This window comes from Mixophyes fleayi, chromosome 8 (assembly GCF_038048845.1).
Source record: "Mixophyes fleayi isolate aMixFle1 chromosome 8, aMixFle1.hap1, whole genome shotgun sequence".
NCBI lineage: Eukaryota > Metazoa > Chordata > Amphibia > Anura > Limnodynastidae > Mixophyes > Mixophyes fleayi.
In genome coordinates this window covers 51,084,529-51,156,617 of record NC_134409.1, presented here as the reverse complement: position 1 = coordinate 51,156,617, position 72,089 = coordinate 51,084,529, and positions in this window count along the sequence as shown.

Here is a 72,089-nt window from a genome sequence, read left to right as displayed (position 1 = left end):
GAGATACTGGATCTGGAAATCCGCTTTCCTAATATTTAATAAGGTCCTACTAGTTTGGTTTAACATTATACATTTTCATAACAATATAATTATATAAGGTTATAACATTTTGCATATTTATCATTAGCAATCAGACTCCATTGTTCTCCCTCCACTTGCACCACATGGCTGTGCTTTGCTAAAACAAGGTGAGCGTTTTACACTATACTATAATTACTTTCCAGAGTAAAAGAGTTCAACCTATAATTAAGTTTAATTTGGTTTAATTCAATCTAAAAGGTTCGTCATTCTTCATAACAACAAATTATTAAAACAGAACTCCTAAAGTATATTCCCCATCTGTGTCTGATTAATGTGCAGCTACTAAAACTCAACGTCTGTCAGAGAAATATTTTGTCAAATAGATAATTTATTTCATATTTGTGCCTGTGGAAAAAAAATGTTACTATTCAATTAAATTAAATTACTCTATTATAAAAAGAGCAGTTCTGGGCTTGAGAAACAATGGAGCATGCATCCAACAGAGAAGAAAATATGCTTTTTTTTAACTTACTGGAGGAAGAATATTGAATATATTCCATAAACCACATTTACTGTATTGTGTATTTGTAGCAGACTTAATCCCTGCAACTTGATCCACAACATTTCCAGTGTATATTGGAATAATTTGAGGCATCCCTCAAATTGATCAGAATCTTTTAATTTTGCTAGTTTATTAGTTGTTTCTGACCATGTAAAAGATCTCGGTGAAAGTCAGCATATCGATGCTGACTACACCGACAACACGTACCACGACATCTGGAGTCCGGCTGGCTGCTTCCACGACAAGGATCCATCACAACTCTTTACTGAAGCGACTTCAATTAATCCCGAAGACAGAAGATGCCGGCTGCACTGGATGACGTCATTGACCTCATCAACACTGTTCAAGCTGCTCTTAAGGGGGTAATATAACTATGGGGCCATGTACAATGTACTTTACAAAGGGTTGTACACTGTTAAACATCCTTGCTTAAAAAGCCCTAAAAACACCTGTTGGAACCAAAGCTACAATTAACATAAATTGGCACATTTTAAGTAATGCGTAGAAAATACACACTGTCAGAATTATTCAAGTAACTGAAAAAGATGGCTTATATGTTAAAAATAATTGCTGTATGTACTATAATAGCATACTGCAAATGCAAATCATAATTTTTTGTAAAATGAATAAACTTCATGGAATTGATGTCTCACTTTCATGCACAAAAACCTCCTTTGTATGTTCAGATTTATATGTTAAGAGCATAATTAACTACATTTTAAATTTGGTAAAAGGTCACAAATTTTGAAACATATGAATATATATATGGTTGCGGCAAGAGTAATGCAGTCAGCTAACAACTAATTGCAAAACCAAACAGTGGAAGGTCAGATTGCCATTACACCACTGGTCACAGATTATACAGTAATCCTTTATGAATGTCCGGTGCTAAACGTGGAATCAGAATGACTATTCCACTTCTGGACTTGACAATCAAGTGGCCACACAAAGCAGGTCAAGAGGTCCTCCACACAAGGGGACAAAGAATCAGGTTGGTTCAAAAGGAGCAGTGACCTGCGGCCAATCAGCGGTAGCACTGTATGAATTGGTCGCTCATTGTGATGCTCTTTGCCAAAAGCTGTGATCGTTTAAGTCAGTCACAGCATGCTACCAAGAGACCTAACTAAAGACCCCAATCGCCAATTAATTTGATCTATAAAGATCCATAACCCTTCATCCATCAGGTGAACCCCAGCCGACCTAAACAATTGTGCTTATTTCACTATTAACAAAGGTTGGTCAATGACAATTTCCATTAGAGATTTGATGACATACCCTGTGGACCTATTGACTTTCCTAAGGACTGTATGTATAATGGGAGAGGGGATGGCGACCTGCCAGAAAAGACGGGGAATAAGGTTGGACCAACACAACTGAACTGCTGGCCATCGTGCCTAACTGGTACGAAGATCCACCCTAATGGAGATTAGTAAGTCCAACAACTTGCCCTTGCTAACTGGTGCCTGGATGCTTAGTACACCTATGAATGGTCCAAATCTTAATCTTCCTGCTGGGGGTAGCAAGGACAAAGCAAAAGTTGCCCAGTTAACATAGTTGATGAGGTTGAAAAAAGACACCAGTCCATCAAGTTCAACCTATTTTGGATCTCCTGCGATCCTGCACTTATATTTGAAATTGATCCAGAGTAAGCAACCGCCAATCTGTTTCAATTGTGAAAATCCCCCCAGACTCAATATTGCAGTCCTATTTTTACCCTATATCCACTACTATCCTTCATTTTAATTAACGGTCGTATCCCTGGATACACCTTTCCGCTAATAATTTGTCTAACCCTTTCTTAAAGATATCTATTGAATCTGCCATCACAACCTTCCCTGGCAATGAATTACATATCTTGACTGCCCTTACTGTAAAGAACCCCTTCCTTTGCTGGTTGTGAAATTTCCTCTCCTTTAACCTTAGGGGATGACCACGTGTCCTTTGTATGGTCCTTGGGGTAAAAAGTTCCCATGAAAGCTCTCTGTATTGACCCCTAATGTATTTGTACATAGTAATCATATCTCCCCTTAGACGCCTCTTTTCTAAAGTAAACATGCCTAAACTGGCTAACCTTTCCTCATAACTTAATGACTCCATACCCTTTATCAATTTTGTCGCCCTTGTCTGAACCCTTTCTAGTTCCAAATTATCTTTTTTATAGAGTGGTGCCCAGAACTGTACTGCATATTCAAGATGAGGTCTTACCAACGATATATACAGTGGCAAAATTACACTGTCTTCCCTTGCATCTATGCCTCTTTTTATGCATGCCAATACTTTGTTTGCCCTTGCAGCTGCTGCTTGACATTGAGCACTATTGCTAAGTCTACTGTCTATGAGCACTCCCAAATCCTTTTCCATTATAGATTCTCCTAAATTAATTCCATTTAATTTATAGATTGCATTCTTGTTTTTGATCCCTGAATGCATAACCTTACATTTATCTGTGTTAAACCTCATATTCCATTTGGCCACTCAATCCTCCAGTTTATTTAAGTCCCTCTGTAGAGAAGCTACATCTTGCTCTGTTTTTATTACCTTACAGAGTTTAGTGTCATCTGCAAAAATAGAAACTTTACTCTCTAAACCATCACCAAGGTCATTAATAAATATATTAAAAAGGAGTGGCCCCAGCACGGAACCTTGAGGTACTCCACTTAAGACTTTTGACCAATTAGAAAATGTTCCATTTATCACAACTCTCTGTTCCCTATTCTCTAACCAGTTTTCGATCCAAGTACAAATGTTGATTCCAAGACCCAATTCCCTTATTTTGTATTAACAAAGGTTCATCAATGACAATTTCCCTTAGAGATTTGATGACATACCCTGTGGACCTATTAACCTTAACCTTTCCTCCTAACTTAATGACTCCATACCCTTTATCAATTTTGTCGCCCTATTAAGGTTAGACTATAGCTGTACACACTAGAGCGCCACTTCCAGAGCAGGGGGTTGCACAGCATAATAAGCAGCCCCTACCAGAACAGTGGGTCACACACATAATAAGCAGACCCCTGGAAAAGCAGTGGACCACACACATAATAAACAGACCCCCTGCCAGAGCAGTGGGTCACACACATAGCAAGCAGACCCCACCAGTGGGAAAAAGTGGGGCAATGAGGGGGAGGGGGAAAGGAATGACGGTAAAACATATGAAGGTAAAAAACACATAAAAACCTGGATGCTTGTAGCTAATCAGGGCTTCATCCGGGGAAAAATTGGTAAAAACATTCCTTCATGCTCACGCTAAAAGGGGCAAGCAGCAAAGCCCTGGGTTACCTAGGGATGTGGAGGGAAAGAGCCGGGCATCACCTCCCCGGGTGCCGAGAGGGGGACGAGTACAGATTAGCCAGGGAACAGGCCTGCCTGAGGGGCCCGGGGCCCCACCTGAACACTATGGTTAAAACAATTAATATTTTTTAAAGGACATGTGTTTGTGCCCGCAGTTGGCGTGCGCGCCAGCATGCACACCCATGAGTGGGAGGAAAGAGCTGTCCATGAACAGTATGTAATGACAGTGTGTCCAGCAGCCTGCAGAGCAAGTCAGGAGCTCCAAATCTTGCAAGATTACGAAATCTCATGAAACTAACAGCTTCCCTGCTCATTCTGCAGGAAGTTTTCTGTGAGCGGCATAAGTAAGAACAATGGGTTGGGGGGGCATAATGTGTCTGGGGGAGCATGATTTGTATGGGGGGTTTAAAATATGACTTGGGGAGTTGTAATATGCTTTGGAGGGGTTGTAATATATCTTTGGGGGGTCATAATGTGCCTGGGGGTGGCATGATAATATAACTAGGGGGTTGCATGATATGTCTGAGGGTAGCCGTGATGTGTCTGGTGGGGAGGCGTGGTGTGCTGGGTGTTGGGGTGGTGTGATGTGGCAAAGGGTAGCGTAATGCCTGATGTGGCATGATGTGGCTGGAAAGGGTTTGAAAAATAGAATTTTTTTTTATAATGTATGTATTATATACTGCGTGATCTGAATTATGCACGGTGTTCACTTATTGCTCAGTTTTTGATATTTACATTTTCCAACAGGTCCCAACATTCCAGTATCCATGAATGAATCCAATTCCAGTTTGTGAAAGCTGCAATAACAGGTAGGTGAGACTAACACCATTTTATCACATAATGGGGGAATTCAATTTGCCACAATGTGTCTCCGGGATGTCCACAAGACACTTTGCAATGGAGATTTGACAGAAAACTCCTTCCATTTTTACTCGCACCTCTATGGAGTGCGAGGGAAAATGAGAGGAGATCTCTACCGTATTTACCGGCAATGTGCGCTACGAGATGTCTGCGTGTCACATCGCCAACAATAGAATCTCCCCCAATATGTCATGTCTAAAGAAGAGCAACCACACCCCAAACAATATCCAGCCAAAACCCGTTGGTGGCATACAGCGTATTTTCTACTCACCTGTGGATTGGGGGGGACACAAAATTTGCTGTACCAGGCCCCAAATTTCTCTTGCCTGCCTTGATCACCCCCAACTCCTGGGCCTGATGTAAGTGTTACAGGCATCTGACTTCCTTCACCCATAGGACTTAATTGATGCAATGGAATAGTCCTCATCAGCAGAAGATGTAGACACCCCAATCCGGAAGGTAGGGTGCCCTAGAGGGCTGGGTGTATACCTCCAAAAGACAGCTTGTATAATGTTTGAAACTAAAATTTAGCCAGGGAGACCCATCAGCTTGAACCAAATAGAGTGCACCCCTATAGGGTCTAACCCAGGCAAATTGGGTACAAAAAGCCATTAGGCTTGATCTATGTCTGGGAGGCATCAGACTTACACCACCCTAAGGGCTGTAACACTAACACTCCCATGGAAGACTGGTCGATAGCTGCCCCAAACCCAAATGACTAGGTGTTATTGTGGTGCAGGTCAAAGCCAATAAAGGGCATGAACCTCCAGAAAGACATTTTGTTATAGAGAAGAATCCTTGTGACATCCCAGAAAATCGCAGGACATTAGGACCCTATGGGACAGGACTTTGTCACAGCATGATACAAAAGAGGCACTTGGTGCCAGGGTAAACCCAGTCTGTTGGAAAGTTCGAGAGTTTTGTGACAGATACTGTTGAGAGGAGGATTCTCAGAATGAGGACTGATCAGACATTTTGTGAAGAGAGACAGTTTTTTCTGCTATGTTGTTGTGAAGAAAGTGAGACAAGAATTGTTGCTAAGAAATAGACTACTTCTGAGTGGGCTGAGGTGTGTTAACCCTTTATTTGGAAAGACTTGAAGATACATGCTGATACCAGTGAGTCAGACTGAAGCTGACAAATAACTGCAAACAGGATCTGTGTAATCAAAACTGACTATGTACTCTCAATCACCATACAGTATATACCTGCAGCAACTGACCCCAGATATAACTGAATTACAGATTATCACTATTGCTCACTCTGCTAATAACTTGGATATGCTAGAAAAGGAACATCTTCGTTCCTGATTTTCTCCTGCAAGATCAGACTTTAGTATAGTGATAATAGTCCTGATATTATGTTATACCTGAGATGGTAACTGCTCCAGGATCCTAATGATGGTAACATCCTTAGGATGTAAGCTCGTATGAGCAGGGCCCCCTCCCCTCCTGTCTCCATACCTGTTCTTCCGCTCCGTTTTTACTGCATATGACTAGCCGAAGTTTCTGAAGTATTGGTACTTTTTGTTCATTGTTCTGTATGGTTTCACCCTGCATAGTCTACTGTTAGTACTGTGTGCGGCGCTGCGGATACCTTGTGGCACCTAACAAATAAATGATAATAATAATAATAATAATAACAGGTATACTTATGAAAGTCTGGCCATTGAAACATCTATGCTAATATACTCTGCTGAGGATGGACTTCATTAAAGGGGATTCATAGACTGTGATATCCTTTACATGCGGTATATTGTTTGAAATAAATATTCTTTATGATATTAAGGGCTAGAACTGTATAAATGTTTTGCTAGACAGTTTATTTGATGGTTATAAAAAGGTACTCAAAGTACTGTGAAGTATAGTTGTAAGCAAACCATTTACATTATAGAAGCATTAATATATAGGAAACTAGGTGAAGTATCTAGCATAATCAGGAGAGCTATTCGTTATGGCTACTTGCGTACAAATTGATTTATAATTCAGAGTCTGCTAATAATAAGGTACAGCATATACCCTGAGCCATGGACTAGTGATTTCCCATACTGCGCCATCCCCGAAGTAGTGATTAGCCATGTAAAACTAGCTATCCCTCTCAGCTGTACCTTATACCAAATATTGAATAAAAGCAGTGTCCTATGAAAGCCACAGCAGTAGCTGCCCCAAACCTAATTGAAAGTGTGCATAGCTCAAAACCTAGAGTATCAATGGTCTACTTAAAATATTTAGTCAAAATAAAATTAAGAGAAAATTCCACATGTAACAATTAGATGACATCTCTCTGTAGACTAAAAGCTACAAACTTCTTACCTAATGAGACTGGACATATGGTCAGGTCTGTATGGGAGTTGACGGAAACCCAACACCCGTTACCCAAAGGGTTTTTCTGAGACCCCTGACCCAAAGTCAGATGGCAATTATCGCTAGAACTACCTATGACTCCAATAACTAATTTGAACTGTATGTGGAATGATTTATGATCCTCTACTCTGATAATCATTGTAAAGGAGGCAATACTTTACACTGTCACCACACTGTGCCAATCTGTACGGCCATGTGCCTATACAGGTATTTTTAAGTGTGCGTGTAATAGCCTCATCATATGCTGTGGACCCCAAACAGCGGAAAACTAGCCATAACTTAGTTTCTGGCCTGTCCTGTGCTGTGTGTATAAAATTCAGTGTGTGCATCATACTCACTGGAGGCACGTCATCAGTCCTGCATCCATAGGGTCCTTTTGCACCTGTACGTCATGCTGATTGCGACGTTCATTGGCTACTGCTACTGCTCTACTCAAACCACTGCAAGCTGTGGTGCGCCGTCCCCTGGATTCTATCCCACCCATTCGAATCTGTGATGAAAAAGTAAAAATTGTTAGTACCTAGAAAAGTGTTCTCCTGTAAATCACATGGAGACCGATATACAAGTCTGGGCACATGATTTTAAGTGCGTTTGGCTTATGGCCTCATAATATTTGTTACAATTGTTAGCGTTAAATTAGCTATAGAAGTTCCAAGTGGGAATGCTTCTATGTAAAGATGTCCTCTAGCAAGTACTCAGAACAGAGGACTAAAGTTTACTGGTGGAAGATGATTAAGTGATTCACATCAGGGAAGAAACCACAGCAAAAAGTACATGAAAAGCCCTGCAGAGCAAATTTAAATAGTGAACTATATTTCTTACGCAAATTATAAAACAGGAGACTGAAAAAACATCTGGAAATGCAAGAGTATCGAAACACAATTCTATTCTACAATGTCAGAGTAGGTTAGAGGAATCAACTCAGACACAAAGGTAGTTATATAGCATCTTTACTACTATGCAGACTTCTTGTATCATATGGAGCATCATTTAATTTCAGTGAAGCTAGATCAGAATGATAACTCATTGTTGAGATAGGCAAAGGCAAATGAAATGATTTCATGAATGAGTTTAGACTAGAGATGTTCAGGCTTGGTTTCTCGAGAACTGAACACACTCGAACTTAGCAGATCCTAGTACCGAGCCGAGCTCAGTACTAAAGGTAAAAGTATACTGTAGAAAAACATAAAATTGCCAACATGCCATTCTACCCAAAATATTACCAAGCATACCAGCATCAGCTAGCTCCCTTCTCTCAACTAGATCTCAGCACCTGTAATCTAAACTGTCATCATATTCACCCTCATCAGTGTGTACATCATCCTTTTATGGAAGAGTTGTTATGATTTTTGGACAATTCTTTTAGACCAGACCAAATGTCAAAATGTTCTGCAGTGCAGTCTCATCTGCATCACCACTGGGTGTTTTGGGAAAGCTAAGTTTTCTACTAGCAGCAATTTCTAGAGAAACTGAAGGAGGAGACATCATTGTGTGATGTACCACTTGAGCTGTCATCTTGCTGAGCAGGAGCTCATTGCCTCTCTTGACATGTGGGTCAGTTGAAAAAAAAGATAAGACATAGCTCTTAAACCTAGGGTCAAACACAGTTGCCAAAATGCAAATGATCCAATTTCAAGATGTTGATAACTCCTGGATCATGGCAAGGAGAATAAAGTACTTAATCTTCCCTTTAGAAAGTAAGTTCTCTAATGAGCAGGGTTCTCCATAGCCTTTGTTTTCATGTCTCCATTCATTGTGTCTACCTTGTCTGTTCTTGTTTTACTTATGTCCTGTTTTATGTATACCCTTGTCTTTCCTTCCGTACGGCGGTATGGAGTACTCTGTTGCCTTACAAATCTACATTAATAATAATAATAATTATAATAATAATAATAATAATAATAATATGCCTCTTAGTGAAGCAGATGATACACAGAGTAGCCTGCCTCTGAAAAATGGGATGTACTTGGGTACATGCTGCTGCTGTCCCTGCTGGTGAAGGCGAATTACTAACCCAGTGGGCTGTCACAATCATATAATCTTTAGTTTGCCCAATTCCGCTTGTCCACATATCTGTGGTTAAGTGTACAGTGGGTAAAATGGCATTTTGTAGTCCAATAACTACATTTTTATGAACCTTCTGGTATAGGTGAAGAATAGCTTTTCTAGTAAAATGGTGTCATGATGGAATTTGGTAATGGGGACACAAGACCTCAAGTACCTGTCTAAAACCAGCTGCATTAATAGTGGATATTTGACACAGATCTAATACGAGCATAGTCGCCATGGCGTCTGTGATCTGCTTTGCCACTGGGTGACAGCTTTCATACTTGCTTCCTCTTGCAAAGGATTGTTTAACAGTCAATTGTTGTAAACTACTAGAAGTCATCTTCTTGGTCTGCTTCTGGGATGAAAATTCACCCCCAGCAGCAGTAACAGCAGCAGCGGTGGGACTAACGCTCAAGAATTCATCTGAGCGATCCAGGATAGTGGAGGAATCATTTAGCCTTAGCAACTTGGATGCAGGACTAACTCAGATCGCTACTGAGGATATTGATGAGGACGGTGTTGTGGGTGTAGAGTGCAGGCATCGGGATGTAGGTGAGTGAAGGGTCCTAGCTGATGATGTACTGCTTATTGTTATGTTTTTACCATAACTTTCTGATCTTCCCAACACCTTGCCATGAACTTGCATCAAATGGTGTAAAATGGATGAGGTTCCTAGATGGTTATGGTGCCTCCCTCGACTGACTGTGGCTTTACATACAGTAAAAATGGCTAGACAACTGTTGGCAGGATTTGGGTAGAAATAATTCCACACATAAGAAGTGGCTTTTTTGGTCTTATGTTCAGGCATGACAATGGCCTTCTTCTAATCACGTGTCAGAACTGCTTCCACTGGTGCAGGACTTACACAAACAACATCATCATCCTCATCAACATCCTCATTAACGTCCTCGTCGGCTACACAAATATCCCCCTCATCCAGTTCCAATTCCAAATTGGCATCCTCAATTGGTGTATCACCGGCTACGCTCGGGCTGTTCAGGCACACATCAGCAGAAATGCTGAATGGGGCCTTCTTTATGGGTACACTATCAGAATAGTCACAATTACACATAGCACTCGGGGTGGAGTCTCCTCAGGGATTGGTGTCATTTCTGAATCTGAGCATACATTTTCCTCTAATGTCTTACTGTTTTCATCCAGCTCGGCTTTTACACGTAAAAGTATTTGGGCACCACTTTTTCCGAATTACTTGGTCTTGCTTGGTCACGAGTGACCTTAGAAGAAAATGCCTTAGTAACAATTTTAGCTCTCGCACTCATAGAGAAAGGCAAAGGCCTCAATCTTTCTTTGCCACTGCCTGTGTAGAATGGCATGCTCGCAATTATTTTTTTTTCGACAGATAACTTTTTTAGGATTACAGCTCTTTTTTTCTTCATCACTGTAAAAGGTGTTGTTTTTTATGTTTTTTTCCCTGACTTAAAAAGACTATGTACTTTTACATAGGCTTTACCAAATGACGTACAGGGATTACTATCATCAGGACTGGTGGCAGCAACTGCTTGCTGCTCCTGCTCTTCTGTGTACTGCTGTGAAGCCATTTGGATAAAACCTACACTTTTTGGTGCAAATTCACAAGAAAAGGCTGCAAGGACTAGTATGTTTGTACTTCAGCAGTGACAATTAGCAATGGAGCTCTTGTCTTTGGGTGTATATAACACCCTACACTTTTTGGTGCAAATTCACAAGAAAAGCCTGCAAGGATTAGTATATTTGTATTTCAGCAATGACAAATAACAATGGAGCTTTCTTTAACACTGCGACCACTCTCCTCTTTCAATTCTCTAAGTTTGTCTGCCCAACTGTTCTACACTCTATCCTACCGCTTCTGTATCCCTCTCTCAAATGGCACTAGATCGCCGTGGAGGGCGGTATTTATAGATTCCAAAACTCGTGAGTTCCAAGATCCGACGACGTCACATTGAAGTTTTGCTTCGTTTTGGAATCCGAAAAAGCTTGATACTCGGATCCCCTAAATTTGGGTGTGTTCGGTTTCCGAGGAACCGAGCCTGAGCATCTCTAGTTTAAGGTTCTGAAATAAGTAAATGCCATAATGTACAACTTATCATGCATAAGATTGATAAATTAGAGCTTATTAGTAAGGATATCTGAGTACAGTAGAAGGTTAAATTGGCTCAGTGTTCATCATTCAGTTTACGGTCTACCTCCTGTGTCATTTATCAGCATTCAATATTTTTCTTTCTACTATATGCTATACCAATAGTACTTTATGCTGGACCAATAGTACTATATGCTGGACCAATAGAAAGAAAGCAGCAGTTGTACTTTCTTCAATTAAATCTGATTATTTTTGCAGGTCAAGCCTATCATGAAACATTTTGGTTATGTCAAATCTTGATGAATCTGGGGAAGTTGCTAACTTTATCCTTGATGTAGTCAGCATATATAAAGTTGGCACAACTAGAGAAAGTGAATACGTGTGTTAAACACATTTACATGAATTGCCATTTCTTGAGAGACTTACAAGACATAGGTATTGATAAATACCTAGTGACCCAGACCAAGATACCCCACTATGGGACCGGCCGGGAGGGGGGGGGGGGGAGTTCCCTGCCCCCAGCCCTGCCTGTTCCTATATAACACCTATGATTTGTAAAATAGCATTAGAATGATAATATTAATAGAGAGTTTGACTTATGGGAATATTAGGTCATGTCAGCCTTTGGATGTCCTTTTTTTATATACCTTGTGACCACTGTTATTTGTGAAACAACTGTATGAGTAGTTAATTTTATTCGTCTGTGGCTACAAACCATTCCACCAATGCTAGAGCATCTAAATTTTGTCCCAGTATCTAGAAAACACATGTACAAAATGTACTGGAACTATAAATTAAAATTTCCATATAATTTTTCACTAGATCAACATTATTTGTATACATTGTCTTAAAATGGAACTTTCATTCCTACTCTTTAAATAAATCTCTATAAAATGGAAGTAAGATAAAGTTGATGTTATTATAGTTATTTTTCTGCTGCTTTATGTTGGAAATAAAGCACATGCTAAAGCTGTTTTAACAGTTATCTTTTTTTGCAAAAAAATTGATTACTTTTTTTTAGTAAAAAAAATTATTACTTTCCTACCCACTAGCTCTAATCCAGCCTAAATAATGACAGACCATTGTATGGATAAAATACAGCATAGGAAGAGGGGGAGGGGGCTATCACATATGTGCTCACCCGTTTGTGACAGTCTTGAAAAGCCTTGAATTTCATAATGTCATAACACTGGCCACGTCAAGGCACTCCTGGTACACATTGTAGCTGATATCTTATTTCTAGGCATCTGCAGCCAACTGGCCCTAGATTAGAAAAGCATGGAGACTACCCCGAACCTTCTGACTTGTGGCTACATTATTAGTTCAACAAGTTCCACAAAGCACAATTAAAATCAATGTTGTCTAGCTATCTACTGTATAAGGGAACTGAGAGGAGAGTTGGTCCTGATATTCATCACAACCAGGACTGCTGTTCTTTGACCCCACAAAACCTGATGGATTGAAGCCAAGTAAAGAATCCTAATTAGTTACTTCCTCAGCTTCTCAGAACATGATTTTACTGCTACTTGTTATTACATTGTACATAATTATTTGGTACTCTTTGTGAGATAACAAGCATGCAAAACTGAATGGACAGAACTACAGTACGAAGCAGAATAAACTATTACAGTATACACATCATCTGTCACAACCCAACAATGAAAACATATTTTTTCTAATTCTAATAAAAAGATTTGTCTTTCAACTTCCAGACCATATAACTAGAGCCTAATAGAAAATGGAGCAGGCATGGAAATATTAGATTGTTCATATGGTCACAAGATGGAATGTAATCCCACTTATGTAAATCTATTCCTCCAGTTCACTGGTACTCTGAGATTTATGCTGACACGGAGAAAATCTGCAAAGCAGAAGATGTTCATATAATGTGAGCTTGTCCATCCCACATTTAATAGAAATACCTTGCTTTGATCATATCAAGATTTATTTTCAGCTCCTTCACACTGAATTTTATTATTGCCTTTAGCCACTTAAGTTTGCAGTATAAAATAATAGATAAGTATTTATAAACCGCTTGCCATAGAAAAAAAGAGAGCCGGTTATCACAGGTTATAATTTGTTACAGAAACCCCAGGTGTGCACTACTGGAATTGTGCATCAAAGAAGCAAATTGAAAATCTATGTGGATATTTTACTTGATGATGAAAGTGTGAATGTCCGATTGCGTGTTAGATGAATTGTTCCTAACTGGTTTGCTTTTGGGCCCTTACTGCTCTTTCATTTATAGATGTGTGTGTTTAAGTATATTCTGTTGACAATGAAAAATCCTAAACAGTTTAGTTAAAATTGTGTAGTTAGGGTATCAATGGTAGATGCAGAACAAACAGTATTTAGCTGGCCTTGTATGAGCTGCTGTTAGTATGAGAATTAACCACTTCCTTGAATAACAATAGATTATAATATATACATTCTGCGCTCTAAATACGGTCAGATGTGACCTACATTGTGTACAACTTGGGAAATGTGCCTCTTATTTTTCAGGAGTGTGAAAAAAATTTGCTTGTCCAAAGTGAAACAAAAATTATTCCCAGTAAACACAAATGCATTTTAAATATGCAAAAATGAATAGTAATCTCAACCTTGTAAAAAAAAACCTAAGAACACTTTCCTAGCTAAGAAAACTAAGAAAAAATGTATCTTTCCTTTAGACCAGTAGCCTCCAATACTTTACCTAGCATCACCAAGTCTTGGTATTTTCCTAGTACTGAAAAAAATACACATAGAAAATAGTATTTCTGAGAATCTCATTTATTCAGCTCATCTGTTTTTTTGCGGCTAAGAAAGCTCATGTGTTTCTACTTATACAAGGAAATAATTCCATCTTGGTCCAATAAAATGTACAGTATGTAAAACAAATAGTGTACCCCTTTCTTCTCTAGACTCCTAATGGGTATAAGAATACTGTCTGTACTTTTCATCTGGCAGAAAGAAATCGGTCAGCTCAAAAACATCTAGGCTTATAGTAGATCCTAAAAGTAACACTTTAGTTGCCAAATGGAATACCAACAAATTCAAAACACATCATACAGCAACCCCGGAAAATCATAAATAAAGATGTTTAACACAAGAATATCTGCCAGTTGTTTGTTATGGAACAAGGTTTTTGCAGCCATTTTATGCAGCATCATAGTATTTTTAAGTCTACAAAAATTTATATTGCAAAAAATATACTGAGCAGAGGAAATTGCTAATCTCTGTTTTTATAAAATCAGTACAGGAAACTACAGCAAAGGTTTCTACTCATTCTAAAAAAAGCAAATCACTTTTATTTAAAATAGTTTTGTTTTATGAAAAGATAGGCACTAGAGCTAAATCCACTTAAATGCAAAAGTTTGTGCTCACATAAATAAAACACTTGCCTGAAAAGGTTAGGTTTTTTTCTGTAGGCCCTTGACAGCCAATGGGATTGAGTGGGGGAGTGTCTTGGGTTAACATATAACCCTCTCTGACTGTGGTTCTACCTCATTTTGTCTGCACAAATTATTGTGGGGAACTGTGGGAATCAAAGAAACGGTTAATATCTGGCATTTGTTTGTTACTGTCCTGTTTTAATGTTGTCTTCTTCTCTTTAATCTCTGTGGCTATTTATATCCTGCTTGCTTTTCCTTTCTTTTTATTCTTGCACCTCTCCCATTTCTTTTTCCTCTTTTTCACTTCTTTTCACTCTTTAACCCCCTCACTTTTCCTCCATCTCCATACTCTCAACCCATTTCTTTTGTTCGCTTTGCCCCCTGCAGATGCCTGGACCTAAGTGAGCAGTTTCCCACCCACTTAAGCTCCCAGATGGCTCTCCTTCCCCAAGTAAGAGGTATATTGTCGGTAGACCCCCACGCCATGTCGGGGTCCAGTGCCTAACGCATGCTGCTGTACCTCTCTCTGTCCCCTCCGACTTACCTGTCTCCAGTCGCAGGTCCGGGACCCAGCACGCCTGCTCGCGCAGCCTGGCAGTTCATTCAGCCCTGCTCTGGAGCCGCGGCACAGGCTGTCAACTGGCCCTAGACTGGCAAGGGGCAGAGAATCCCCTTGCAGGGCTGGAGCTAGAGCTGACTCAGTGGGTGACACAGGCATATCCCCACTCACAATCAGCACTGCATTGGCCCCACTGCTGTATTGCTGCCCAGCAGTGGGAGGGGAGACTTGGGAGTTATCCTACTCATTAACATCCCCCTATTTCCAGCAATGCTCCAGTTCAGTTGTGAGCTGACAGGTGGCATTGCGTCTCACCAACAATTCCCACCTAGTCCTTTCTTGCTCATTGAAGGAAGGTGTGAGACTTTGGGCATCCCTAGAGAGTGTGGTGCTCTTTTATTTAACCCTTCCCACCTGTCATCCTACCCCGAAGCTAGAAGGACATCAAAAGAATATGGATTTTCACACCATACAACTTCCCACAATTCCAGGTAGTTTTTCTTTGACACCTCACCCTCCTGCATGAGTGCAGTTCCCCAATTGCTTTTTGCCAAGCATAACTTACCCTACCTGCCCACAAGGGTATTCCTGCTCCCATAATGTTCACCACACAGCTAGCGTGGGTCATCAACAAGTGCACCCCACCACCCAACCCATCACAATGGCCTTTGTCACCTGCTGTCTTTCGCGGGGCCCTACACAGCTACTCTTCCACAGTGTACCCCAGTGGTAGACCCCAGATAGCAACAATATTCCTCCCCTGAGTGGCCTGGGGCCCTACCCCCCACATCATATGCATCTCACTCATGGTGCTCCGTTCACTCACATTGGCCGTGGTTTCATAATTGATGACTGGCAGTTGGAGCCACCTCAACAGGCACCACTGGCTCACTGTGGCAGAACCCACTTTGTTGAAACACGATGTGTCAGCCACTAATTTATTCCTCACTCTAGATTTACAGGTAAGGCCAGGAGAGATTCCGATTATCCGCTCTCAATAACCACCCGCAAGTCCAGGCCATTAGATGAGTGCAGCAGGAAGCGTCCAAAGGGGCAAAGGATTGGACGCCACTACATCTGGTGAGTACTTTTTGTCTGTTACACATGACATTGCACATAACATTAGTCCTCGCATAGAGAGCACAAGTGACAACTCCTCTGACACAGATCAGGGCCCAACAAAGCTTCTCAACCTACTGCAGACACACTTACTAGGAAAGCAGCCTGCGTACACAGCTCAGAGGCGGTAGTGCATGGTGGGGAGATGGTGTAATAGTCTAACACAGCGCTTCTGTGGGGAATTCGGCCCAGTACCATGGATAAGATTACAAAAGGTTTGTTCGTGGATATGTACGCGATCACTGAAAAAAAGTCCTAGCCACATCTCTCAAAAGAAATGGAATAGTAGAGGAAGCGTATAAATCATTTCCAAACTGGCTGGCTGGTTATTGTGTTTTTGTGACAGCGAACCTCAAGACCAGTCCATCTGAACATACTGACGAGTGACGATTGTCACACTTTTACACAGAGAATATCACTTACTGGTATTAGCGCTACTAACCTGAGAGGCGCGGAGTCTAACACACCACCGGTGTTCACCAGGGATCCCGCAAGGAGGTTTGGGCTTTGCTGCATGTGATGTGCGGGTCGCAGTTCTCCAAGGAAGTCACCAGTGCAGCAAATGGAGGGTAGTCAGACAGGCCAAGTCGAAACCAAGGAAGCGAGGTACTACGGAGAGTAGGCAAGAGTAGTCAGGGACGGTCCAAAGGTAAATACCAGTGCGGGCAGCGAAGTACAAGGGAAATCCGGAAGAGAGGTCAAACAAGCCAAGGAGTCAATACACAGGAGGTCAGGAACAGGAATCATAAACTAAATGCTGGAGCTGGTTAGAACCTATACTCTGGCACTAGACATGTGTCAGAGGCTGCTTTAAGTACTCTAAGGTGCCTCCTGATTGGATTAGGGAGATTTAGGCGGTTTAGATATGCTGGCTGCAGACAGGTGAGTAGAGATAGAGTTCTGCTGCTAGGCAACAGGACGTGGATTGCGGAGAGAAGGTGTCCGTCTCCGGCGCCTGTGGAGAGCGCAGAGATGGCACCTGACAACGATACCTGCATTTTGTGAATGATATGCTCTATAACGATCAACCCACTGTCTTTCACACTGAAGATGAACGTTTTTGTCATAAATTGAGTGGCCATAATAGCCTTCCGCTTGGTTTCAAGAATGTGGAAATATGGATGGAAATCCAGCGCCCTAGTAGCCACTCCTTTGTGGGCAGAAGCGGTTTCTCTGGACAGGGAGGATGGGTGCTTTCCTCCCCAGCCAAAACAGGTGTTATGCCTTTAATGCAGGAACATGCACGAGGGGAACCACATGCAAATAACAGCATGCGTGTTGCACTTGCAGGAGTCCTTTCTCTGTCACTGAAGGACCTAGTGCAGTACAAGGCATAGGCAGAGGAAGACATGCTGCAGGGGCCCCTGCACACGCTAGAGCCCTTGCCAACTGATACGCAGGCACTTTAGCAATGGCTTTGCCTCTTCCCTGATGCAGCAGGGGCCGGATTTCTTCTGGCAATTACCAGTTTCAAACTCCCTATCAGCGTAGCCTTACACTCCTCAGTACCCTGGAATTTAAGGTCTGCACACATTTTTCCAGATATATTAGTGGACAAAGTAGACAAGAAAATACGGATGGGGAGCTTGTTAGGCCCCTGTTCTTCCTCTTGCTTCCCAGACTAAGTGGTTTCTCTGGTGGACGTTGTGCTGAATAAGGTAGCATGCAAATTCTTGCTAATCCAACACCTATTGTACCAGTCGGGTCAATCAATTGACCCCTGCTTTAGCTCGGTTACTTATCAGTGCTTCGAGTCCATGCTGACTCTAGTTTGAGACTTTAGGTCAGGAGCCCTGTTGGCCAAGCTCGATATTGAGTCACCATTCTGTTTGCTTCCCCTGCTCCGGGATTCCTTATTTTTTATGGATTTTAAGCTCCACAACGGTTTCTACATTGACCAATGTTTATCCATGGGTTGTTCAATTTCCTGTGATTTCTTTGAGAGGTTAAGGTTATTCCTCCATTGGGGCATTCAGGCGGGGCGGTGGTAGCTACAGTGACTACGAAAAACCCGACAAGACTTACCCCCACCTGGATTTGGTGAACCTCTGATTCCTGGACAGATTGCTAATTCCTACTGTTTAAATAACTGATGTGCCACAATTGCTACGAATGAACATGCCGGCATCCCTTATTGACGTCATTTGGTACGGCGACACTAGTATTTGTAGTCTTAAAGGGCTGATGCAAGGAGGCACCAGCTGTACAATGTAGAAGGCTTAGTAAAACACATTGTACAGTGGAGCCTCTTTGCATCACCCCTTTAAGACCACAAATACTAGTGTCGCCGACATGTTCATTCATAGCAATTGTGGCACTTCAGTTTTTTTAAACAGTAGGTATTAGCACTCTGTCGGGAATCAACAGTTCAGCAAATCCAAGTTATGATAAGTATTGTAAAGTTTTTCGTAGTCGCACTAACGTTCCCAACCAAGGCAGGGCCCAGGCATCACAGAATAGCCCATTACCTGGACGATTTCTTGATTGTGGGGTCTGCAGTCTCTGCTAATATTAGGACATATTATTTTTAGCCCAAACCTTGTTTACCACGTTAGGTGCTCCCATTCCTCACGACAAGTCAGAAGGTCCTGCATCATGCTTGTCATTTTTGGGAATCAAAATCGACAGCCAGGCAGGCTGTTTTTGTCTCCCTCAAGATAAGGTGCGCAAAATGGAAGATTCCATTTTTAACATTGAAGGAACTCCCTCCATTCTGCCCTGTTAGGATCATTAAATTTTGCGTGCAGGCTTATTTCCATGGGCCGCATTTTTTGCTTAAAACTGCAATGGGCCACAATTGGCCTTACAAGACCCCATGCTATTGTTATCAGAGGAAATCAAATCTGCTCTTTGGGTATGGTTGCGGTTCCTTAAGGTCTTTAATGGGGTGTGTATTTGGCTTAGCCCTCCTATGTCCAGCTTACAGCTGGAGTTATATACATATGCCTCAGGGTCCCATGGTTTCTCGGTCTATCTGGCGGCAGTGCGACCTTGGGGTAAATGTATGAACGTGCGGGTTCTTCAATTTCCCTTTACAATGCAGCGCCGCTTGAAATTTAATCACCGAACACGCGGGTGTTGAAGAACCCGCACGTTCATACATTTACCCCCTGGTGTCCAATCAACTAGTTTTAGAACTGTTCCCCATAGTTGTGGCGATTGAGCTCTGAGCCTCGCAGTTAAGTGAGCGCCAGATTGTTGTTTTTTTTTATCGACAATCTAGGTGTCGAATCGACCAACTAACAGGTTGCATTTTCCACTATCTATTGCTGTACTGTGTCATATGGTCTTATGCTGTCTTGAATACGACATTTCTTTTCACGAGTCTCATGTAATGGGGGTAGATAACAATATAGCGGGTTCCGTTTCACGTTTTCAATGGTGGCGCTTTAGGACCCTCCTTGCACCTCCTGCTAATTCTATGGGCACCCTCTGTCCCTCTTACATTTGGCAGATCATCACGTCGACATAATGGGACTTGCTGAAATGTCTTTGGCGCCCTTCACCAGATGAGTTGGGTTACTGAGGATGTTGTGATACAGGTCAGAGCAAAGATATGCTGGTTTTCCTGTGATCCTGTTATCAGGCCAGTGCCTCTAAGATACTCATGGCTGCCATGCTGGCAGGCATGTTGGTTATGGCACGATTGCATGGAGTAGAGGATCTTACAAAGAAGTTCCAGATCTTCAATGCCCTTAGAGGTTGGCGCATGATAGACTGGTTCCTGAGGATACCAGGAGGCCCGTAGATGTGCAATTTGTACACCAGTTACTAGGCTTCCTACAATCTGTTGCATCAGATAATTACAAATTATTATTTCACAGTTAGTGGCACAGTCCAAGTGAAGCACAGGCTCAGGTGTGCTGGCTCAAAATATGTTTATTTACTATACTCTTATAGTTTAAAAAAATGCTAAGTCAAAGACAGACCAGGCAGGTGAAGGTTGCTGGATCGACACACCAACTCAAGGGGATACGGCGATTTGCCTATTGGCTTTGTCCAAGCAGTTCTCAGGGATTAGACCTCATTTGAGTGCTTTATTCCTGATGCACATAGATGGTTCCTCACTCACCAAATACCAATTCACTGCACTTTTTCGAGAGAACTTTAGAGTTTATAGGTCTAGGTCTGGCTCATTACTGCACCCATTCCATCTGCTACCTTGGCTGGCTCTTCCATTGCCACTATTAAATCCTTTGGCAGGTGGAAGTCCTAAGCCTACAAAAATATATTAGACCAAATAAATGAGTGGCAAAATTACTACCCTTCGGTAACCCAGGGCTTTTCTGCATGAAGCTTTTAGCGAGGGCATAAAGGATTTTTTTCTGTTTTTTTCTTAGATTAAGGCCTTATTACCTATGTGCCTTTTTACCTTCATATGGGTTACCCCTTTCCCCTCCTGTCCCCACCAGCAAATCCCCCACCTCTCCCAATTCCATGTAGTCAGGGGAGAGTCTTTTCAGATGTATATTAGTGTTTTTCCTTACGTGTCAGCTTATGTTCAATAATCTTTTCACAGGTATTACAAACAGAAAGATACACATATAAGTTGTGGGCCACTCATAATTGTTCTGGGCATCCAGGCACAGGTTGGCCCCGACTTGGGTAGCATTCTCCTGCCCTGTATAAGTGCTTTGGCTGGGCAGACATGGCATTTGCTGGCCAGCTTTTCTTCCACAACTGACCCAAGAGATAGCAAGTAGGGGGCCTCTTCACATCATTGTCGTCCACTTGGGATGCAAACAATTTGGGTAAATGGAAATCGTTATGTCTCCTGTTTAGCATATGGGAGGATTTGAGGACAGTCAAATGACTGGTCATTATGCTAAGTTGGTCAGATTTGGTTCCACACCTCTGCTGGTGTGGCATTATTACCTTCCCAGTTATTCAACAGCTCCTCAAATAGCTTAATCACTCTACTGGGTATGTGATATGGTCCCTTGTGAAGGTTAGTTATTGACCAACTGTTAATCTCAGTGGATCAGGCCCAATTGTTTAGAAGAGATGAGATGAGGAGCTGGTTTAGCTCATTTGGTGGCGGGTTTCGGTGCATTAAATGACCACAGTGGTGGTAGGAAAGCATTGCGATAAGCGATTGATACAGCACTATTGCTGCTTGGCCACAGATCACTGCCCGCTTTGAGGTAAAGGTGGCTCTTGGTCCTTTTGTGTGGAGGGCCCCTTGACCTGTTTTGTGTGGGCACGTCATTGTAAGTCTAGATGGAATGTAGTCACTCAGGCGCCAGATTTAGTGTTGGGCATTCAGTAAGAGATTTTATCTTGGTTAGAAGATTCAGGTCCGTTTGACATCCACTTGTTTGGTTCAGTATTCAGTTATTTTAGCTGTTCCACAGTTTTCTCAGCCACCGATTTACTTCAATAAACTGTGACCTATTTTGTCAACTTATTTAAGTGTCTGAGTCTTTATTTTATTTATATAATTTAAGTGTTAAATATTTAAGCATTTAATATAGGAAGGTGATGTGGAAAGGATGCATCAATGATATGCCGTTTAAACACTAGAGGCCTTATGTAGTCGGACGTAGTTTATGCCAAATGTATAGGCGTAAATCACATCCATTTAAACTACGTATTTTCTTAGTATGCAGAGCCACATGAATATTAAGATAATGCCACTCTGGTACATAAAATGTGTATATTTCAGTGAGATATTCCTAAAGTGTACTATACATTAAAAGCGTATGAGTTTTAAGTGCTTCTTGTGATATGGGATAAAAATAAATAAGTTAATAAAAAATAAATATTTTTTGCAGGCTCAATCATCCTAAGGAATTCATCCCTCTACTGACTGGCCTAGGGCTGGTTGGTACTATGGCTGGGGTCCCCCACACACTGGGTTTTCAGGCTATAATGCCACCAACCCTGGCTAGCATAACCTAGTGCTGCTTTTGGCAATTTCTGGGGAGGACTCCTCGCTTTCCGTCCACCCAATTTTGTTGATAACAGCCTAGGCTGGCAGCTTGGATGTGGATTGATGTTTTTAGGGAGGTGCTTTTCATTTTTCCCCACTTTTATTTGTTTATGTATTTAGTTCTTAACAGGTAGGTCATTGTCCCTGTTGATGCTCATCTTCATCAACATTTGCACCAGGAAAGAAGCAGCCGCAACACATTTGCCTTCAAAGAGACGTTTTGTGCTTGCTTCCACCTCTAAATAGTATGTAAAGAGCGTTAACAGACCTTTACTGTACTTGGGCAACATTTGCCCACTCCCTTCTCTCCCACTTTCCGCTACGTTACACGTACATGCAGACTGAGACTTTCTTCTTTTTTGTACATATGCACTATGAAAGAGCGCATATTACACTTCCATTTCAGACTTATGTCCGGCTCTGAATAAGGCACTAGATCATAGGAAAATATTTACTCTTGATGTGATGGCATCACTGCTGCATGAATGTAGACCCAATGTTGTTACTTTGGGTATTTAAGGCTAACTCCTTTTTGAAAATAAGATTCCAAAATAACGTCTGGTACTATTACAGTCTATTTGTTTTTGTATTTTTAATTCTAAATTCCTTGGTAGTCCTCATCTCTGCTAAGAACCAAAAATAATACATATACTTATTCCATTATTTATTTGTCTTTTTAGCACACAAAATTTTGCTAATGTTTGTTTCGTGACTCTATTGTGAATGTCTGCAAAGTTAAAAACATGACATCAAAGTCATCCCAACTATGATATTTACATCATCAGTCTAATTAATGAGATTTTTTTTTATTCCAAAATATTGTCTGTTTAATATAGAAATGCTTGGGCTCGGTTTCTTGATATCCAAGCCCACCCGAACAACGGAGATCTGAGTACCGAGCCGAGCTTGATCGATAATTTTGCGCACCCTCTGAACTGACAACAAAGGCAAAACAACAATGTTTCATCATCGGATTTCGCAAGTTTTGGATTCTATAAGTACGGCCCTCCACTAAGATCCAGCACCATTTCACAGAGAGACACAGAAGGAGTAGCAGGGTGGTTGGCAGTCTCCACTACAGTTGGGCAGCGTAATATCTAAAACAGAAAAAAGAGCGGTGCCAGTTTTCTTAAAAGACTCCAGTGACATTCTACTGAGTTATAGCTCAGACAGAAACAGGAGAGGTGCCAATGTTCAAATAATCTATGTGCCAGTGCTCCATTGCAAATTGTCATTGCTGAAATAGAAATAATAGGGCAGTCACATTGTACTGTGTTATTATAGCTCACACAGAAACAGGAATGGGGTCAGTGTTGTTGCAGGTCTACAGTCTACGAGCCATTGTGCTATTGGAAATTGTCAGTGCTGAACTAGAAATAATAGGGCTGTCAGTGTTCTTCAAAATCTGCAGTCACATTGTACTGTATTATTATAGCTCACACAGAAACAGGAGAGGTGCCCGTGTGCTTGCCAATCTACAGTTTGCGTGCCATTGCTCATTGTCAGTGCTGAAATAGAAATAATATGGCTGTCAGTGTTCTTCAAAATCTGCAGTCACATTGTACTGTGTCTTCACAATGGATTTGCAGCAGTACATAGAAGATCAGGATCACCAAGCAGCTGCTGGCACCAGTCATGATGATAGAATTCCCTCTATGTCATCTGCTAAAGCCTATGTTAAAGTACATAGTGATTTTAAGTCAGGGAAACAATGTAAAAAACAACTTTTACCTTGGTAAACAAAAAAAATACCTGTAATCCAGGCAGCAAATTTAACTGCAAAAAAAATAAAATTGCCAACATGTCATTCTACAAACGCAGTGGCAAGGAAAGAATCAGGCCTTCATCTTTCTCTATGAGTACTAGTTCTGCAACTGTCACTGAGACATTTTCTTGTAAGGTCAATCATGACCAGGCAAGACCTTGTCATTTTCACTCAAAAAGTGGTGCCCAAATACTTTTACATGTAAAAGCCGAGCTGAAGGAAAACAGTAAGGCATTAGAAGAAAATGTATGTTCAGATTGAGAAATGACACAAATCCCTGAGGAGAGTCTATCCACAAGTGCTATGTGTAAGCCTGACCTTTCTGATACTGTACCCATAAAGAAGGCTCCTTTCAGCATTTCTCCAGATGTGTGGATGAGCAGCCCAAGTGTAGCCGGTGATACACCAATTAAGGATGCCAATTTGGAATTGCAACAGGATGAGGGGGATATTTGTGTAGCTGACGATGGCGGTAATGAGGATGTTGATGATGAGAATGTTGGTTATGTATGTTATGCACCAGTGGGAGCAGTTCATGCCAGTGATAAGAAGAAGGCCACTGTCATGCTTGGGCATAAGATCAACAAATCACCTCTTATGTCTGAAATTATTTTTACCCAAATCCTGAAAACAGTTGCCTAGACATCTGTAGCGTTTGTACAACCACAGTCAATACAGGTAAGGACATTAACCATTTAGGAACCTCATCCATGTTATGCCATTTGAAGTGAGCTCATGGCAAGCTTTTTGGAAAATCATAAACTTATGCTAAAAAAATAACAACAAGCAGTCCAGCATAATGCCACCAGAATTGTGAGAGCATTACAGCTGGGTGAATTCCAAAACATTCCCTGTTATGCTCACACAATAAACTTTGTGGTGCAGAGCTTTTTTAAAAAAATAACAGGGACGTGCAGGAGATGCTGTCTGTGGCCCGTAAAATATCTGAACATTTGCCCTGCCACCAACTGAAGCAAGAGGTTGTAACAAGGTGGAATTCCACTATGTATATGCTTCTGAGGATGGAGGAACAGCAAAAAGCCATCCATACTTAATCCACAAGCCATGACATTGGGAAAGGAGTGGGGAAATATTTTACTCAAGCGCAGTGTAGAATACTTTCTGTGTTGTGCAAGGTGCTGAAACCATTCAAAGTAGTAAACTGTGAAGTGAGTTCAGACACTGCTAGCGTGAGCGATTCCCTTAATTAAACATTTGGAAGAAGCAGCTTGAGAAACTTAAGGAGGAGATGAAACAAATCAATTACGCTAAGTATGACGGACTTGTAGATCAAGTACTTTAATTGCTTCTCCATCATCCAAGAGTTATCCAAATCTTGAGATTGTATCACTACATTTTGGCAACTGTGCTTGATCCTAGGTATAAGAGCTATGTCTTCTCTTTGCTTGCAACTGACCCAAATCTCAAGAGATGCATGGAGCTTCTGGTGAACAAGATGGTAGCTCAATTGTTACGTGAAAGGACAGCATCTCCTCCTTCAGTTTCTCAATCACCTGCTGCTAGTAAAAAAGGAAAAACGTAACCTTCCCCAGAGACCCAAGGATCATGCATATGACTCAGCACAACATTTTGACATCTGGGGGTAAATGTATCAAGGTCCGATTTTTTCAGTTTTAAAATTGCGGCAAATAGCGGATGATAACCCACAATTTTAGTCTCACAGTTGACAGATGTATTAAACTGAGATTTTTACTCTGATCTTAAAAATCGCTGGTCATCACTGGCGATTTGTTGCTATCAAACACTCTCCTCTTTAGGTATTTCTCCTGTGTTACCTACATGATTACTAAACACAGCACTGTTACACTGTTCTGCCTATACAGCCGGAAGTCTGGCAGCTGTCAAATGTGTAAAAATAGATAAATGTTTAAAAAAAAACAAAAAACGAGGGGTCCCCCCGCCCAGCCATTATTAACCCTGGTGCTGCCAGCCTACTGCTGGTCACGTGAAAATCGGGGGGACTTCACGGAAATGTTCCCTCCGATTTCCTAATAGTCTGTTAAGTCGAGTCTAGCACCCTGGGACAAAAATTTGCCGGCCGTCCCCATATCATGTGTGCACAACTTCAATATTCTGGCCACTCATAATCATCCACGGTAATGTTGGTGTATGGCAACCGCAGCACAATCTCAGGTGGTCTAGTGAGGAAACAGGAGGTGGGGTAGAAGGACAACATCTGTAATGCGCTACTGCGCATGTGTCAGCGTTGAAACCAGAAGTGTGTACTTCCAGTTAGACCAGTGAAATAAGTGTATACTACAAGTGTTTCTGCTGATTACTACCTTATTACAAGCATATCTGTACTGCAAGTATACTGTTACTGCCTGAACTATCAACTGGATTACCAAAGTCAACTATTGTGAGTACCTGCATTCTTTTATCATCTTTAATAAACAGAAACCTGTTTCAGTAACAAAAGCGTTGTGGCTTAATATCCACATTAACACTGCTGACACCTTTATTAACATTAAAAGGTGTAATCGAGCAGCGAACAGTAGAATAATTAAGGATTATTGGCGTGCGTCAGTGTCTACCACTCTTGACCGTACCCCCTCCCCATGAGTCCCTGTTAAGGTCAATTGATACCTTAAAATGTAGTTTCCCTGGAAAGGCTTTTTTAGTCATTCAGCATGTACCCTTCAGAAGTTAACCAAGACCTTTCTTTCAGATTATAATCTTTCCAATGGACAAAATAATGAAGGCAGCCCCTAGACAATATAGAATCTAAGATCCTCTTGTTTTCTGGCTCACCATAAAAAACGACTGTAGGTGGTTTGGAGAATATCCTGTTGAAAAAGAGTATAATATTTCATTTTTCATTCACACATTCACACAAGTCCCTGTACGATACTCTCCTCCCCACCTTATATGGCATGGCACTAAACTTTGTCCAAACTAATTTTGACTTCCGACTCTGGACAAGGAAGGACGTGCCGCGCGAGCTCTCCACTGGGGTCATATCCTTGCCTCACTTCTCACTTACCTCCACTCACCCGGCTTCAGCTCCAACCGTCGATCCTCACTATGGCTGCATCCCGCGTTGCCACCTAATCGAGCCCCCGGCTCCGGCCTGCTGCCTGGCACATCGCTCCTGGTGTCACTGGCTATGGCCCAGCTGGCTCCTCACCTCTGCTCCTGGATCTCCGGCCCAACTGTCCCCCCAAGATTTTCTACCTCCTCCGGATCTTCGCTGCCTGCACGTCGGTGAGGCCTACTTCCGGCCTGAATCCCCGGCCTCGGGTGCCGGTCTCCTCGCTTGCCTTGTACCGCAGCCGCCTTCTTGCCTCTGCTCCTGGCTTTCCTGGATCTCCGGCCCAGCTGCAACCACTGGCTGTCTTGCATCCTCCGGATCTTCGCTGCCTGGCCTGCCTGCACATCGGTGAGGCCTACTTCCGGCCGAATTCCTAGCCTCAAATGCTGGTCTCCTCCCCTGCCTTGAACTGCCGCTGCCATCATCCTCGCCCAGGTCACCTCCTCCTCCACTGATCGCCATCGGATGGTTCCCCTGTGCTCCTGGCCTTCAGCGATCCTGCTGGCTCTCCTCACCTGATGCCCACCTCCTGCCGTGACTCATCTCCTATCCTCCTCTGATGTCTTCTCCATGTTCCTGCTCCCCCCCATCTCATCTGGTGCCCTGCTTCCACAACCGTCTCCCTGGACCTGTGACTGATCTCCTCACCGTGACTTTACCTTTTCCCCCTGGATCTGCACCTCTGCCTGCACCTCAGACTTGATTGGTACCAGATACTATTTTTCCGGATTTTAAGCTTTATCTGTTTTAGTCTACCTGCCATTATTTTGTTTTGTCTTATAATACTTTACCTACCTTTACTCTGTTTTGTTTCTTTTCTTCCTGATTTTACACTTACCTGTTACTTTTTATACTATATATTTTTTACTATTTGTACCTGTTTTTATTCTGACCTGTTTCATTGCCCTTAGTATCTCTCTGTCCTGTTGCTCCATGCCTTCCATGCCTTAACTTTGTTATTGTCTCCCATTTTGCCATTGTTTCCCATTTTGCCATTGTTTCCCATTTTGCCATTGTCTCCCATTTTGCCATTGTCTCCCATTTTGCCATTGTCTCCCATTTTGCCACTGTCTCTCATTTTCCCATTGTTTTCCATTTTGCCATTGTCTTCCATTTTGCCATTGTCTCCCTGTTGTCTTCCATATTGCCATTGTCTCCCTACCCTGTTTTATCTATATTTCTCTGTCCTCTTTCTCTTTATCTCACTGTTCTGTTACTCCTTGCCTCCCTGCCTTATTTCCTGTTTTTGTCTTCCCAGCCCTCCCCGCCTGATCTTTAGCTTCATCATACAAGGCCTCTCTTACCGACCTCATCCCCTTCGCTCTTGGTCTCCCTTCCTCCTCCCTCCACCCTCTTTTTGCCATCTCTCTCCCTACTATGCCTCCTTGCTCTCATTCCATACCCACACTCCCCCCCCGCCCTACCTCTCCTGCTCCTCCCCGCCCTCCCCCACGTACTGCCCTTCTTGCTAACCTCATCCCCATCTCCCCCCTCTCCTCTCCCCCCTTCTCATGTGCCATCTGGAATGCTAGATCAATCCGCAACAAACTGACTGCTATCCACGACCTCTTTTTATCCAACTCCCTTAATCTCCTTGCCATTACTGAAACATGGCTCTCCGATTCTGACACCGCCTCCCCCGCTGCCCTCTCCTATGGTGGCCTCACCTTCACCCACTCCGCCAGACCTGGTGCCCGCCCAGGCGGGGGAGTGGGCTTCCTCCTATCCCCCACCTGTACTTTTCGTGTCATTCCCCCTGAACCCTCCCTCTCCTTCTCCTCCTTTGAAGCCCACTCCATCCGCCTATTTTACCCCATCCATCTCCATGTCACGGTCATCTACCGCCCCCCTGGCCCCACCTCCCTCTTCCTTGACAACTTTGCTGCCTGGCTTCCTCACCACCTCTCCTCCGACCTCCCCTCCATCATCCTTGGCGACTTTAACTTCCCCATGGACAATCCCACTGACCCTGCTTCCAGCAAACTGCTCACCCTTTCTTCCTTCCTTGGTCTTACCCAATGGACCTCCTCCTCTACCCACTGCTTTGGTCACTCCCTTGACCTTGTCTTCTCCTACCTCTGTAGTCTCTCTGACTTCTCCATCTCTCCCTTTCCTCTATCCGATCACCATCTCCTCTCCTTCTCTCTCTCCTCTTCTCCTGCTCCCCCCCCTGCCAAAACCTACTCTATCCATACGCAACCTTGACGCTCTTAACCCGGCCTCTCTGTCCTCCTCTCTCGATACCCTCCTTTCTCCCCTTTCCTCCCTGGCCTGCCCCAACCAGGCGGTCTCCCTCTACAATCTCACCCTCACCTCTGCTCTGGATGCGGTCGCCCCTGCCCACTCCGTCCACCCTCGCTGTTCCAAACCCCAACCCTGGCACTCCAAATTTACCCGCTTCCTCCAAAAATGCTCCCGTACCGCTGAACGCCACTGGAAAAAATCCCGCTTCCTAGCGGACTTCCTCCACTTTAAATTCATCCTTTCATCATACAGCTCTGCCCTCTCTCTTGCTAAACAATCTTTCTTTAAATCCCTCATCTCTTCCCAATCCTCTAACCCCAGCCGCCTCTTCGCCACATTCAGCACTGTTCTGGCCCCACCCCCTCCTCCCACCCCCTCCTCCCTGACTGCCTCCGACTTCGCCTCCTTTTTCTCCTCCAAAATTGAGGCCATCCGACTTGATATCTCCTCCTCCACTCTCTCATCCACCCCCCCTCTTTTCCGTACTTCCCCCCCTAGCCACCTTCCCTTCCACTCCTTCCGCCCCACCACCGGCGAAGAAGTCCACTCTCTCATTTCATCCTCCCCCCATCTACCTGTCCCCTTGATCCCATCCCCTCCCACCTACTTCGCTCCCTTTCCCCCACCACCTGCTCCCACCTCGCTCACCTCTTCAATCTTTCCCTCTCCACCGGCATCTTCCCCTCCTCCTTCAAACATGCTCTCGTATCCCCATCCTTAAGAAACCTAATCTTGACCCTACTTCTCCCTCTAACTATCGCCCATTTCACTTCTCCCCTTTGCCTCCAAAATCCTCGAGAGGCTAGTCTGCAGCCGTCTTTCCTCCTACCTTTCCGAACACTCCCTTCTTGATCTCCTCCAGTCTGGTTTCCGCCCCCTTCACTCCACTGAAACGGCCCTAGCTAAAGTCACCAACGATCTCCTCTCTGCTAAAGCCAGGGGCCACTTCTCCCTTCTCATCCTCCTTGATCTGTCTGCAGCCTTCAAAACCGTCGACCACCCCCTCCTCCTCCACACCCTCCAGTCCTTTGGCCTCTCCGGCCTTGTCTTGTCCTGGTTCACCTCGTACCTTGCTGACCGATCCTTCTCCGTCACCACATCTGGTTCTCTCTCCCCCCATCCTCCTTTCCAGTCGGGGTCCCTCAGGGCTCCGTCCTGGGACCCTTACTCTTCTCTCTATACACCTCTTCCCTGGGTGAACTCATCAGCTCCTATGGCCTCTTTTACCACCCCTACGCTGACGACACTCAACTTTACCTCTCCTCTCCTGATCTCTCTCCCTCCCTCCTCTCTAGGGTGTCCGCCTGCCTCTCTGCCATCTCCTCCTGGATGTCCTCTCGATTCCTCAAACTCAACCTCGCCAAAACAGAACTCATAGTCTTTCCTCCCTCTCACACCTCGCCCCCTGCTGACCTCGCTATCACTGTCGACAACACCTCTATCTCCCCTGTCCCCCAACTTTGCTGCCTCGGTGTCATCCTCGACTCCTCTCTCTCCTTCGGCCCCCACATTCTCTCTCTTGCGAAATCCTGCCGCTTCCAGCTGCGTAACATCGCTCGCATCCGGCCCTTCCTCTCCCAAGATGCCACCAAGTGTCTTATTCACTCTCTGATCATCTCCCGCTTGGACTACTGCAACCTCCTCCTTACTGGCCTGCCCCAATCTCATCTCGCTCCTCTTCGATCTGTTCTTAACGCAGCCGCTAGGCTTATCTTCCCTTCTCGACGCTCCGCGTCTGCTTCCCCCCTCTACCTTTCCCTTCACTGGCTCCCCTTCCCCTACAGAATCCTCTTCAAGCTTCTCACTCTTACATACAAGGCCCTCGCCAACTCCACTGCACCCTACATCTCCACCCTCCTCTCTATTCATGCTCCTTCCCGCCCTCTCCGATCAGCCAATGACCGTTGCCTCTCTTCTCCCCTGATCACCTCCTCCCATGCGCGTATCCAAGAATTCGCCCGCGCTGCCCCCCTTCACTGGAACAAGTTCCCTCCCTCTATCAGAACCTGCCCTAATCTGTCCAGTTTCAAACGGGCTCTAAAAACCCACCTTTTTCTTAAAGCCTTCCAGTCTCCCACTTAACTCCCTACCAGATCTTCTGCCTCTTCCCCTTCACTCTCCTTCCCTTATCCTCCTTCTCTCCCTCCCTCGTGTCTCTCTGTCTGTATACCCCACCCCTTAGATTGTATGCTCCTTTGAGCAGGGTCATCTCTCCTCCTGTCTTCACCACTTTTAACTCTGCTCTCCAGCTACCTTGCCCTCCTCCTCCCCATTCCCTCTTGCTCCCTCCTCTCCACTATGGGGGTTTCCCTGCCTTCCGTGCCCTCTTGGGCTCCGCCGTATGCGGGACCTTCCCCTCTTCCCTCCCCCGCCCCTCTAGCTGTGCTTTGAGATCTCGGAGTTACTGTGCATTTTGTTTACTGTATCATGCTGTCTCACCTTTGTATTGTAACTTTGTTTGTCCCTGTACGGCGCTACGGATAACTAGTGGCGCCCTATAAATAAAAATTAATAATAATAATAATAATAATAAACTATGAGCTGCTAGATGAATTTTAGACTAAAGACCTTTTGGGTACCCCTGAAAGGGCCTGTTTCACATCCTTTACAGGGGCTACACCTACAGAGGTCTTTGTAATTGATATATCTTATGACAAATGTGAATATGCTTTTGTTGGTTTTTCTCAAAAATGCTGAACTCAGATATACACTCAGTCACTCTCTCTGAGCATGATGGACAAGACAACAGGAGTCTTTCATAAACCATTTTGGGCTGTGGTAATATTTGATTATGGGGGATATATTTTGGTTAAATATGTAAACATGATGAAATAACCCAAGTAGGTTATGTTTTATATGTTCAATGTTTAGTGGTAAAGTGTTTTATATGTTTACATTGTACTTTGAAGTTAGGAGAATTAGATTGTGATGAACAGTGCTCCAGATTCAATACCCAGCAAAGGTGCTAATGTACAACATTTCTAAAGCTTTTAAAAATGCTTATAGAGGTTCTTCAGGGGAAAATTGCCATCACCAATATATAATAAATGGATAAATCTCTAAACAGTGTGTATCCTTGGAGATATGATTAGATGAGATGATGTTGTGTGACATAAATGTGTTATGTATACTCACATTTCTTTCTGTCTCCACAGCTCACAAAGAACAGGATAACTCTACTTTCTCTGCCCCAATTGTTACACAGATCATTGGAAAGGAGAAAAAGGGAGATATTACTAATGCAAACAGGGCATAAAAAAAGACATTTTCTAGATATAGAAAAAGATAAGGCACAGATCCTGAATGACACCTGGATGTAAATGTATGAAGTCCGATTTGTATAAGTCGCCGGAAATCGGCGAGTTTACTGCTAAAATTTAAAGCGGCGCTGGCTTGTAAAGCCAAGTTTGCCTTTACAAGGCAGCGCCGCTTTAAATTTTAGCTCCTTTCTTCCTAAAATGACAGGAAGAAACAGTGAATTGAGAGACCGGAACCAGGTGCCAAAATATGATAAGTCCCTGGACACTACTTTCCTCCCTCACCTTATATGGCATGAAACTAAGCTTTGTCCAAACTGTGAGCAGTTAGATGATTTTAGGCTAAAGATTTTTTGGGTATATCTGAAAAGGCCTGTTCATGGGATTATATCTGCAGAGGCTTTTGTAATTAACATCTCTTAAGACAAATTTGAATATGCTTTTCTTGGTCAATTCTCATGTTCAGTATTTAGTGGTAAAGTGTTCTATAAATTCAGTGATAAAGTATTATATATTTTTAAGTGATATTATTCATTGTACTTTGTAGTTAGGAGTTAATAGAGCTTGTGTTTGATATGGAGGTTATTGTGAAACAATGGGATAATCTGTCTGGATTATGTTGCATAAATAGGAATTAGAGCACATGTAGTCTTAAAACGGAGTCTTGCAAAGGTGTGTAGACACCACTCTCAGCCAACTAGTATAAATGGGTGTGATGAAATACTGTGTGATGTGGACTTGTTACCTTATTACTATTTTTTATTTTAGGAGTTAAATATGGTGCTTGTTACTTAAGTCTATTGCAGAAATATATGGCTTATTGAGGTTTTAGTAAACCTGTATGGTTGAAGTTTATATAAGGAAAGAAAAAATAATAGAGTTCTGATATTGGAGGCACTGCAATTGATTATACTAGAGAAAGACTTCTAAAACAAAAATATTGCAATATGATAATAAAATCAATGTTTATTAATGAATATATTAAAATAGTTTAAACAGCATGTAAGTGATTCACTCTCCTAATGAAATATAAGGTTAAAATAAATATGATATACAGGAAGGAATTATGTGAGAATAAAGATTTTAAAAAAGTGTAGAAAAACATCTCAAGTCCTCAGTGTTCTAACACTTTTTATTTCAATATTTGGTTATATTTCAAATGAATAGATCTATTCTACCACAGCAAATATATAGGGTATATTGGAATTAAATTATTAGGTGCTTGTATAATAACTAAAGGCTAGAAGTCAATGGGTTGAAAACATTGAATGCTACTTAGCCGATCAGTTTAAATGGTAGTGTGGAGGAAGAAACTAATCAGTTCTTAATAAGACCAAGCTATCTTATTGCAACACTATGCACTAGCAACTAATTACTATGATGGAAATTATTTTGTAATATCCGTCTAGCAGCCAGTAGTTCAAGATAGTTATAACATCATCTTCCTATATCTAGTAATGATTGTTTTTAAGCAATTAATATCAATCTTCAGCCATACAGTATTTAGTATCATGCATATCTTTCTGTTAATGATGACGGACCATCTATGATGTATCTTCAGCATTAACAGAAAGATACACATGATTATCTTTATCACATTAAAGCCCCCCTCCACTGGAACAAGCTCCCTACCTCCATCAGGACTTCCCCTAACCTGCCCAGTTTCAAACGGGCTTTAACTACCTACCTTATCCTCTGCCTCTCCCCCTTCTTTCCCCTCCCCTGCCTCCGTCCCTCTACTCTCCCTCTCTCCCCTGCGTTTCTCCGTCTGTCCACCCCTCCCCCTTAGATTGTACGCTCCTCTGAGCAGGGCCATCTCTCCTCCTGTTTCCACCACTTCTAACTCTGCTCTCGAGCTACTTTGCCCTCCTCCTCGAGGGCCCTCCTCTCCATGTCTTCCGCGCCCTCCTTTTGGGCCCCGTCGTTTGCGGATACTCCCCCCGCCCTCACTAGCTGTGCATTGAGTTTACTGAGTTACTGTGCTTTATGTTTACTGTACTGTGCTGTCTCACCTTGTATTGTAATTCGTTTTTGTCACTGTACGGCGCCACGGACACCTTGTGGCGCCCTATAAATAAAAATTAATAATAATAATAATCACATTAATTTTATTTCTTTATATTTCACACCAAAATCATTACCATACTATAGGATTCAAATTTATTTTTTGATAAAATTTGAGCTATAGAATGTATTATAATTCTTGTACCGGTAAAGATAATAATAGTGCATTCAGCATCAGAACTCTTTTTCTCCTTTCTTTCTGTTTGTGATACTGTATACTGTTCTGGGAGTTCATCCCTTAAATAGAAAATGAGAGAATCATACCATTAGAAAGTAATAACACCTTAAAACATATATTTTGTAGATATCTCTGTTTATTTGAATTTTCCACACACCACTTGAGACAGAAAATAATATCAAGGTGCACTGAATGTTTACTGTCATGAACTTCTGGCAGCACCGCTCAATGAAGATTTCCAGGAATAAAGAAAAGATGGGAGGGAGTTTCTTTAAAAGTCTGCCCTTGAGCTTAAAGGGTCTGACCAGAGAGATCTTGAGTCAAAGTCAACAAGATCCATGAATGAGGAATAATGTGTATCACTTATCTAACTGGATATTTGGGTCAGGAAATCTTTTAACTGTTTCAGCAGTCCTAATTTAAATTGACTGTGCAGTGAAGTGTTGGATCATTCCAATCACATCCTGTAGTAAACCCCGAAATTCAGTGCATTACACCTTCACTGGTCAGTCACCCTGCCAAAGAGAGCAGAAGGGACCCAGTCTAGGTAATTATAAAGGAGACCCAATGCTTCGAAAAACGGTCCCCTGGTGTGTGTGTGTGCTGGGTTATGGGTTTCAAGAACAAAGGCCCAATACTGAGGATCACCTTGCAATGACAAGATGATTATCCATATGCTCTGCTATTCTGCCCCTGAAGAACGAAGTCTCAACTTGAAGCGTAACTTACAGCTCTCACACAAATTCTTGTATGATTTACAATCAACAGTGTCAAAGTAAAAAAATTGAATGAAGGTGGTAATATTTTCTGTACACTACAATCAGCTGCAAAGCAATTTGTAAACAACATACATTTTATTATAACATTTAAATGTGTTTAATGTATTTTACGAACTTTTCATATAAACTATAATGTGGTGAAAAAAGCTACAAAAATGTTTCCAACATCTGAAATACGAGTTTGGAATCAATCTGCTCGCAATTTTATGAGAACCTTTCCCGTGTTATTTGTGTAGAATTTGCACCTTGAGAACTCAAGTTATAACCAATATCATTATTTCATACACCAAGAGGTAAATGTATCAAGCTGAGAGTTCTCCGGCGGGTTTAAAAAGTGGAGATGTGCCTATAGCAACCAAACAGATTCCATCTATCATTTTGTAGAACGTACTAAATAAATGATAGCTAGAATCTGATTGGTTTCTCAAACCCGCCGGAAAACGCTCAGCTTGATACATTTACTCCCAAATAGCTAATACACAGGGGTCATAAAAAAAACAGTTAGTCTAGAGGCGGGAGCCTGAGAAGAGGACAGTTGGCAGTTTCAAGAACAATGACCAGAGGAATCCATCAATGAAACGTTGATTTACCTGAGAATGCAAGAACCTTCAACCAATGAATGAAGACAACTGTACAGTGTATAAATTGTTGAGCTCTGTGTTTTATACCCCAGAGCATTCTGATTAAAGCTTGAGTTGGTGCCAACTGTCACAAGCGTATGTTTACCAAACTTTGCCTTCTAATATACTTTGAGAATAAAACCTATGTTATCCCTTTCCAGTGTTTCTCTCATCCTTATTTTTTTTTCAGGACAGTCTATTTTTGCAATGGTGATCAGGTGATGGAGACTGTTTCAGGTAGTGATACTGAGATATGGGGATAGAGGAGAAATTAATAACACAATCGGTCCAGCCAATTACACTATTCAATTTGCAAGTAAAGAAAAGTTCTGCTAACCTTGGAGCTCAGAGACAGTGTGAGGGGCTATTGTCTGAAGAATAATGTGTCTGTAAGTACTGTGACCCCATAGTTGAAGAAAGGTGCATCCAGCGATACGAGTCCAGTAATAATTTGGACTTGGGCTGGCATCCATGAGAATTATTATCATTCTTTGGTGGGTTCTAGACCAAACTGATTGCTGGGTGTGTTCTCACGTGCCCAGATGTAGGACTAGTTCTCTATCCACTAAATATTTTCCAATTATGGGGTAGGAGGCAAATAGAAGGGAGATATAATATTACTAAGTCCCCTAGTTTGGGACTTCGCCAATACTCAGTAGACCGATCTCTGCTAAGCCTGAATTTTTCACACACAAAGAAACTCGAATACTGGGAAGCATAACTGAATGATCAGACAATAGCCCATCCTACAAATGTTGATGAAAAAGCCATCAATATTATTACAGTGAATTTAACTTAAAAGATTGAAGGATGTCAAAAATTAGGTTATGTAACAGACATAAGAGGGTGTTTGAAAGTTCCTCTAGGTTATTGTTTAAATGATATACAAGCGAAGACTTGCCTTGGACAGATGGAAATACTATACATGAAGAATGTTATTAGAAAATTGTGTGCTGCAACGTATTATATTGTGCCTGTCAGGAACACGCTCCCAGCTGCCGTGACTTTGGGGTGTTTGCTATATTAGGTCACACGATTCCAGCCTGCAGTCTCTCTTTACCTATCACACAGGTTATAGACCTACTGAATCGCCCCCAAACAGCACTCACGACCCCACACACTTCAGATTTGCCACCACCTATTGAATACGGGCAATAGGACCCCAATATACTGTCCCACACTGATGATCCCATGCATGGAACTGGCTCCTATATATTTCAGAGTACGAGGCTTTCGCCTTGTTTCCTCTTATTCATATAGACCCTTGGCCTGGTAGGAAAATAGTGGTTTCTTACACTGCTTAATCCACCACTAGGGGGAATTCTGTTCTGCAGCGCTGGATGGTGTGTGCTGTGCACTGACTTAGGAGATGCTATGCCCAGGACACCCGAAGTGCTCCTGATAAGTTTTGTGTTGTCACCAGTCCTATAAAAATGATTCATTGTATTGTCACCAACATGTTTTTGTCACACAGTAGTGACTTCTTCAAAAAGTGGAAGCTTTTGCCCCAATGCCACTAAGTACTGCATTTAGGTTATTCTCAGCTCTTCTCAAATGAAATGCCTCCACCAAGTTGTGTTCTCTCTTCGGGGTTTCAGATCTGAGCTAAGTCTACCAGGGTTGACCCTGCCTGACTGATAATAAATGATTTGTGAGGACTCATACACAGACACACGTATACACACCAGGTAAATTTGATGAAAAGCCACATAACATGTTTATTAAACGAACTGAAAGTTGGAAAGCCAGTAAACTAAGACTTAATGAATATAGAAAGAGGATCTTGTCCTGCTCAAAGAAAAAGTGGTTTCAGCTGACTGTTATTATAAAATACAAACATCATGTAACAAGACAATAATGAAAGTTCTATGCAGAGTTTTAGCATAAGAATAACACAATTACATATCATTCAATAATGCTGTTCAATAATTACTTTGAATGGAAGAATCAGTAATAACATTGGCGACAAAGTTATAATTAATTGTAGAGATACACTGAGTACCTTTATAATAACAGTATTAAAGAAATGTGTCTCTGTCTTGAAGAAAGAACTCACAGATCACGATCCACAGAACTGCCTCAGGATGTAGCGCTGAGGAGAGAAGAGGAGGTCACACAAGCAAGTGTACACTGGAACACAAAAGAGTAAAGTCAAACAAGCCACACTCGGTACACATGGGAGAAGCAGAATAGCCAAACGGTAAACAGTAGAATGGTCACAACTAGCTAAGTTCCAGTACACACGCGGGCACATCAGGACAAGCAGTAAACAGAAGTGGAGTCAAGGGGAAGCCAGGTTTGGTATACAATAATCACAATCAGGCAGGGGAGAGGTCAATACAATCAAGGGTACAATACACTGAGAGGCACAGAAGAAACACACTGGGAAGGGAGACTGGAATTAGCACTGGGAGCAAGTCCAGGAGTCAAACGCACTGCAACTAAGTTGATCTGACACTGTATGAGTGTCAGAGAGTAGTTTAAGTAGCTGGCTCAGTTTAAATTGCACACACCGATAAGCAATCACGTGAGTCGACACTTGGAAGTGCCAGGCAGCAGAGCGAGCAGGGCCGTCACTGGAACCAGGACGGGTAAGATCATGACACCCTGTTAGTTTGCTAGATCATTCAACATGAAGGTCCGAATTTGAACTTTCAAACAGTATTTAAATGTGCTCTGCCTGTCAGAGTATCAGCTTTTCTTTTTTGTGCTCCTGAGTGTGTCATCCTGATTACTAGTTGACTCCTGATTACTGACCTTGCTTGTTCCTGTTTTTGTGAGAATTTCTGACTTTATACTGCACTGTACTGCGACCTGGTTACTGCATGCAGTCAATTCCATCCCTCTTTCTTGCGGGCTCTGCTGAACACTAGTAGAAACTTAGACATTGCACCACTGCTCTCCAACTGTGTCAATCCTACCTGGTGTTGTGTCCACAAACCTTGTCCTAATGCTGTTAGACTGTTAGATCAAATGGATTAACAGTACTCTTCATCTCATTCAGTCTCCCCATAATGGTGTTGCCCTTCCTGACTGCCTTTCTCTGCTGCACCCTTCTACAAAGTACTCATTATAAAAGTAACTCTTGTGCTCCCTGGCAGGGTCAATGGACTCAGTTGTACTGTTCCTCATCCTTCATTGATTATACTCTGTTAGGCTGGAATCCCAGCAATGGCCATGCCAGCCTTCTTTCTGGCTGCACTCACGTACTTCTCCTTCTCTGGTGTGAACTCCTTTCTAAGTGGAGGGTTCTAATGTCACTTCCCATTTCTTACCTTTTCAAGAATGCTGGCATGTCCAGTTTCCAGTGCAAAAGGAAGAATTGGACTGCCTCCAGACAGAGTTTCATCCCTGTCCCTACACTACTTGGACCCAGCATACCAGAAAAGGTGAGCACATGGCAAGGGGTTATATTACTGTTAATGATAATCTTTTATAAAACATACAGTACATACTTTTTTTTCTAGACCTGCAATGAATAATTGTACTTTTCTATAAAAAAATATATTTTATTTAGGTATTTTAACTTATTTAGCAAGGTATTGAAATTGCATTTAGTGTAATTGATTTACACCCTTCAAAAATATTTTTCTGTTTATAACTATGTTGACTAGCTGTTTGCAAATGCCCAATAACCAATATTGTAATTTATTAAAGGTGTCAGAGAGTCTACACATTTTTAAAAGGGAGTAATTAAAAGGGACATGTCTATTTTTGCGCTGTCTTAAAATCATCCTCCACCATTCTTTGGGTGTTGATAGTAGGATCAAGTGGAGTTAGGGCAGCAGCGTCACAAATTTTTGTCAATTCTTTTAGACTAGACCAGACCAGGGGGTAAATGTATCAAAGTGCGATTTTGCAACTCCAACGATTTTCACGGGAGAGTTGAAACTCGCCGATGTATGAAGCTGAGTTTTCATTCAAAATCGCCAGAGTTCTGCTTCTGTCAAAATCGCTACTTGCAAAATCGCCAGGGATCAAACTCACCACTGTTTGCCACTGCAGCTATAAAAGTCTACATGTATGAAGCTGCGAGTTAGCAAACTCAGGAGAGTTTGCTTCTAAACACGCCAGATACAACACGCTGCTTGATAGCAGCGTGTGGTAGAAAGACATCACTGTTACACTGCCCTGGCAGTGTTAAAAAGTTAAAGAACAGATAAAAGTTGAAAAAAAAAAAAGCGTGAGGTCCCCCCACTATTCATGCTTAACCCTAGTGCTGCCTGACTAGTGCTGGTCCCGTGAAAATCGGGGAAAAAATTTGCGTGGGGTCCCCCCGATTTTCACTTTACCAGCACTAGGCAAACCAGCCAGGGTTGGCGGCACTATAGCAGGGGGACGCGCAGCAGGGGTCCCCCTGCCATAATGACTAACCAACCCTAGACTGTTCAGCGCTGGGCTGGATTCCCTAGGGAGTGGGGTCCGCCCAAAAAACCGAGCGGGCCCCCCCCCCTCCTAGAAAGAACCAGCCCAGTGCTGATAGCACTAGGGCTCTTCCTACTATCCCTGGGCTGTGGGTAGTAGGGTAATACGGAGGTAAATAGTGAAAAAAACAAACTGACACCAATTTTTTGGGTGGAACTACAAGTCCCAGCCAGCCAGGTTGCCCTAAAAACTGTGGCCATGCTGTTGCTTGTATAACTACAAGCACCAGCATACCCACGGCAGCCAGGGCATGTTGGCACTTGGAGAACCACAAGTGCCAACATGCCCTGACATCCCTGGCTTGCTGGGCCCTGTAGTTCCACAAAAAAAAAAGTTTACAAAACAACAACTCCCTCATAAACACCACATATATTTATTAAAAATAAAAACCCCACAATAAAGACACTAACCACCCTCTTTTTAACCACATCTATTTAATAAAAATAAAAAAAACCAAATACTTACCAATGCTGTCTTCTTTCTTCTTTCCAACGTCCTGGCTTGCTCCAGTCCCTTAATATTTATACTTCCATCTTGACGGCTTGCCCCATTCCCATCCATTTTATACCTCCATAAACGATTCTTGATAAACTGGAACACTTCGTCCAGAAGGGGCCCATATTTGTAATATCCCGAATCTGTGTGCTTGCTTGAAGAAAAATGAAAAAAGTCTTGAGACGCCGCAAACACCTCCTACCTAGTAGGAGGTCTGTATCGCACTGAGCTTACGTTGTTTGCGTAAGTTCAAAGTACAGTATTATGGCATTTTTCCACTCTAGTAGGGGAATCACCTAATACTGTACCTAGAGCTTACGCAAGTAACGTAGCTCATTGCGCATGCGCAACGCTACTTGCGTAAGCTGTATTTACTGTATTACAACGTAAGCTCAGACTTATAAGAACACTACCACTCCTCCTGTTTCTGTTTTAGCAATGACACAGAGCAATGTGACTGGAGAGTGACAAGAAAACTGCCACCCCTCCTGTTTCTGTAAGAGCAAAGGCACAGAGCAATCTGGAGTCGTAAAAGAATATTACTACCCCTCCTGTTTCTGTATGATCAATGGCACTGTCACCCGCCGGGGTATCGGGCAGCTCACCCGACCCCCGGCAAACTTACCTGCCTCCGGCGGTCTGCTCCGTCCCGGGCGCCGCCATCTTGGATTCGGGTCTGCGCATGCGCAGACCCGCAAATTATGAAATCTATGCCTGTCCTCCTATTGGCCAGGCAATCCTGGCACCAAATACAAAAGGCACTTCCTCCAAACCCTCAGTGCCTGTTCCTCAGTTGCCTTTTAGGTACCGTAGACTTGGCTACTCTGCTACTATACTCGTCTGCAAAGCTGACACTCCGTTCAGGTACCAACCATCTATTCTACTAGTCTGCAAAGCTGACACTCTACTCACGTACCTGCTACTATACTCGTCTGCAAGCTGACACTCCATTCAGGTACCAACCATCTATTCCACTAGTCTGCAAAGCTGACACTCTACTCTCGTACCTGCTACTACTCGTCTGCAAGGCTGACATTCTATTCTAATACCTGCTATTCTACCTGCTGGGTTCCAAACTTCCCAAGAGGGCCTCGCGCAGTACTCTAGCAGGGGCCGCGACCTGCGAGCAAGACACAGCTAAGACCATACTGCCTTGCAGCAGTTCCTGGCGAACACCGTCTGCTCATTAGACTCCGCGCCCTGTTGGTGTAGCGCTAAACTGTGCAGACCCTAGGATTCGCATTGTAAAGACCTGCTATCGCTTGAGACCGTGACAGGCACAGGGAAATGTAATTGGAGAGGAGACTAATAAGAAGAACAATGCTTTCCCTCTTGTTTCATTGTGAGCTTTTGGCACAGTACACTGTAACTGGAGACTGCCAAGAACGCTGCTACCCATTCTGTGTCTGTCTGTGAAATGGCGCCGGATCTCTGTGGAGTGTGGAATTTATAGAATCCAAATTTTGCTAGATCCGATGATGCAACAATGACATTTTGCCTCATTTTCAGTTCCGAGGGCACTCGAAAGTACCTAATCTGTCAGTCTACACATTTTTAATTTCGAACTGTTTATGCTAAGTGAGATTATTAGCATATTCATATCTTCATTTTTGTTAATCCATTCCTGACCAGATTCACACTTCTAATACTGTCACTTTCGTCAGGAATTACTTTTTATTTCTAAAACTTCAAATATATATTTTATATATTTTTTTTTTCAATGGACATACAGGGTGTTCTTTTTTAGCACATTTGTATAAATGTATTTTTAATTTTTGGGCATTATGTAAAAAATCTCAGGCAAAAATTGAAAAAATAAATATATGGACCTGACCTTTACGATATTCTTTCATCATCTACTGTCACTCAATTAAATAAAAAATACCGTTTAATTTATGTGACTTTTAATGTTTATATGCATACTAGAAATGTGTACTTTTTTACAGGTTTTGTCTATTTTTGCATATATTCAAATATGTGTGGTTTTAACTTTTTATACTCCCTTATTTACTTTTAGCTTTAATATTTTATTTTTTTCCAGTAGGGGAATACTTCTCTTCTTTCTACTAAAGCATGTGATTGCATACAAAATAAGATTCATAAAACCTTCTAAAAAGAAAAACTGGAGCCCATAAGAACCAATCAGATTCTAGCTATAATTTTCTAGAATGCACTGGTTTAGCGGAAGGCAAGAGGTGGCCTACAGGCCACCAGTGGCCCAGCACGTTCTCAACTGGGGCCCCCTAGCTATTAGTTCTGACTTCTATATCCTCGGCTGAAGCTGTGTTGAATAAACAGTTCATCGGAGGAAGCTTCAGCTCAGTATACTGCTGCATGATTCATGTGACCCACAAACAAGTGAGAGTGCAGGTCAGTACAGAGCAGAAGAGTGCAGAGCAGAAAATTACATATCAGCATCATGTGACTTTCCTCCCTGGGAAACAATCCTGACTGATAAGGTAAGTGCACTTTATGATGTAGTGTTAATTAATGCCCAATAGTTAATTAGTAGTTGTTAGTTGTTAATTAGTGAGGGACAATGTGTGGATGGGAGTTCCGATTGATATGTGAGGAGTTTTGGAATAATTGTGAGAGCGGAATAAGTGGCATGTGGGGGCATGTGCAGGTCTGAAGTGAATATGGTGGTCTTAGTTGCGTGTGAGTGCATTAATGGCAATGGGGGGAATTTTGTGCCATGTGCAAGTCTGCGGGCTTATGGGGTATACATGACATGAGCGGGTTTGAAGGCATGTGGGTATACAGCCGCTGGATATGCCGGCAGTAAACTGTGAAAATCTGGGGGACAAGCAGTCTGGGGTTCCACCTATTTTCCTCCAACCAGCCTTAGGCTTAGCCAGCCAGGGCTGGTGGCACTATAACCAGCACAAATTGAAATTCTAGAAGACGCTAGGTTTTCATTCTGTGGCAGGTTATTTCTGCATTCAGAAGCTGTTGCGCATTTTGGGAACCCTTTTTTGTTTTGCAAAGCATATTGTGGCTGGATTATTTTGGGATTCAAGCCTCCAGACAGAAGATGTTTCTTTCTTCAATATACACTATATGGGCAAAAGTATTTGGACGCTTGACCATTACACCAACAAGGCCTGTAATGACTTTGTAAACAAACACATATACTTTAATATGAAGTTGGTCCCCCTTTTGCAGTGATATCAGCTTTGACTCTTCTTGGAAGGCTTTTCACAAGATGTTGGAGAGGGACTTTGCCCCTATTCATTCTGTAGAGCATTTATGAGGTAAGGCACTTATGCTAAACGAGAAGGACTGGCTCGAAATATCTGTTCCAGTTCATCCCAAAGATTTTTGATCGGGTTGAGATCAGGGCTCTGTGCAGGCCAGTCAAGTTTTTCCATACCGAACTCATCTAACCATGTATTTGTAGCTCTTGCTTTGTGCACTGAGGCACAGTCATGTTGGAATAGAAAAGGACCTTCCTCAAACTGTTGTCAAGAAGTTTGAAGCAGAGCGTTGTCCAAAATTGCTTGGTATGTTGAAACATTAAGAGTGCCCTTCACTGGAGATAAGGGGCCTAGTCCAAACCTTGAAAAACAGCCCCATACCGTTATCCCTCCTCAACCAATCTTCACAGTTGGCATAATGAAGTTAGGCAGGAAACATTCTCCCAGCATCCGCCAAACCCAGACTCGCCCATCTGACTGCCAAACAGAGAAGCGTGATTCGTCACTCCACAGAACATGTTTCCACTACTCCACAGTCCAGTGACTGTGTGCTTTACGCCACTCCATCCGATGCTTGGCATTGATCTTGGTCATGTGAGGCTTGCATGTAGCTGCTCGGCCATGGAAACCCATTTCATTAAGCTCCCGACACACAGTTTTTGTGCTTACATCATTTCCAGTAGAAGTTCGGAACTCTTCAGCTATGGAATCAGCAGAGCGTTGGCGAATTTTACGCACCATGCGCCTGTGATTTTACATGGTCTTCTGCTTCATGGCTGAGTTGCTGTTGTTCCTAAACTCTTCCACTTTCTAATAATATCACTTACAATTGACCATGGAATAGCCAGCAAGGATGAAATTTCACGTACCATCTCATTTCAAAGGGGGCATTCTAATACAGTACCACGGATAAAGTCACTGAGCTCTTCAGAATGACCCATTTTGCATCACAAATGTTTGCAAATGGAGACTGCATGGCTAGTTGCTTGATTCTATACACAACTGGCAACTGGTCTGATTGAAACACTTCATTTAAAAAATTAACAGGTGTGGCCAAATACTTTTGTCCATATAGTGTATTTCTGTTTATTTTCTGTCTCTCGTCTTGACATTTCAATTGCATTAGTGTGAATAGTGTTATCGGGGATAAGGTCACCTCTAAAACAAGAGATGGATTTTCAAAGAGTATCTGTGACAGGATGGACCGCCTATGCCACCCTGTCTGTTGTTGCTGGGAACCGGCTGGGCTTACTTTGCCACTGTCCCCTTTCGTTATTATGAATACGCCCCTCCTGCCACAGTGGGAGGGGTCTGCTGCCACCACTGGACTCCTATACCGGCATCCAGAACCGGGTTTCTTCTGGGTCACTGACGCTGCTAGCATATCTCGTTGCTGATGTACCTGGGCTGGTAACTCCGGACCTCTTACTATGGATCCGGGTTGCTGTGAATGGAATCCTACCTAGCCTATCAAATTGACCAGGGCTGCTGGGTAGCAGGCAGAGCAGCGGTACTGGAAACGCTTGGGTCCAAAACCTTAGAGACAGCCGGAGAACGGATTAGATTTAGGGTCTAATCTGTAGGTCACAGGAATACAACGATATTGAAGATGTTTCCAAGCAGGTCTTTGAAGCAAGATTTTTATTTGCTCTCACACACTGGTGGAAGATACCAGTGTGATCAGGTCAGATGAAAAATCAGAAGAACACTTACATGCTCACACAGCTCATCTTTTATAGAGTTCAGAAATAGTCTATTTTTAGAATGAGGATGTAACCCTGCTTAGCAAAACATAAATGTATATACATTGCAAAGCTAACGAAATTTACATTTATCTGTGAAATTCCAGAAACGCTGTGATGTCCTACACTTGGTTTTTAGAAGCAGAGAATCCAGGAGCCAGTCATAATTAAAAGTTCCTGCCTTCAATGTTGGACCTTCACACATCAAAAGATCTAATTAACATGTGGCCTTTCATCAGACCATTCGGAATACATATTCACACAGAACAACACAAGGACCCACCACAAGCCACTTCCCCAAATCACAATACACCAAAGGCTTGGTAAACACAGGCTCATTGTATCAGATATATACATCAGAAATAGGCATATCCCATAGCAAGGTTAGACAAGAGACAAATTTCTACCCCATGTCTCAGAAATAAAGATTACCTATCTCACAATATAAACAATATCAAAAAATAAGTGCCCTGCGCTATTTGCTTTAAATAAATTTGTACCTAAAGTTATTTAATAGTGATCAAGTCACAGTATCTAAAAATTTGAAGGCTGTGGGAAAGTCTGATTGAGTGTGGTAGGCAATTCCATAATGTGGGGAGCAGCATGGGAGAAGTCTTGTAGGTGGGAGTGAGAGGTGGTTTTCAGAGACGGGACAAGGTGCATGTCAGAGGTAGATTTAAGAGAGTTGGAGGAAGTTAACAAGCTAATAGAATTTTGTAATGAGGAGTTATGTCATCACAGGTGCTGGACATTCAGCTTTGCCTATAAGTTTCTGGCAACTGCAATCCAATTTGCCAGTTTATTGAGTCACTTTGAACAGTATCTAATATTTCCAGATAACCTGCATTTGTGTTCTAGACTTTGGCTGCAAATTCAAGTATTGTTAATCCGTCTTCTGTGTATTAGACTCTGGCTTTGAACTCTGACCACTGCTTTACCATTAGCTGTGCATCAAACACTGATTGTGAATATTACTTATTACCAGAATTCCTGTGCTGCAGTTAACTACATGAATTCTACTTTTGCAGTTCACTGGACTGTAGAATTGATTCTCATCAGGTCTGCCTTTACTAAGTTTTATTTGCACTATATCAATACAACTAGTTGGCATATCCTTTTCGCTAGCTTTATACATAGTAGTGGACACTAATCACAGAGGGCTATAGCTCTGGCTGAGCACTATCTGTGCATCAATTTGTTACAAGATCTCTCATTCCTCTCACAGTTATACACTCATAACGATATTCTTTAAATTATAACTAAAACATCCATCTTACTACACTCTTTTTTCTTTAATCGAATTACTGATTAATGACCTTTCTTGTTCCTGTCTTTGTAATTCTTGGATCCTAACTTTGTACTGCACTGATATATTGTTTTTGACCTTTGGGTTTTCCTGAATATTCCTTTGCTTATTGATTCTGTTCATGTAACTTGCATCCTGCTGACCTCGCCTAGTCTGACTATTCTGCTTTCAGAGCTAACTGTAGTGTTCTACCTACCATGCTAAGGGCCAGTTTGGTGGACTGCGACCTAGGGCATGATTCATTAAGGAAAGTTAAGCAAAAGTAAGAAGTAAGGCAAAATCATGTTGCATTTTAGGGGAAGGTAACTTTAAAATGTGATGGTAGATTTATAGTTCTGGTAGGGCATGTCCTAGATAAACTTTACATTTCAGTGTACAATAAGCTATCAAGTATTTGTGTGCAACATGAAAAAACAGCCATTTTTTAACATATGTGCAAATAATAAACTAATTTGCACCCCTTGCACTGAAACATGGTTTTGTCTAGAAAAGTCGAGTAAGAAATCTTACTCAAATTTTTGCTTCCCTTAATGAATCAGGCACCCTGGTTACAACACACAGCCAAATCCATCCTACTTGGTGATGGGCTCTCATTAATACCGGTAGTAAATCTTAGTTGGTGTAGTGTTCATAATCCTGCACCTAATAATAAGGAAATTCCATCTGATCTGTCTCCCATGACCTGAGGATTCCATAGTGACTTCTACAAATTACATTTTATATCCTGCAGTATGCAGCTCTAATATCTGTATAGTAAGTTAATGACTTCTCCAGATAATTTTACCCTACAAAGTCAAGCATCTCTGTTGACTGATAAACCTGAAAGTCTATGGTCTGCTGTTAAGCAGTTACAGTCACAACACATACAAAACTTCTACTCTTTTACTCACATCGCTTTAAGGGATACTTACAGCCACAGTCTGCCAGTGGGTACAGTAAGTCACTCCACCAAATCTGAGTGGAGGGCCAGTAATTCACCTGTGTCATCAGCATCACCACAAGTAAACTTTTGCTCATCATATTTGGTGGTGCCATGGTTGCAGGCTTTTCTTTTGAGGGGAAAAATGTGTGCAACAGTGGAGATGTGTTTCACATTGCATAGTGTTGTATATTGGTGCTGGTTGTATGTTGGATGGTGTTTATAGAATTTTGTGATGAAATGTGGGCACCTCATCCCAGGGGAGATGTGAGGTGAGGTGACTAAGATTGGTGTGTGTTTAAAAAAAAAGACTGGTAACGTGCAAGGGGGTGGGTGTCATATGCAAACTATTTAAAAGTCCCATAAAGCCACAAATAAATGAGTTACTTCAAAATATGAGCATGGTGTGGCTCACATGAATTCTGTGTCCTACAATAGGTTAAACACTGAGAGAGGGAGACTAAATGACTCTCTTATCTTTTGATTGTTGATAGTCTCTAAATTCTTGTGCTCTACCCAATATTTATGTCAATCCGGCTGTGTGTTCTTAGCTGCAGATGTGAGTGTCTAATACCAATTTATGTTTTAGGTCGTCAATGCTAAAACTTTGTGGACTCCCTCTTTAAACTTATATCAATATCCATCAATAACATCCACATCAGATCCTTCATATTCTTATTGATATTGTGATATTCAAGGACATCTCAACAGGGCAACAAGAGTCTGGGCAGCTGGGTTAACTTTGAAGGAAGGGAAAAAGGACACTAGAAAATGTCATATTTTGTCAATGATCAGTCTCATTGGATTCATACTCGATATGCAAATGAAGGGAAACATATGAACTTTTGTGCTGAAGTGGTATTTTATGTGTAGGACATTCTGGTAACAAGTTAGGTCAGTGTGAAGAATCCCTGACTAGAAATGTGTTTTAAAAAGAAGGTAGCGAAAACTAATCTGCATTTACACAGGCTTTGTGATGCTAACATCACAGTGGAAGGGGGGTTGTTGCCACCTGACGCATGCTTAAAATATCCATAATGAGAAGTGCTCGAGTGAATTCCCAAAATTGTCTCAATTTTACATTAGGTCTTGTTTATTATGCAAATTCTATATTGTATTGGAGTCTTTTTGGGGGCTTCACTTCATGATGAGGTTTTTTTTTTGTGTATAGTTGTATGACATTAATCCATATTGCTGTTCTATATATTGATATTACAGTAGATCCAGAATGTAGCTGGCTGTGCACAAAAAATAATGTTAACATATTGATATTAATCTCCGTTTAATATCACTGTATTTTAGATTCTGCACTCTACAGTGTTAATGTGCTACTGTATTACTGTGAGGGTTTATTTCAATAACATGTTATTATATTACAGATGTTGTACATAGTGTTAATACTGTTGCACCATGTTACTGTATTGCAGATATTATGCAGTATGATATTAAAGTAGTACAGTGTTACTCTATTGTAGACATTGTATTAATGTGTTACTATGTTGTTTATTTTTGTAGTGTGGTGTCAACATAGCACTGTGTTACTCTGCTGTATTAATGTAGCATACCCCCAACTGTCCTGATTTATGTGTGACACTTCTGATTTGCGATGAATTTCCCGTGGATCAGTACTTTTGTCCTGAGTCCAGGACAGTTGTGAGGTACAGTATGTCCCACTAACGGATGCCCCTTCAATGCTACGATATCAGTGTCATTAAAAGGGTGATTTGAGGGGATGGAAAGGGACATTTGGTGGTTGAAATGTGGTTGCTTGACCAAAGGAGGGGGTGTCGCCAGTTGGGTGCATTGAGTTAATGTTAGTCTGAATGGATGACATATAAATATGGCAATAAAACTGCTGTGACCATTCTACTCCAAGGTCTCAAAGATGGTGTGTGGCTCTTTATTAGAGGATAGTGCAGGCATACTTTACATTAGTAAGTGCTAATGGGAGGATGGACATGTTCAAGATGGGGTTTTACTGCCTAACTCATGGGATGTTTGTTTCTCTGCATTCCATCACCATCATTATGAATGTTTATTTATGAGGTGCTACAGTCAACAGCTTCATAATTTATCAATGGAGAAACCAGAAGCAGACCAGTTACATTTTACAAACGCAGGTAAAAGCAAGAGAACAAAGTACTGCATCAGTATGAGACATGAGAAAATAGAAATTACATTAGAAGACATATAGCAGAATGTAAAGGACCTTTCCATGAGGACAAGGAGTTGAAGATAGGAGACAGGAGGACACAAGAATACCCTACTCATGAAATATAACATGTTAGAGGGTTGGGGAATAAATGAAGAGAAGTGGATGAGGCAGGTGGTGAGTGAGGAGGAAGTTAACTTGGCATGAGATAAGGTAAGCATGAATAGGTGAGTTTTAAGGGAGCACTTGAAAGACTATAGGTTCAGAAGAGTCGAGATAGGCAGGGTGGAGAGCAGGGGCTACCTAGGGCTGGGGAACTGGACTACCTTCTATAAAATGTCCCTAATTAGCTGCTGAGCCGAGTCTCACCCCTCTTCATTCCCTGGGCTAAAATTTGCCAGCCAGCCCCTGGCTGAGAATACTAAAGGTGGGGAGCAGTAAAGATGAAGTTCTACAGACAGGAGTGTGAGGTAGTGATAGGAAGCCTTATTAGTTTCCTTAATAGTTACCTTAATAGTTGTATTTGCTTTAGTATTTAGATATGTGTGTTTAATTTTATGCTTATTCCCAAGATTGTCTAGTTTTATTTTTGACATTCTTATTTGTACTTGGAATAGATGCAAAAAGAAGCATACTTAGCAGACATCCAGACACATGATATGCTGTGAGACATAAAACATTACTTTTACTATTACAGGGTTTCCCAAACAAGATCTGGACGTGCAATGCAAAATAAATGCATTAACCTGTAAATGAATGAGCAAATTTAACCACAATATCTAAGAGACCAAATGAAAGTGAAATGCATTTTAAACATCATCCCACTTTTGGATCAGCCTTTTGATTTCTTTATTTCTTCTGCTTTGGAATTTTGCATTTGCATAATGACTTGAAGTTTCCATTCCCAGTTCTTCTGGCCATAGTCCAGATATCTTCTCGACAGATTAAGAGCAGTGTTTCTGATCTGTGCTAGTCAGACAAGGATAAGTCAGACAAGGACACGCATTTACAAACTTTACGTTATGTGTAGACAGCGTGTGTGTTCTCCCTGCCACAGAATGCTGAGGAGGAGTGTAAATGGGAGAACGGAAACGTTTTGTCATATTGTAAATGTTAAAGCCTCTGACATACATTAGTATGGTTGCGGAAACATTACGAATTTGAAACTTGTGCTCCACAATCAAAGTTATGTGCCGATTTAACCACATTATTTATTTAATCAATCACATACAGATAGTGGATAAAAAATGGAAACAGCTGGATAAATGAAAGTGAAAAAGTACATCTAAAGCAGGAGCTTCAAAACAGTTGTGACTTGTCTAATGATTAATCAAACAGTGAAACAGCAAGCTCGCAGTCATGCATAGATACTGTTTGCTGGTAAAGCCTTGATGTCAGGTCTCTATGAATTATTGTAAATATCGGGTTGCTGATTTCCAACAATAGCCACTTCACCTTTAGGTAGCAAATCCAGGAATAAGACAGGGATCCAGAGCCACAGAAGTTCAGTCCTGAGAGCCAGAGAAGGTAGTTGTCCATGAGCTAGCGCTCAAAGACAAACATGGTTGTCATCAGAGGGCCATGGCTCAAAGCCAGAGAGGGTAGTAATCGTAGAGCCAAAGTTCAAACATAGAAAGTCAACCAGATAACAATAGAATCTGGAGTGCTGGATCATGCAAACAAACTCAATAAACTGGCAATGTATTGTTCCAAGAAAGCTGCTTATATAGGCATGAAATAAGTCTCAGATACTGGCACCTAATTATTACTAGCAGGTTTTTAGGCCATTCCTTGATGCAGGTTTACACAGATGAGATGAAAAAGATACAACAGGTTATTAACTGAGCCTATGGCTGAAAATAAGCTGCAATTATGCAACCCAGAGTTGGCAGTTTGAGTCCAGCAGTGATGTCAGGTGCAGGCCCGGCGCTCCCATTAGGCAAGGTTAGGCACTTGCCTAGGGCGTCGGGCTCTGGAGGGTGCCTGGAGGGCGCCACAGAATGAAAATTACTTTAAAACTGTGCAGCGACCACTGACCTTCCACGGCCGCCGCACAGCATTCACATACATCCACGGAGAGGGGGAAGAGGCTATTGCTCACCACCGCCGCCTCTCTGCTCTGTCTCCTCCTCTCCACTCACTGACTGTCGGGCCGTGACATCGTCATCACAGCCCGACAGTGTCAGTGAGCGGAGGGGAGCAGACGGAGCAGAGAGGCGGCGGTGTTGAGGCAAGGTAAGGAAAGACATGGGGAGGGGGGAGGAGGGAGGCGATTTTCAAAGTGTTCCTACGGTGCGGGGGGGAGGCACCGATTTTTGTGGGGGGGGAGACGCCAATTTTTGCGGGGGGGGGGCACCGATTTTGACAAAGTGCCTAGGGCGCCATGGACCCTAGCACCGGCCCTGGTCAGGTGGTATAAGAAACCCAGCATCTGTGGCAGTAGAGCAACCACTCCAAGCACAGTGAGACTTGTGGAATCCACTGCAAGGTAAGTCAGTGTCTGAACTAGCACGGGATCCTGACACTTACAATGAACAATAACATTAGGGTGGAGACATTTTCCAAAATTCCTAATTTAAAAACAACAGAATAAATTGATTTGTCTAGTGAACCTGTACAAGCTTAGTTAATTTTAAAAAAATTTCAGATGCAGTTTTGCAAGTGAAGCTGTGGTGGGAGGCAGTAACCCAGTAATTTATTTCCAATAGTATATGCTACGTTTTTTATTACATTTCAGCTACATAATGCACAAACTACTAAATCTCTGTAAACTCCTATCAGGTAACAGGACAGACCTCAAAGCAGCACTAACAATTTTGCTCAATTTAGGCATGGTAGCTTTGCACTTTCCGGCTGCTGTTATGGAGATCTTGCTGTGATTAGTACAGTGTAATGAAATTTTGGGCATTTAATGCTGAAATAAACAGAGTGCAAGTTGGAAGAAGATGGGCAGAGTGTCCAGGTTGCTTCCAGGTAAACTTCTCCAATACAAAGCTCAGGCAGGGCTTGGACGATGGATACATTTCCAAAAAGGAGAGTTTCAAATATAAAGGAACCCATAATACAAAGAACGGCTATATAGAAGAGGTTGCTTGATACCAGGATATCAGGATTAGCTGAGAAGCAGATGATGAAGCTGGAAGCTGGATACCAAGAACAAAGGAACATATACGAATACAGGATACCAGGATACCAGGATTAGCTCAGAAGCATATGACACTGGATACCAGAATCAATAGAAGAGATTCGGATACAGGATACCAGAATGTCACACATTGCACCAGCTAACCTGCATTTTGGTCACTGTTCTTACCTGTTTCCCCTGGTTCTCACTCCCTGCTTTCACTTGCTGGTCTGAACTGAGCACGTGCACACCTGTTTTTTTTTCAAAACTTCCTGCATTCTCTTGATTGGCTAATTTCCTGTCAGCTCTGTTTAAAGCACCTGCTTCTCTACTAAGTTACCAGATCTTCAGGTCTCTTTACCTGTTAGGACGCTATTCTCTCTGACGCCCGTTTGCACATCGGTATCCAGTGTTACCTGTTCCACGATCAAGACCTATGGTATTGTTACAGGAAACTTGTGCCTCATAATCAGTCCTGTTCTCAGCTATTTGCTTTCTAAAGACCTCAACGCTTTGGTTCACTGCCATTCACCTGAACCTCTGCATTTATTGTCCAGCAGTTCTGCTCCAATCCACGGTTCCATCTCACCCTGGTCTAATCCTTCTTACAGGACCGCGACCTGTGGCTAGAGATCAACTAAGTTCATGTTCCCTTGTGGGGATCCCTGGTGAATACCTCTTTAACGTTAGACTCCGCACCTCCCTGGGGGTAATTCTATCTAGAGCGGGGCTTCAAGGCCTATTCCAAACTCAGTCTCCAGGACATAGTATTAGCTTGGAAGCTTAAGATTCTGGCTACCAAGATCAATAGAAAAATATGGACACAAGATACTAGGATACTAGGATTAGCTCAGAAGCATATGACACTGGATACCATGATCAGTAAAAGAGATTTGAAAACAGGATATCAGGATTAGCTCAGAACTATATGATGCTGGATATCAGGATCAATAAAAGAAATTCAGAAACAGGAAACCGGGATTAGCTCGGAAGCATATAAAGCACCTTAGCCATGCAAAATGTCCACAGGTAAAAGAGTCTGTCAACAAAAAGTGCCGTGGGCGCACTTTTTACTAAGAACCTGGCGACTATCTCCCGATGGAGTTAAGTTATTACATGTCCCATGATGGAGCAATAGCCTACTTCACCAAGTACAGTACAGCAATGATTACCAGATCTGCTGGTAGAGAACAGAAACTCAACACAAGTCAGCCACACACCTTCCAGGAATCAATCCTCAGAGTGGAGTGGCTGCTTATATCCATGTTCAAATTTCCACAGTGTTTTTCCCTCCCAGGCAAACCATTGGTTCTCTCTTTCTTAAACATTGGCGGGTGCTAGGCCAGGGGGTTAGAGTGAGAGTGGAGTTGAGCTAGTCTTTCCACTGCTGAGTTCCTGTTACACTGCCAAAGCCAGTCCTGTGGAAGACAATGGGTAATACTTATCTTTCCCCACCTCCAGATCTTGGATAACACACAGTCCCTGAAGAAATTAACCTCTTCCGCACTGTTGTTACATGTTAGGGCATCCAGCTGTTTATTACTTTCTGTCACTTCCTTCTAACTCCCCAGTGTGTCCACAATAAATTCTCCCCCTGTTCACTGGGCAAAATTTAAGAACAGTCCATGTAATCCCTGTAAAATGATGGGCCAGTGGGAGATGTTATCTTGACAGTGTAACCTGGCCCCATAATACCAGGATATCAGGGTAGCAGAATTCCAGGGTGCCAAATATTACAGCAGCAAAACAGGCTACAAGACATGAAGATTTGCCACAATCTAATATGCCCAGGTGTCTTTAATGGCTTGGGGAATGAGGGAGAGTGAAATCCAGTCACCATATGGCTGAACATAGGAGATTATAAAAAGAATCCAATATGGTGGCCGCCATCAGCCAGCATGTGGCGCATCAGCACCTGGAGCCCAGGTAAGCACAATGGACCTGGGTAGGCAAGCTGGGGGTCAAGTGGTGCATGATAGTACCCCCCTCTTAAATGTAAGCACAGAACACCTTACACTGGGTTTGTTGGTAAATTTAGTTTGAAATTTCTTTCCAATTGTAGGAACGTGAATATCAGAGGACTCAATCCAAGATTGTTCTTCAGGGTCAAATCTCGTCCAATCCACCAAGTATTGAATTTTCTATGTCTGGAATCAAGGATCTGTTTAACTTCGAATTCATCTCCTTGTTGATTGCTGATTATAGATGAGGGAGAGGATGAAGCCGAAAAACGATTGATGAGTGATTCCAATAAAGCAATATGAAAGCTATTCAAGATGCGAAGCAAAGGTGGTAGTTTTAATTTTAAGGCCACTGGGTCGATTTCTTGAAGATACTTTAAGGGTCCAATGTACTTGAGTGCAAATTTCATACATGGCAGTTTTAGGCAAATGTTTCTAGCTGACAACTACACTTTTTCTCTTCTCCTTAGTGCGCAGAGCACACTGTTTTTTGTCAACAAAGAATTTGTAGCACTTGTGGGACTTCCTAAAGTTCTTAATTATATTCAACCAATTGCTGGAAAATACTGACATAAGAAGTTGATTGCAGAAACTTCAGTAGGAGTCAGAAGAGCAACTCTGGGAACTAATGTTTGAAGTTCGTATACAATGGAAAAGAGAGTGGTAAAGGAAAACTCATAAAAAAGATTATTATGTGCAAACTCTGCCCACTAAAGTAGGTCTGACCAGTCACTTTGGTTGGAAGAGGTTTAACTTCTTATAAAGGTTTCCAAATCTTGGTTCATACTATCAGTTTTCCCATTTGATTGGGGATGGTAGGCTGCAGAGAAGTTGAGATGGATATTGAGGGATTTACAAAGAGATCTCCAAAATTTAGAGAAAAACTGAACTTCAAGATCCAGGACGATCTCTTGAGAAGATCCATAGAGACGGAAAATTTCTTTAATAAAGATTTAAGTGAGAGTAGACACTGAAGGTACAGCATTAAGTGGAATGAAGTGGCCAATTTTACAGAAATGATCTACCACCACCCAAATAATGTTGTACCTTTTGCTCAGGGATAAATCGGTAATAAAAATCATGGCAATGTGGGTCCGCTGTCTCACAGGAATGGGCAAAGGAAGAAAAGGGACATAGGGTGCTCGACAAGGAATCTTATGCTGAGCATAGATCACACAAAACAGATTCTGTAATATCTAACAGAGAGTAAGCCACCAATAGCTCCTTGAGATGAACTCCAAAGATTTTCGAATCTTGGCATGTCCAGAAAAGTGAGATGAGTGTGTCTATTATGGGAGTTTCTTCCAAAATTTGGGCAGCATGCAGGTCTTGCCAGGAGGAGAAGTCATGGGGGTTCTACTGAAGTGGAAAGGAAGAATTATGGGTTCAGAATAGGATGATTCTCCAGCTCATTTAGATCTTGCTCATTTAAAAAAGGCATCTGAAATTTTATTTTTGTCTCGAGGTCTAAAAATAATATAGAGATCAAACTGTTAGAAGAATGAAGAAGAGCGGACCTGACAGGGATTTAGAATTTGAGCTGATTTAAGGTACAAGAGGATTTTATGATCTGTAAAGATGTTTACAAGAAAACCGGAACCTTCAAAAAGATATCTCCATTTGGTTAGGGCGTGTATCATGATTAGAAGGTCTTTGTCACCAATAGTATATTTTTTTCAGCAGCAGGACATTTGCAAGAAAAAAAACCACACACACAGATGTAACTTCCCAGAGAATGTGGCTCCTACTCCAACAGAAGAGGTATTAATTTCCAAGAAGAAGGGCAAGGTGGTGTCCAGCTGCTAAAGTATAGGCGCTGATGAGAAGGCCACTTTTAGGGAGTTGAAGGCTTCAGACACAGTCGTGGACCAAATTTTGGCATCTGGTCATTTGCAAGTGAGAGCAATGATGGTAAAGACAAGTGTGAAGCACCCCTAAATAATTTTTCTGTAATAATTGTCAAAGCCAAGAAATTATTGGAAAGGCTTAGGGCTGGTGGGTTGAGGCCATTCCAGAATGGCAAATACTTTCTCTGGGTGCATCTGTAGACCAGAGCCTTAGACATGTAGCCAAGATAGGACGTCTGAGACTTGAAAGTGGTGTGAGTCAAGATCTTTAGAGAAAACGAAGATGTCATCCAGATAGACAGCACACAGAAATAGAGAATATCTTATTAACAAAGCTCTGCAACATAGCCAATGCACTACAAAGACCGAAGGGCATCTCTAAATATCCGCAGTGGCTGTCTCAAGTATTAAATATTGTTTTCCACTAAACCCAGTTTAGAGAATATTTTAGCTCCTTTGATGTGATCAAACAACTCAGTAACAAAAGAAATAGGATATCAGTTTTTTTATAATTATGTCATTTAGATCCCGGTAGTCTATGAAAGGATGTAGGGTTCCATTCTTTTTCTTTGTAAAGTAGATTCCTGCCCCACTAGTAAAGAAGAGGGCCTAAAGATTTGGGCTGCAAATTTTATTTGATAAATTCGGCCATGCTTGAGTCTCCGGGAAAGAGAGTGGATAAACACATCCAGAGGGAGGACTTTTCCTACGAAGGAACTCAATAGGGCAATCTTATGGGTGATGAGGGGGCAAGGTCTTGGATTGTTACTTGCTGCAAACATCCTTAAAAGTAGAATATTGTGTAGGAAGGGATGGACTGACAGCCAAAAACTGGGAAGGTAACACTATGACCCTATCAAGATAGCGGAACACTCAATCAGGACATGCCAGTATCTGGCAGGATGACCAATCTAGATAAGGAGAATGATGTTGAAGCCAAGGAAGGCACAGGGTAACAGGACTAGTGGTAGAGGTAGGAAGAGACCACTGGTCCACCAGAATGGAGGAGATGAAGTTTCCTGCAGCTCCAGAGTCAATGAAAGCAGAGCTGCTCAGCAAACCAGAGGGGCAAATGAGGAAAACAGGGATGGAGCTGATATTTGAATTGTGATAAATAAAATTGTATCTGGACAATCATAGCCCTGTCCTCTCCTGAACAGGTTAGGACTTGGCATTTCTAGAATACTTAGAACAAGCTGCAGGGAGATGACCAGAATCAGCACAATAAAGACTATTCTTCAACCTTCACTCCCACTCTTCAGGAGAGAGTCCATAAAAAACTTAAAATTACTCATAAGAGCACACAGGAATGGTTCATGATAGTATGCTGTTCTTGTCTGAAATGGCCAGCAATGAGTCCAGATCAAAATACCATAAAATACCTGCATAGAGATCTGAAAATGGCAGTTTGAAGAAGGCACCCTTTAAATCTGGGAGTACTGAAGCAGTTTTCACCAGAAAAGTGGACCAAACTGCCAGAAGAGTGATAGATGAAGCTCATCCATGGTTGTATCGAGTGGTTAATTGCAGTTATTTTGACTAAAGATGGTGCTACCAAGTATTAAGTCTAGGATGCCAATAATTTTGTCAATGCATTTTCTTTTCATTTTCTGATTTAAAAGGATATACAGTATTACATTCTAAATAATAAAAAAAAGGTTCTGTATATTAATATATAAAAAATTGCAGAGATCAAATACTGTTATTGACCATCATGTCCTGTTTCCTTTAATTAAGTTAAAGTCAAGAGTCTTGACTTTAACTCAATTTGACCATGCTGCTTTAATCTGAACTTCATATTCTTATTGGTTGATCTTTTGAACAAAGGTTTGTGCTTCAGTGTGTTCAATTTGTTTCTCAGAATAAATTAATATTGTTCAGTCCAATTGTTGAGGTTGCAGCAAAAAGGCATTTACTTGTTACATTTTAAGTTAAGAAAATAGTACAGTGCACAGCGTAGTTTTTTGGAAACAACCTGCATAACCCAAGACTTCTTGTAGAGAGAGTGTCTTGAACAAATGTAAGCTGACTTATAAATTTTGACTATGGTGGGTGTTTACAACATGCAATCATAGAGGTCACATTAACAGTTTACAATGAATCAGCAGACACTTCACGGATCTATTTATTTCTGTTAACAGATATCTGCACAAGATATAGTTCCCAGCTTTTTCACAGTATTCTATAGTCAATTTCTCAATAAACCATATATATATATATATATATATATATATATATATATATATATATATATATATATATATATTATAATATTGCAAATCAGTTAGCACACAAGTGAGTGTCTTATTATTATAAATACAATTTCAACTAGTGCCTGCTACTTCTTTTTTTAAAAAACAAAAACTAAAACAAAACGTTTATTCAAAGGAGTATAAATAATGTGAACATTGTAAAGTTGTGGCCAAAAATACATATACTTTTTCGAGTAATGCACAATCTCTTCCAGAAAATAGTTGGAATTAAAAAACGTCTTGGTATCCACATAGGGAATTATTTGGTGTTCAGTGCAATAAAATACAAATTATGTAGCTTATTCCACACAGAAATACTTAAATTGGCCAGACAAAATAATAAGCACATTTTAGAAGTAGTTAGAAATAATTAGATTTTAAGCAGGTGATTTTCCTTCACTTTAGAACTGAATTCACCTGAGGGGAATGAGAGGTGTCGGCAATATAATGACTCATTCTCCTGTTTTGTGTCATTGTTTGTACTGCAATGTTCATGGAGAAAAGAAAGTAAGATAATTGTCTAAGAAGGTCAGACAGACGATTGTATCCAAGCAAGGACAATCTCAAGGATGCTAAAAAATCTCCAGAGACCTGGATATTGCCGTTTACATATACGTAATGTTTTTAGGACATTTAAGGCTCATGGCACTATAACCAACAACCATGGACGTGGCTGCAAGATAAAACCTGATTTCCGTACAGGATTGTTTGAATGGTGGAGAAAGCACCTTGATCAAATGCTAAATTCAAGCTGACCTTCAGACACAATGACACTACAGTTCCTCACCATCTTCACAAACTCAAGGGCTATATTGCTGAGAGAGAAACATAAAAAAGTTGGCAAAACAAGCCAAATTCCTTTTGGGAGAATGTGAGACAGATTAGACCAAATTAGAGCATTTTGGTAAATCACATCATCTCTTTGTTTACAGAAAACAAAATTAAGTTTTAAAAGAAAAGAGCCTCTTCCTGTCACGAGCCATGGTGTTGTCCCGAGCCGCTGTGACTCACTGCTTCCTCCGCAGCTTTTTCCTGGCCGTTACCATGATGACAAGGACATCACTTCCCCCTCCGTCCCGACCGTTACCAGGGCAACGTCCAGGAAGCTGTTTGCAAATAACCCCATGCCACGGCATCTTAAGCAGTATAAGCGACAAATAAGTAATTAATTAGCAGCCTTCTGAGGCGGATTGTCAGCCCTATGCCTCATCCTTTCTGATTGGCCCATCAATGTATTTAGGGAAGGGAGGGTTTAGCCTCCTTGCCGGTTATAGTGTTCTGTGTGCTGCACGTTTTGCTGACCAGCTTTCTGTTCCTAAAGGATACTTGCTATCTGTGACCTGATTTCCTGTTGTGACCTTGGCTTGTTTTCTGGACCCTGCTTGTTTGCTATGCCCTTTGACCCTTTGCCTGTTCTCTGAATTCTCCATGTTTGTTACCTGCCCTGACCTTTGGCTTGAATATTGACCTTTCTGCCTGCTACGGACTCACGACCTAGGCCTGTCCCTGGTTTCTGCCTCCAGTATTCTGGTTCCTTACCCTGCTCTGCGGTTACCCTGATAAGTTTCTACTACCATAGAATTAAGTCTTGGGGGAATCTGAGTACGTCCAAAAGCATCTTTTTCTATGGGAAAGATGACTGCTAAAGGTGAAGACCTCTGCTAGTCCGGTTCTAAATACTTATCAGAGAGCATTCATAAGGTTTCTGGGCTCATGTTTAAATGTGTTAGCAGCACTTTTTTTTAATATATTGATATGCATGTATTTTTATCTGTTTCATTTTATACATTGTATTTAACCTATTAAATGTATGCAAACCTTTTCATTTGTCTGCTTTTCACTCAGACTTATATATCTGTGCTAGCTTGTTTTTCATTATATATTCATATTAGCCACCCCATGCCCTTTTTCATTATTTATTTACCTATAGAGGACAATTGAGCGCTATCACTATATTGCTTCATTCCTTTAAATGGCAGTGTTGATGACTGTTCCAATCACAGCTGGGGAGGAGGGGGGGGGGGGTTAGGGGCGGTTAGGGTGGGCAATGCTAACTCCACTGTTAATTAGTTCAGCACCCAGGTATGGGATGTGGTCTGAGGCTGGAGGTGCGGGATAGGCTGTTAATGTGTTATGCTGATTGGCAAAATAACAATATGTGGTGCATGGTTAAGTGTGTTGTTAGGGCATTGATAGTTGCTATGTGGACCAGGATTAAAACTGTTGCACTGATATACAGGCTAAAAAAGTGATGAGGAGATGTTCTGATGTGGCCATATGGGATCATTACAGAGGTTAAAAAGGATATCAATGCAGGCGAGGGCATATGTGTGTAGGGACTTTACAGCCAAATGAGGATATGTGTAACGTGTGGTTGGTTTTCTGGTGCAATAATCATTTTAGGCTGATCTGATGTTATTGAGGGCAGCTTAATAAAGCTCTTTAATGGCATATATAGAATTATGGAGAAGGAGAAGGTGTACGGGTGCTTGGCGATATGGTTGCTATGGACATAGCTGGAAAATGTGTGCCAGGATTAGCTGAGATATATGGTGAGCGTATAGTGAAAGCTGTTTAGCAATTCAGTTTAAATGAATGGGGGTATGCGAGGGCTGCATAATGTGCTTTTAATAAGCAGATGTGTTGATGACATCGTGGGTGTGTGCTGACTAGGTGCAGGAGGTATCTGTAGTAGGTAGACAACTTTGTGTGCTTCATACGTTATTTTTCCTTTGATCATGAATGATTTTATTCTCCACATTTGAGGGGAAATCGGTGGTGGGTGTCAGATTTTCCTTTCTCTTTTCCTTTGGGTATGAAGCTTGCAGTTAAGTTGTTTCTTAGGTGTTTGACTTTATTGTAAGTTTTTGAGGAGATCAACTTGGCGAATGAAGTGACAATTTATTTTTCAGTATTGATTCCAGTTTTCTGTCTGGCCGTTGTACTGTGTGATGAAGAATGGTTGTCGGGCTGTATGTCATCTTTTGTACGAAGTTGTTCTTTTCAAAGTTGCTTGTTTTTTCTTTTGCTTTCTCATTCAGCCAAAAAATCCTAAAACTGAACAATCCTACCTTAGCAGAGAAGAATGCACTGAACAAATTAAAAATAAATAATTAGTAATAAAAGCAGCTTACAAGGGAGGAGGCTTTGTAATCATCAAAAAGAAGACTACCTAGTAGGACCACTTAGACTTCTTCAGCACAACATACATGTGAACAATATCACAACAACATATAAAGCATTGGATATTTCTGAATACTGTTGGCAAATGTCACAGCAGCACTGAGGATCGACTTCATATCGAAAACAAGGCTGTTTTAGGATCTACTGGACTACCAACCCTGTTCAGCTGTGGGACCCACAGAGCTCAACTATCATTGCTCTTTCAACATGAAAACAAAGAAAAAGTGAACAGAGTGATGGTGCTGATGTTCTTCCACAAAAAAACAAATAAAATTGATTGTAACGAAAAAATTTAAAAGTCTTTTCTTTGTTCAAAACAACCGTGATGATTAGTGATTATTCTTTTAGTGAACTGTCTTCAAGTTTTATACTTTTTTATAAAGAAAATATATCTCAAATCAAAAAGAAACAATGGGCTAGATTTACTAAGCTGCGGGTTTGAAAAAGTGGGGATGTTGCCTATAGCAACCAATCAGATTCTAGCTTTCATTTATGTAGTGCATTCTACAAAATGACAGCTAGAATCTGATTGGTTGCTATAGGCAACATCCCCACTTTTTCAAACCCACAGCTTAGTAAATCTAGCCCAATGTATCAGTAAAAAAGCATATGTGTCAGTAAAATAATTTAAAAGAAAATAAAAAAAAGAATCTGTTATAAATCAATCCAACATCAGTGTATCTTGTGAAAAGTGAACTCTCAGTGATACACCCACATACCAAAAGAAAACAACATGCAATCAGAACTTTGTAAGGATACCAACTGAAGTGTTACTTACAATGTGTAAATGATAACACTTCATTTTGAGTTGATGTTTTACAAAGTCCTTAAAGTAAGGAAAAAAGTTTGCAATAGTGTGATGTTGTTTGATTAACAATTTCTTATAATAGATGGCAGATGTGAAAGATCAACTCAAAAAGACGTGTTATCATTTACATAGTGTAAGTAACACTTCAATTGGCTTACAAGGTTTTTTTTACTGACACACTGTTTCTTACTAATTTGAGATATATTTTCTTCAAAAAAAAGTACAAAGCTTGAAGATAGTTCACTAAAAGAAGCATCACTACTGATCACGGTTGTTTTGAACAAGGAAAAGACTTAAAACTTCACAAACTGTTATTTTATTTGTTCTTGTGGAAGAACATTAGCGCCATCACTCTGTTCACTTATTCTTTGTTTTGCTTATTTGAATTTTTGTGGGTATAACTCTTTAGAGGGGGCTGCTCCTGTTCTGGAAGGCAAATTAGTTTGGTTTATTTTTTATCACTGTTTTAACATCTGTTCAGCAGCACACTGAGCTCAACTACAGTATGATTGCTGCTGCCATCTCTGTTTGGTTGCTGGACCCTCTACACCCAACTGTCAGTATCTTGGGCTTCGTTGTGTCAGAGCTACAGAAACTGCCTATTCTAAAAGCCCCTGCCAGGGGGAGGTAAAATATCCTTACACTCTTCCATTGCCCTGCACACTTTGGATCAATTATTCCTTTCCACCCTCTCATTACCTTCCCCAGCTAATACAAATTTATTTGCATCTCTCCATCATGCATGTACTCAGTTCCCACTCTCCTCTATTTACTATCACCACACATCTCTTCAATCTCCATCTTACTATTGCTCCCTCCCCTATTATGATTTTGCCTTTCACTACTTCCCTCCTCAATAGTCTGCATACATATACTGTTTTGTCTCCTGCTCAACACCACACTCACCAGCATGCATACATAGAAATAAACCTCACACCCACAAATCCTTTTCCTCACTTTGCTCCTACCCATGGCTGCTGGTGACATCTCACCTAACCCTGGACCCAGTATAATACCCACTCTCTGTTCATGCTCCTTGTTCAATTCCAGATCTTTCCACACATCCTGTACCCTGTACATGGAATACCACCAACCTTATCCACATATTTCCACTACCTTCTCTTCCCTATTCTGTGCACTACGGAATGCCAGACCTGTTTGTAACAAACTTGCATTCATTCATTATCTATTCATTTCTAAATCCTTCAACCTCCTTGCCATTACAGAAGTTTGGCTCACCTCCTCTGACTCTCCATCCCCTGTAGCTCTCTCCTATGGGGAACTCTCCCTCAGCCTTACCCCAGAACCGGAAACAGACAAGGTTGTGGAGTAAGCATTCTTTCTCCAAGTTGCACCATCTAAGTCATACCCTCTGAACCTCACTCTCATTCTCTTCCTTTAAAGTCCACACTATCCATCTATTTAATCCTCTCCATCTTCATGTTGCTGTCATTTATCACCCCCCAGGTCCATCTCCCCAATTTCATGACAACTTTGCAGCCTGGTTCACTTATTTCTTATCCTTTGACCTGCCTACTCTCATACTAGGTGATTTCAACATTCCCATTAAAAATCCTACTGTCACTTCTACCATTAATCTTTCACTAAGTTCCTCCTTTGGTCTCTGCCAGTTGACCTCATCTCCCACCAACTATGATGGACACTCCATTGACCTTATCCTTCCCACTCTCCAAACATAACCTCCTTTCCTTCAGCCTCACCTTACCTCATGCCCTCTCGCCTGTACCCAAATCCAAACGTACATAATGACACCTAAGTACCGCTAACCCAATTCACTTCATTTTCACTAAAACAACTATTTTCTCCTATGTCTGCATTGCTCTGCCTTAATTTAACACTCACTGCAGCCCTAGTCAATGCAGCTCCAGTTACCACATACAGTCTCCAATGATCCAAACTCTAACACTCTAGCACACCAAACAGACCAGCTACTTACAAAAGTGCTCCCACACTGAGAACACCACTGGTGCAAATCTCGTTCTATCCTGACTTCTTCCACTATAAATTCCTCCTCTCATGTCACAGGACGGCCCTTTCAATTGCCAAACAAACATTCTACAAATCTCTAATATCCATCCAGTCTTCTAACCCACGTCACCTCTTTGCCAACTTCAATTCACTTCTCTGCCCACCTGCACCTCCTCCCCCTTCCTCACTCACAGCCTACGATTTTGCCACCTACTTCAAAGAATAAATCGACACCATGTCAGCAGTCACGGCGGTGCCCGCGGCCGCCGGGACTCTTCCTGTCCTGCTAGTGACGTCCCGCCATCTCCATGACGACCGGGGCTCACTTCCGGTTCCTACGTCCCGATTGCCTGGGCAACACCCGGAACGCATTGGGCTCCCTGCAGCCGCGCTGTTAAAACTCTGCTGGGCGCACTTTATATAATTGGCTGCTATTGCCAGTAATTAATTATGCAAGTGCTGGGAGCACTTACAGGGCCTGTTCCTGATTGGTCATCTGTACTATATAAGGCAGTGAGGACTTAGCCACACTGCCGGTTATAGCGTCCTGTCTCCAGTATTGCTGCCTGCTCCTGTTCTATTGTTTGGTGTTGAACCTGAGATTGATTACCTATGTATGACTTTTGTCTCTCCCTGGATTCTGAACCTCTGCTTGTTACCCTGACCTATCGCCTGTCCCTGGATTCTAAACCTGTGCCTGTGACCTTGACCCTTTTCCCTGTACCCGACATCCTCTCTGGTGCTCTGTCCAGTCCGCTGACCTCTGGCCTGCCACTACATTGTGCGATGCCTCCTGTACCTGTGCGCTGCCATGTTAGCATAAACTCATACTACTCTGAGCATAAGACCTGGGGGCATCCAAGTACCTGTGAGCATAACCATTCTCTACAGGAAAGGCGGCTGCTAAAGGTGAAGACCTCTTCTACCTGTTCTATGAGTTTATGCCACACTGGTGGCCATAACACACCATTCGACAAGATATTTCTTCATGCCAAAATCCACACACTCCACCTACCTTCACCTACCTACCTACCTTCACCTACACTCCCCAATCCACCCTAAATTCATTCTCTAGAGTAACTGAAGACAAAGTCTCTACACTCATCTTATCATCTCACCCTACAACCTGTCACCTCGAACCTATTCAGTTACAACTTCTATACTTCCTCTTCTCCACTGCATGTCCATCTCTAACTCACCTCTTCCTCCTGTCTCTCTTCACTGGCACATTTCCATCCTCTGTTAAAGCGCTCATCTCACCAATTCTAAAGAAACCATCTCTTGACCCAGCCTATCTCTCCAACTACTGTCCTATTTCTCGCCTCCCTGTTTCTTCAAAAATACTTGAGCGATTATTGTACAAATGCCTGGCTCACTTTCTTTCCTCTCACTGTTACGGCTAACAGTATTATCATGAGCTTGTAGAACAGAAAAAAAGGTCTTCACCTATAGCAGCCGCCTTTCCCGTGGAGCTGGTTATGCTCACAGGTACTCAGATTCCCCCAAGACTTACGCTCAAAGTAGTACAAGCTTATGAACGTACTGCTGCCGATATAGTGGAAGATGGTACAAGTGGAGTAAGGGACAAGCCAAAGGTCTAGGGTCTGAAGCAGGATGCGTGTTTGGATACAGGCAAATAGTCAGGGCTGGCAGCGATCAAAGGAAGTCCGAGTAACACAGCAAATGTCAGGGCAACGCGCGTTTCGCTATCTGTCTTTTTCAAGGCCTTGAAAAAGACAAATAGCGAAACGCGCGTTGGCAGCACAGCACGCCGCTATCCTGCTCGTTTATACATTAAATTTAGATCATCAGATCCAGATACTTTGCGCTTGTATAGCGCTGTCTTTATTAAGCTCTCAAATATACAAATCATAAAACAGTGTGTGAAGGTTAGCCTGTTCATCGCGACAGATAATTCTATAACTCTGGTATAAATTTCTTATCCCAGTGAACCTACCCTATGCACTAAACAGATATTATTAGATCCAGATACTCTGTGCATATGTAGCGCTGTCTTCACAAAACGTTTAGATATACATATTACAACACAATGTGTGAAGATTAGCTTGTTTATTGTGATAGATAACTATACAGTTCTGGTGTGAATTTCTTATCCCAGTGAGTCTGTTTGATCTAATTATCAGGGACAGTGTTTATACTGTGTATAGGAGGGATTAAGAAGGGACTGCAGACAATAGACAGCTACCATCCCTCTTATGTTAGTGATCCTATTACTAACAGATCACTAGTATTATATGATATTTTCAGTCTGGATCTCGTAATTTATATATAGCAGGTGTTACAGAAATTATACTATTTATCAAAAACATAATATTGCTCCATTATATCTATAGCGGCGTGCTAGGGTAGTTTAAGGCTACCTTTTTAGCAGTTATATTAAAATTAACATAAAATTGCTTACATTCCCCACTTTTTTTAATATTTCGCTATTTCATTTGTATTAACAAATAAGGAGTGTTCCATACATAGGGACATTTTTTAATGCATATCAATAAAGATATATAATTATTAACTTAGACTTAAGAGTGCCCTTGAACACAGCTCTTTTTTTTCTTTCCCTTTTTAAGGGAACACTGTGGCGTCTTAATAATCTTCAATAATAATAAAAATAATAATAATACATGGAACTCAAAGAAGACCCAACACACCTACACCATAAAGAACTCATTTAACACCTTAATGGCAGTCTCCTCAAAGGAATCCTCAACCAGAGAGAACATTAATTTCTGTCAATAGAACACTAGTCTTCTGCTACCTACCAAAGATAAATAAAAACCTTACCCACCCTTCAGGAACACCTATCGTCTCAGGAACCAACTCCCTCATATGCAACCTAAACGAATATATTGCTTACTTCAAACACTGAGTAGCATACAAAACAGCTGCTTAAAGGGCACAAACCAAATCCTTCAAATCTTTCACTGTGTGGAAACCTGAGTACCAGCTAGTCACAAGTGATGTGACCTCCCTCTACACAATAATAGACCATAAAGAAGGGTGTTGCCACAACCTATACTACCTATGCCAGCAATAAAATGTTTCAGATGCACAACATACACCACAGAAAGAATGGATTTCAATCTCAGGCACAACTACTTCTGGTTCTGAAGGAACATTCTACAAATAAATTAAAGACACGGCAATGGAAACCAAATTCTCTCCAACTATACTAACTTCTTCCTGGTAAAATGGGATGATGACTACATATGGAACAGCAACACCACCTCCAAAACATAATCATATGAAAAAATGCATAGAGGAACTCCTGTTCACATGGAAAGGGAACCAGAACTAAATCAGCTTGAACCAACCCAATCTCTATTTCACCACAAAAGCAAGTAAAATACAAGTACTTGAGTTTTTCCCACCTGACAATACATAGTAGAAGCAAGCCTACACACCAAAACCTACATCAAACTAAAAGACTGCAACAACTTCACACCAACTAGCAGCCACCACCATAAACTAATACTGAAAACTATCCCTGATGTACAATTAAAAGAGTATGCAGAAAATGCTCAACCACTGAAACATAAAAAGCAAAAGCCTCTCCAATGAAAAAAATACAACCACACCCTACTTAATCTAGAAAAAACCTGCAAAGACAGACAGAAAGAAGATGACATACAACTTGTCCAACAACTCTTTACTGCGCACAACCAAATCAGCAAATGGGAATCGATACTGAATAAACATTGACACACATACACCAATACAACCTCATCAAAGAAGTACTCCCAAACAAACTAAAAATAAGAAACACTCTGACTGCAAGCTTCATCCCAAAATAAAAAAGAAAATCAAAACCTGGGTAGGAGAAAGCAAAGCCGGTTTTGATCACAACCACAAATGCAATTTCTGCAAGGCCATAAGACCAAATCCAAATAACCCCACTATCAAATTCACCTCAAATATAAAAGACATAATTCAACATCAATTGTAAAATAACATGTGAAACACAGGGAGTCATCAATCTACTACAATGTCCCTGCGGCTTACAGAAAGAACAAAAAGGAAACTCAAAACCAGAACTGTGGAACACATCAGGAAACTTATCAACAGAACAACAATTCACAGTATCTGAGAACATTTCTGGCTACAACACAACAAAGATCAGTTCTGACCTTCAACAAATTAGAGAACAACTGGAGAGGAGATTGCATAATCCAAATGTCAAGAGAAGAAACACAAATTGGGCACCCTGACAAAAAGACTCGATAAGGGCTTAAAACTAGTCACCGTCTTCTGAAAACAATAAGTATTAAATAGCATTAGCACCCATCCATTTAGACCTCTCTTCCTGAATACTAACTACCCTTCTCCATTACCCTCTACATTAGCCCACACTGGAGTCCACCACCCATAGACATTAATAACAACACACTGCTTCACCTACTGGTAAACCACGGCACTACCATCTATCCATCTATACCACCTTCAGCCCTTCATCTTAACTGAGCCTTTCTCCTCCTCACCCACCCAAGCCAAATTTCAGTTTCCCTCCCCATTCCACACACTTCGCTTTGACTTCATAGTTTTCACACTCCAAACTCTTCCACAATTAATAGTTCCATTTTGTGTCCTAACCTATAGGCAGCCACTCTTGTCATGTCCACCCTGACTTTATAATTTTAATAAATTAGACCCATATTTACATCTATACACAATCCTCTACTAATGTAATTTAAACACCCATATGCTCCACATCACCTAACAAGACACCTTGAGGGAGCCCTTCCACTTAAACCCATCCCAATTAGCAGCCAGCTTACATAGCAACCCATCCAGCCCTACCCACCAACACTTCCCATGCTTATGTATCCTAGGGGGCCACACAATTTTCATCAATACTCTAAACTCACTCCCATCCATTCCACTGACGCAGATCCCTGTTAACATCTAGAGTCCTTAGCAACTTATTTGTATTTCACCCTCCAATATGCCTCCTGCATCTATTCAGCACATTCAGCTACAACAGTGTTTTCTCCACATCATCATATTAAGAGCATATCAGGCAGCCCTCGCATACCCTATTCACCTTTACCAGTCCTTTAAACAGCTGTTACTATACATCCACCATGTATCTCATCCAGTCCCAGCCCACATGATATTCACCTCCATACTTGTCAACCATATCACAAAGCTCCCGTGCATCATCTTCTCTTCCCTAATTCTGTATATGTGATTAAAGAGCTTTATTAACCTTTAACATTCCTACACACATATTGCCATGCCTACATTGATACGCTTTGAAACACCTATAATCTACACCCCCCTTCCCCACACCCCCAATGCTGTACACATAACCCAATCCTCAATTTTAGTCCTGGCCCACTTAGTAACCAACAGCATCCTTAGCAACAAATTTTTCCATGGATAGCACAATGTTACCAGTTCAATCAGCATAACACACTCCCAGCCTAATCTGTCCCTCCAGCCTCGGACAATATCCCATACCTCGATTCCAAATCAATTAACAATGGAATCAACCCTGCCATCCCAACTATGATTAGAACAACTTTCAACACTCTGCCATTTAAAAGAAGCACCTCTCCAGCACTCACATCCTTGACAAATGCCTAAGAGAATGTATACAAAACACATTGGATGAATTAAGAAACACTTCTACTGTACACAAATCATTAAGAGCACTTGGCACCTGAACACCCGCCATGCATATCACCATGCAGAGAGCGGCTTCTAGGTGTGAAATTGTGAGTACAAGAATAATACAGGCACAAAGAAACATCATACTGGCAGCAAATATCTCACTCCACCCAAAGTTTAAGCAAATAAAAGGCTCATTTGAAAGCCAATATGCTATCATTTCCAATCTATCCACTCAAATATTTCAAGTGGTAAGCGATATATCGATCACTTTCAAGAGAACAAATAGACTTCATCACACAGGCTATCAACTTCATAAATCAACATAATTACTTTTGGTTCAGTTACGAATACTACCTACAACGTAAAGGCACAGCTATGGGAACCAGATTTGCTCCGAGTTAGCACTAATCTATTTATGAGCAAATGGGAAGAGGAAGATATACGGTCAGACCATCAGTTCGGGGCAAATCTGATCCTCTGGCACAGACACATTGATGACAGGATTTTCATTTGGAAATGCACGGAAGAGTCACTTTAATCATCTATCTCAATCACAATTCAAACAACCTAGTCTTTACCACAAACTACAGCCAACAATGGGTCGAGTTCCTAGGCCTAGGCATCAAGATAGAGAACAATATCATTATCACTAAAACTTTCAACAAAACCATGGATGTCAATGGTTACATCCTTGTGACAATTTATTACCACCAGATCTGGCTCCATAACATTCATACTAGCTAAATTAAATTAGCACTTTCTGTGCCGTGTTCTGATTGGCCATCTGTACTATTTAAGGCAGTGAGGACTGAGCCTCACTGCCAGTTATAGCGTTCTGTTCTAGTACTGCTGCCTGCTCCTGTGCTATTGTGTGGTGTTGAACCTTAGATT